A 72089-nucleotide genomic window follows, 5' to 3' on the forward strand; every position below is an offset into this window, starting at 1 on the left:
CCAATTTGTTCTTTTTTAATTAATGATATGTAGCCGTAGATGTAAGGCAAGGACAAGCACGTTAAAACGCGTGCTGAAAGAAATCTCAGTCCAAAAGTTGGTTTTAAAATTATTTAGTGAAAGTTAAAAGCAAATAATCCATACAAGAATAAAAAGCAAAATAGTTATACACAAAGAATAAAAGGCAAAAAAAAAGAAAAATGTATCTTCTATAAACTTAGCTTTTCTTGATAAAGTTTAGTTATTTCTGCACTTAAAAGTTCTTTAGTTCTTCTTTCTGTACTTAAAGGTTCTTAATTTCTTCTTCTGTATGCCTTAGGCATATGGTTCAACACTTAAATAAGTGCTGTTTTACGAGTTACTTCACAGTCAAAAAGCCCGTAGGCTGGTTGGCACATAGGCATGTGCCCAGGTATGGTTTAAAACCATATGCCTTCCATACCTTACTCAAGGCAGGGCTGTCACTAACTGAAGAATATTGTTTACTCAAGCTATTAGAAATGGCAGGAATATACCAATACAGTGATCCCTCGCTATATCACGCTTCGACTTTCGCGGCTTCACTCTATCGCAATTTTTTTCTCATACACGCTTACGTCACTACGCATGTGCTTTCTGAGGAACTTTTATCTAAGCCCTACGATGGCTCCTAAATGTGCTGCTTTTCCTAAACCTTCTGGCAATAAAACTAAGCGCCGGAGGAAGATGCTTACTATCCAGGAGAAGGTGAAACTCTTGGATATGATTAAAGATGGCAATACCCTACAAAAGCCTCCTCACGCATATGAAAAGACAGCGCCAGCAACTGCCTATCAAGATGTTCTTCAGCCGCGCACCCAGACACCCACTGCCTACTCTTAGTACTCCTTCAGCGGAAGAAGACAACAACACACCTGCTGAAGATACTGCACCACCTGAAGTTATGTGTGAGAACTGTGTGTGTTTGTGTGCAATTAAATGTACAGTACAATAATCTACTATATAAAAGCGTTCGGGATTGTCCTTCCGTCCCGTGAGTGCAAAGTGTAGCGGTATTCCGCTTATTACAGACTTACTACTTGTGGCTTGAGGTACGAAGCGACGCTATGTGAGCAGAGTTCTGGTGCTCTCATCGTTCCCTTGCTTTTGTGCGTGATGCACTAGAAAAATAGACAAAGTTATGTCTCTGGAAATAATTAATGTTGATGGAGTAAAAATGCCTCACCGCGTAGTAAATATCAGGGGAGATGGAGCTTGCTTATTCTCATCTATAGCTTATTTAGTGCATGAAACTCCTTTAGCGGTACAGATTTGGGCTGACATTGTATGACTTTGGACAGGCACTTGAGGGGAGATGTTATGAATGGGCACTTTGATTTTCTCATTCCCTACACTTACATGCCTGATGTACACATGGAGCGCACAAAAATTGAGGATAAAAGTCGGTCGCCTTAAAAAACGAGTTTGCCTAGTAATATGATATTTGTAACGTCTAATATATCTTATTTTCTCTTATTTTGTCTAATATATTGGGTAATACGAGTGTAATGGTGACTAAAGGGTGTTATTTCATGTCTAGAGGGCTTTAATAATGTTAAAAAACGTATTTAGAAGGCCGTAAACAGGTTTTCTATACTCTAACCGCGAAAATTTTCGATTTATAAATAAAGAATCCTACTTCGCGAAAATTCATTTATCACGGTGGAGTCTGGAATGGATTAACTGTGATAAACAAGGGTTCACTGTACAATTCTATTTATGGGGGTTATAGGAACCTCCCATAGATTATGCATTGTCATCTAGTAAAATATTCATGAATCTTATAGATCTAGGAAAATGGCTCTTACATGATATATCATAGATGAATATTTTATTATACCTACTCAACTTTTATCAACATTTATCTAACTCTATATTTAATTTTCTAGTATCAGAATGCATATCTCCGATTCTTGTTTTCGTTTTTTCACATCTTCTCACCCCCCTTTTTGTTACTTTGGGGGCCCGCCCCACAGTTTGAGAACCACTGACTTACAGTGGAGTGAAAAACTATTTGCCCCCTTCCTGATTTCTTATTCTTTTGCATGTTTGTCACACAAAATGCTTCTGATCATCAAACACATTTAACCATTAGTCAAATATAACACAAGTAAACACAAAATGCAGTTTTTAAATGATGGTTTTATTATTTAGAGAGAAAAAATCCAAACCTACATGGCCCTGTGTGAAAAGTAATTGCCCCTTGTTAAAAATAACCTAACTGTGGTGTATCACACCTGAGTTCAATTTCGTAGCCACCCCGCCTGATTACTGCCACACCTTTTCAATCAAGAAATCACCTAAATAGGAGCTGCCTGACACAGATAAGTAGACCAAAAGCACCTCAAAAGCTAGACATCATGCCAAGATCCAAAGAAATTCAGGAACAAATGAGAACAGAAGTAATTGAGATCTATCAGTCTGGTAAAGGTTATAAAGCCATTTCTAAAGCTTTGGGACTCCAGCGAACCACAGTGAGAGCCATTATCCACAAATGGCAAAAACATGGAACAGTAGTGAACCTTCCCAGGAGTGGTCGGCCACCAAAATTACTCCAAGAGCGCAGAGACGACTTATCTGAGAGGTCACAAAAGACCCCAGGACAACGTCTAAAGAACTGCAGGCCTCACTTGCCTTAATTAAGGTCAGTATTCACGACTCCACCATAAGAAAGAGACTGGGCAAAAATGGCCTGCATGGCAGATTTCCAAGACGCAAACCACTGTTAAGCAAAAAGAACATTAGGGCTCGTCTCAATTTTGCTAAGAAACATCTCAATGATTGCCAAGACTTTTGGGAAAATACCTTGTGGACTGATGAGACAAAAGTTGAACTTTTGGAAGGCAAATGTCCCGTTACATCTGGCGTAAAAGGAACACAGCATTTTAGAAAAAAAAAACATCATACCAACAGTAAAATATGGTGGTAGTAGTGTGATGGTCTGGGGTTATTTTGCTGCTTCAGGACCTGGAAGGCTTGCTGTGATAGATGGAACCATGAATTCTACTGTCTACCAAAAAATCCTGAAGGAGAATGTCCGGCCATCTGTTCGTCAACTCAAGCTGAAGCAATCTTGGGTGCTGCAACAGGACAATGACCCAAAACACACCAGCAAATCCACCTCTGAATGGTTAAAGAAAAACAAAATGAAGACTTTGGAGTGGCCTAGTCAAAGTCCTGACCTGAATCCAATTGAGATGCTATGGCATGACCTTAAAAAGGCAGTCCATGCTAGAAAACCCTCAAATAAAGCTGAATTACAACAATTCTGCAAAGATGAGTGGGCCAAAATTCCTCCAGAGCGCTGTAGAACACTCATTGCAAGTTATCACAAACGCTGGATTGCAGTTATTGCTGCTAAGGGTGGCCCAACCAGTTATTAGGTTCAGGGGGCAATTACTTTTTCACACAGGGCCATGTAGGTTTGGATTTTTTCTCCCTAAATAATAAAAACCATCATTTAAAAACTGCATTTTGTGTTTACTTGTGTTATATTTGACTAATGGTTAAATGTGTTTGATGATCAGAAACATTTTGTGTGACAAACATGCAAAAGAATAAGAAATCAGGAAAGGGGCAAATAGTTTTTCACACCACTGTACATGCATACATTATGTTGGCTCTTCTTCTCAGGTAAAGCCTGGTAATATGACTCCTGTGGAGCTTTGGAAAGCATACTGGGTTTGATGGAGTTATGGAGAGTGAGCACTCATGGTGTTACCTGTGATCCCATATGAATGGTTTGAAGGAAAACTGTTGTCATGGATGTGGCATAAAATCAGTAAACCAGTGGCGAGGCCATTAGGTCAGGATGGTTCTCCCTTAATCACTTGTCCTTACTTGACTGTCACGTCTGTCACTTCACCAGTGTCTTGATTGGACCGCTCAGTGTTGAGTGACATGTTGTGTTCTGCTCAATTTCTTTGAACTGAAGATGTACCCCAGTGGTCTGGACTTCATGTGTTTAGTACTTTAGTACATTAGATGGCACTAAACTGGTTAGTGTGAGTCTGTAAGTTACAAAAACACAGAAAGAGGACACCGAGAATAAAGAATGAGCAGAATAAATTAGACTGGAAAGTTTAGTTTGTACAGAAATAGAAGTATACTTGACAAGCTCTTTCTACACTAGGTACAAATTTTCTGATAAATGGAGTTTGGGAGCATTGGACATGAGGCAGAGATCAGAAGTGGACAGTGTTCCAGTCCATTGAAGGTCAGAACCTAAAAAACCCACACTGCCAGTCATACAGGGCTGTTTAGAGTCCCTGCCAGTCAACCAAATCAACATGTAGGGATGTGGGAGAAAAACTGGAGTAGCTGGAGGAAAACACAATATATTGGACGAAGGGATTAAAGTCCACATGGTCAATGAATGGAGGACAGTGGATCTGTGAGGCAGCAAAAGTGACTGCTAAATTTAACACATTAAGCTGTGGAGTTAAATAAAGTTGTGAAGAGACCAGTAAGGAATGTCACCCCAACTGGTCCAATTCAGAACATCAGTGCCAACCTGCAGTACAAGGTATTGTTGTAGGGGGTATATGTTTAGGCTCTGGGGTGACAATCCAGTGCACATTAAGGTCATGCTGTTTGAATCTGTAAGGAATAACACAATAACACTGTGGATGGTGAAATGGCATGAAGGACACAGTGAAACTTCGTCTAATCCCCCTTTTCACATAAACACATCTGGACCTGCTGTCGAAAAAGCATTTGCTTCTAACAGCAGCATCCCTCCCTCATGAACACATCTTCAAGGTCCGAACAGGCGATCAGTAAAAAGTTTTTTAGTCACAGCACAGTGCAATAATAAAACATTTCCAAAAACATATAGTTGTCCAGTCTTTATCATTCCTAAGCAATCTTCCAGTAATAGAGGCGCAATCCCAGTTACTAACACATTAACACTCAAAGTAAGAACACATTCCACCTTATTAATTTAATATTTAAAAATTTAAACCGCTAAACCCGCCATCAACAACTACAAAAACAGTTGAAATCGTTACTCAAATATTTTTTTTGTTATAGACATAAAACAAGATGCACATTTCCATTTGATATATCCTTACTAGTGTTCTCGCCTTGCTCGCTCCTGGTCCACGTTGGAATTTGCTGTTTAATAAAAAAAAAAAAAAGAAAATCAAACTCTTTTGGGTCGTAATTCACTGGGGGTGGACGTGGGACCCGAACCCACGTATGCTTTATTATGAAGCGGTAACGTTACTGCTGCACCACTGCTATTTTCAGGAGGATGGCATATAATGTATGTTTTTTAATGTATACATGTATGTATGTACTGAAGACGAAAACAATTATATATAGATGTATACTATATGACATACCTTCAGTGTTGCATGAGGCGAAGAATGGATATTTATGAGAGTATTATAGTGAGAGATGTGTCGTCACCCGTATTGCTAAAGCTCTTCTTTGCAGCATTATGCATTCAACAAGTCGGCGTTTGTATGATGTATAGTTTATTATTTTATTTTTTGCCACAACGTTTTATCCGGCACAATCATTTAACATGTATTGATCATCTACAAACATTCATTTCAATGGGAATTCTGTCGAGTTTTTTAACACTGTTGATGCCATATGTACTTCAAACGGGAGCTCGATGAATAAATAATGAGTCGAAGCTTTGCACAGAGTACTGAGATTGCGTCATGATGGGCTTTGAACGGGGCTCCGAAGCCTCAGACATGCGTACTACTGAGATGATGACGAGGCTACTGAAGCCTCAGACATGCGTACAAATGAGATTGCGTCATGACAGGCTTTGAACAAGGCACCGAAGCCTCAGACATGCTAGTACCGAGATTGGATCATGACAGGGCTTCGAGCAGACATGGTCACTGGTTACTGAATCTTTGTGAAGCCTCAGCACACTGAAAGGCATTGACCTCTATATTTTGAGAGTCTATCTGACACTTAACTCTCTAGTTATATTTTGTAATTCGTATTGACATTACACATTTCAGTTGATATGGTTAAGCTACAATTCAGGTAGTTGCTGAGAATTAATTATTGTTCTTGTGGATTGCTGTGATTTCCTTTGTCTGATACATAGTGTCAAAGATATATTGTCATATATTAACTTTATATATATAAAAAGATTAGGTAAATCGTTCAACCTTTTTATGGAACACTTCATTTTGTTCAAAACCATACGTCATATAGTATACATCTATAAATATAATTTTTTCGTCTTCATTAGAAGAATACAACAATGATACTCTCGTATCAATTAAACCATTTTAACGTGCATATGTCAAACAACATATTTCATCTGCCGCAGTAAGAACAGTAGTAGTAGTTCAGTTGTGCAGAGCTCGTTAATTCTCCGGATTAGGTGGCTCAGTGGTGTTGTCGCTCAGGTTCGCGTCGCTGATCCTCCTCTTGTGAAAGTTTTTTTTCTATTCCTCCATTTAACAAGCTTGGACGGATAGCGAGCGAATCGAGCTATCGAGGGAAGGTTGGGCCACCGTAGTCGGGCAGGGGGCACACGCCCTAATTATATTGTGTATGTAAAGAGTTTCACTGTAAAACGTAATAAGCTTCATATTTGTGTGTTTGGAGACCCTGGTGTCGTACTGAATTTGTATTGTAGAAAAACAAACTACTGTCCAGCATGCCTAAATGTGTCTTTTCGTGTCTGATCGCTATACGGCACTTCCAACTTGGGACAATTCGCTATAAACAGTTTCAGCCAACCAGCGCCTTCTAAACATGCAGAACGACAGTGTGAACCTTTATTGTAGCGGCGCAGCATCTTCGTTTCAGTCAGTCATTGTCCTGTTAGACTATTTACTGTTAAGTGCTGCTTGAGCTACCGTTTATAGTACAACAGGTGGCCTACGTAGTTCTTAAATCGATATTGAAATGCACACACAAGTCTCCTAAATTATTTATTGAAATGCCTACATTTACAGTGTCCGTTTTAGGAAGTCGTAGTTTTTACTTGTTCCTGTTATTAGGAATTATAATTTCTCAGTGTCACATATTATTCGTTACTACTCGCATTGAGATTCTGTTTTATATTCTGTATAAGGAAACTTTTTAAAAGGAGCGTTGATTGAACTGACTATAGCAGACTTGTCATCTTCTTAAAATGACTTTATTGATTTGATATTGACAATTAATCATAAGGTCAAACATCAAGGAGGATTTGAGTTTGCATGGACTGCGCTGTTTCTTTTTTTTCGTGACATCGTGTCAGTAGAGAGTGCGTCACATTAACAATGCATTCTGTCCTAAATGACAGCGCACACGCTTTTTTATATTTCCTAAAGGCCAATGTGTCTCAATTTGCTCATTAATATATTTTGACAGTGTATTTTAGTGAGAATGATTATAAACATATTACCCATGTTCATTTCATGTAGATATGTAACGTTTGGTGAGTATAAATAAAAAGTAACAACACATATAATAGTTATGTTGCATTGTTTATGATTAACAAAATTCATCGTTTATCTGAAATGTTCTACTTATACAGTCGATTTATTCCACTTCTGAAGGTGTACATTGTCGGTATTCTCCATTGCATTTGCCCCCAGTGTAACGTGTGCCAGTGTAACCGAGGGATGGCAGACGAGCTCACGTAATGGGTGACAAGGAACATTCTCACCCTGATGCCCAGGCTCTTGTCATGAATATTCCCATCTTGTGCTTTTTCTCGTTCCTGCAAGTTTACTATTATTATTGGACATGTAGAGGAAATGTGTTTTATTTTATGTCTATGAAAGGAAGGACGGTAAAGCCTTGAATGAAACTGAGTGTTGATGCTTTGGGTAACAAGACAGGTTAAGGAGCAGGGAACGTTAAATGTGACATTGACTGCGGGGGATTGTGTAACTGGAAGATGGTTTAAGAATACAGAAACGACAAAAACTTAGTCTTTCAGTAATTCTATTTACGTCAATTATTTACTCTGTTGTGCTGCACTTCGGACGATTACTTATTTGCCTCGACAGCGCAGCCTTTGATAAGATGAGTTCACAAGGTTCGGATGTTGCTGACAAAGTCAGATGTTTTTAGAAAGTTTGGCTCCAGATGTGCTTATCCAGCTGCTCCTTCTTGTCAGTACTTGAGTGATCTTTATGTCCACCTCTGGATGAATTTGCAAAGTTTCTTTACAACTTTTTTGTCTCATTAACGCAGAAATCCCGAGGCCCTCCTAAAATTGCAGAAGACGCTGTCGATTGCAATGATTCTGTTTTAAAGACAGTTGTGATTAGTTATGCAGAACACGCTTTTACTCAGATTACTTTTTGAAATCAATAATACAAATCAGCAACAGATCTGGGAATCACTGAATAGTAAAAACGTTTAATGAGGAATGTCTTGCGCATATACTGGTGTAATGACCACGTCGGCTTTAGTGAAGCATTTCTTAGCCTCTGTGATATGATCGACATGGGGTAGAATAGATTCTGGATTGTTATAATACGTGCTACCTTACGCAAAATATGCTCATCAGTTTATTACAGATTCTTGGTGGACACGATTCCACACCAAGGAAAAAGGTGCTCCATGTAAATCGTTCATAATGTCTCCAAAATATATTTGTTAACTTTCAAACAAGTACTACTTAACTGTTTTATACAAAATCCTTATTTCAACATATGCGAGCCCTAACTAGGATTTGTAGTCGGGTTAGCGTATTTTATCAATATAGCACAGACAACCGCTTTTATGCTTTGAGCCAAAGCTCTTTAGCAGACTAGTGACTGACCAAATCGACTGCTGACTCCGCAGATATCAATGACGTCATTACGCTGGCGTGCTCAAAATCACGTGACGGGCGCATTTGAGGCAAGCATCGAAGCGGTGATACGAAAGCTCGACGCAGTGTCGAAACCTGAGTATCGAGCGGCCCATCACTACGAATACCACAGAGCCGATAGTCCACACACTGGGTGTGATTTTACTATCATAAACAGTTGCAGTAAACGAGTTTGTTTAATAAATATGTTCTTCTTCGATTTCCATTTCTTTTCTCGCCCCCCAGGTTGTTAAACACCGTCTTAGTCCATTATGCACGATTGCAGTATATTAAGAGAATCCTTAAATTACGATTAAGATTGAAGTACTTGTTTGGGTTGAACGACCTGTTCACAACAAAATAGTTCTAACACTGAATAATTTTGTAATGAAAGAAATATATTACTTTTATTTTACATTATTCAAGATCCACTTTAAGAAAGCTTTGATTAGGCCATAAGTGTTTTTAGTTCATTCCCTTAAACTAATTCAAAATACTGTAGAAAGCTTTGTTTGCAATATGTACCTTTTTACAACAGTGTGTTCTGGTTTTCCCTAAAGTGTTTGGGGTTCGAGGGTTCGAGGGTTAGTGGTTCGGAAATAAACACCTTTCTGAGACAAACTGCATCTGTACGCTCTTGTATTGTGTGCAACAGAAATCATCTGCATTTGTAAATGTGTTTAAAACCAATGGTAATAAAATTATTAAAAAACCCGACTAAGTGTAAAGAGACAACCTCTAGATAAGATCATCAGTCGGGATTCAATGAATAACTGGCTGTTATACCAAATCTGTTTAGGTAACATCTGCTTTGATATATTTATTACACACACAGACATATATATATATATATATATATATATATATATATATATATATATATATATATATATATATATATATATATATATATATACACACACACACACACACACACTGTACATCCAGAAAGTATTCACAGCGCATCACTTTTTCCACATTTTGTTATGTTACAGCCTTATTCCAAAATGGATTAAATAAATTTTTTTCCTCAGAATTCTACACACAACACCCCATAATGACAACATGAAAAAAGTTTACTTGAGATTTTTGCAAATTTATTCAAAATAAAAAAATTGAGAAAGCACATGTACATAAGTATTCACAGCCTTTGCCATGAAGCTCCAAATTGAGCTCAGGTCCATCCTGTTTCCCCTGATCATCCTTGAGATGTTTCTGCAGCTTCACTGGAGTCCACCTGTGGTAAATTCAGTTGATTGGACATGATTTGGAAAGGCACACACCTGTCTATTTAAGGTCCCACAGTTGATAGTTCATGTCAGAGCACAAACCAAGCATGAAGTCAAAGGAATTGTCTGTATGCCTCCGAGACAGGGTTGTCTCGAGGCACAAATCTGGGGAAGGTTACAGAAAAATTTCTGCTGCTTTGAAGATCCCAATGAGCACAGTGGCCTCCATCATCCATAAATGGAAGAAGTTCAAAACCACCAGGACTCTTCCTAGAGCAGGCTGGCCGTCTAAACTGAACGATCGGGGGATAAGGGCCTTAGTTAGGCAGGTCACCAAGAACCCGATGGTCACTCTGTCAGAGCTTCAGAGGTCCTCTGTGGAGAGAGGAGAACCTTCCAGAAGGACAACTATCTCTGCAGCAATCCACCAATCAGGCCTTTATGGTAGACTTGCCAGACGGAAGCCACTCCTTAGTAAAAGGCACATGGCAGCCCGCCTGGAGTTTGCCTAAAGGCACCTGAAGGACTCTCAGACCATGAGAAACAAAATTCTCTGGTCAGATGAGACAAAGATTGAACTCTTTGGTGTGAATGCCAGGCGTCACGTTTGGAGGAAACCAGGCACCGCTCATCACCAGGTCAATACCATCCCTACAGTGAAGCATGGTGGTGGCAGCATCATGCTGTGGGGATGGAACTGGGAGACTAGTCAGGATAACGGGAAAGATGACTGCAGCAATGAACAGAGACATCCTGGATGAAAACCTGCTCCAGAGCGCTCTTGACCTCAGACTGGGGCGATGGTTCATCTTTCAGCAGGACAACGACCCTAAGCACACAGCCAAGATATCAAAGGAGTGGCTTCAGGACAACTCTGTGAATGTCCTTGCGTGGCCCAGCCAGAGCCCAGATTTGAATCTGATTGAACATCTCTGGAGAGATCTTAAAATGGCTGTGCACTGACGCTTCCCATCCAACTTGAGGAGCTTGAGAGGTGCTGCAAAGAGGAATGGGCGAAACTGACCTAAGGATAGGTGTGCCAAGCTTGTGGCATCATATTCAAAAAGACGTGAGGCTGGAATTGCTGCCAAAGGTGTATCAACAAAGTATTGAGCAAAGGCTGTGAATACTTACGCACATGTAATTTCTCCGTTTTTTTATTTTTAATAAATTTGCAAAAGCCTCAAGAAAACTTTTTTCACTTTTTCATTATGGGGTGTTGTGTGTAGAATTCCGAGGAAAAAAATGAATTTAATCCATTTTGGAATAAGGCTTTAACATAACAAAATGTGGAAAAAGTGATGCGCTGTGAATACTTTCCGGATGCACTGTGTATATATATATATATATATATATATATATATATATATATATATATATATATATATATATATATATATATATATATATATATATATATATATATATATATATATATATATATATACAGTGCATCCGGAAAGTATTCACAGCGCATCACTTTTTTATATATATATACAGACACACACAGAGGGAGTGTCGCTTATTACTCAGTCATGCAAGTAAGAATTTCTCTGTACATGACAATCAATACCATAATATGTGATAAAGTCTCACTACTGCTGTGTGGTCTAAGAATACTGTAGGTGGGAAAAACACAAATCACCACACATATTCAAATCTGCAAACATGTTATTAGAAACAATCTTTTTCATTTTTTTTTTTTTCACTTAAATGAAGAAAATATTAAAGTGTTTTAGGAGAGCAGACACTCCCTTCTTTGACTGCGGTCTTAAATTTTTCTTTAAGCAACTTTATATGTTCCTCTATCAGAAAGTAATATTGTGTAAACGGTACCCAATGAAAACATGAATGTTGGTGTCTTTACCACAGAAGCAGATTCACCATCAGATATTCCGTCTTCATCTTCTGTGATTTTGTTTGGCTGATTTCTTTTTCCTAAGGAGAGAATTGTTGACAATTATTTCTATCTTAAAGTGTCAAGTAATTTTCCAAAGACTGAATTCTAACAAATGTGATTGAAACACACAAGCAAGCAAACAAACAAACAAAGAAGCAAATAAATAAATAAATAAAGCTATACAAGGTTTTCAATTACTAAATGAGGTTTCAGTCACTAAACAAAGTCTTTGCTGTTGCTACCACAGTTACAATTCTTACAAATGTTTTGGCTAAAAATAAAATTAAAATAAAAAGTCTAACCAGTTTGTATTACTGTTCTTCTGGATTTGACTCTCTTCACCTCTTCTCTTATTCACAGTAACATATATTGATCTCTTACTATCGTCATAATGAGATGTCCTTGGATATGTAACAATAAATCAGGTAATCCCCCATAACATCCATACACTTCTTGTTAAGATTGTGTGAAATGTGGGAGACCCTTAAGTTGGCCCAAAGTAATCCTCTCAGCTCGAGGGTCTTCATATCCACTCATATTTGACCAACACACACAGATTGCTCTTCTCAGAGTAACAGAAATAAGTAGCCCAACATGTCCCTCTAAATCCGTTTGACCTTATAAGTCCCATCCTGTCACTCAGCCTTCAAAATGAACTCCAACTGTAATGTCAGCCATCAAACATCCAAACTAACAACTCTGTCTCCATGACACTGTAACAGAGTGTACCGGTAATCCCACCTCACACTGAGAGCCCCCCAAGTCCTGCCCGCTCAGCAGGGTCTCTTTTTCATGCTGATCTGCAGCTCGGAGTTTGCACTGCTGGCTTCTCGAGAGCTGATGGCTCAATGACAGAGTCCCCTGACCGTCGGTACTCGATGTTCCTGTAAAAAGACAATCAAACCGCGAGGGAGAATCCTTATGGAGTCGTTCCATTTTCTTATTCAGTGATCAGCTCCTTAGCCTGCTTGAGGTGGTCCTGAGTGGTCCAGGAGATGTTATGTGACATGAAACCACAGCCCACCGGCATAGAGAAACAGAATATGTGAGAGCGGCAGTGTTTGCAATGTTTGTATTTACCTGACTTGGAAATGAACATGTCTGAGAATATTGCTTTCTAATCAGCTGTGTACTCATTGATAGTTAGTAACAATACATTTTGTTAACTTGTGTTTTCATTATTTGTTAAACCCAGTAGGTTACATCTTGCCTGAAGAAGGGGCCTGAGTTGCCTCGAAAGCTTGCATATTGTAATCTTTTTAGTTAGACAATAAAAGGTGTCATCTTGCTTGGCTTTTCTCTACTTTGTTAAACCCAGGAAATTTAGATGTGCCATTGTTTAAACTGATTGTACAGGACCGATAATGCCAGGGACTGAAGGAGATTTAAACTTCTGGGCAGGAGAAAGCAAGGGAGAGACGGTCCACTGAGAACGCTGCCAAGACATTCGGACAGAGCACAGGGCCTTGAAGGCAGACGAGGGTATGTGGTGCCACAACGTGAGGCACAAGGACGGCAACACTTACTTCCAGGGAGAAAGAGACAGCTGCACAAGGAGACGCCGGTTGAGGGTCAAGCGAGAGAGGGAAGTTGCATGAAAGGACTGAGTAAAGCTGGCGGATGAGAAGTGAGGCGTTCCTAGGTCACTGCAACACAAGGAGCCCAGAGTGGAGAAAACGAACGATGAGGAGATGCTGACAGGGATTCCATGATATGACAAAACTTCTGTTGGGAAATGAGTGTCCGGTGAACAGAGTGCATCGGTGGACAGTCGGACAATTAATTGTTGGGGTAACTGTGCGCAAACTGGACTCTGCACCACTAAAGGTTGTATCCTCCAATTCTTGTTTTTGACAGGCTTTTATAGTGTGGACTGTGTGTTTTCCTTTTAAAAAAATGAAATTCGTTCCTGATATTTTTAGATCTTGTTTATGTTCATTTATCTTTTGAATGTGCTTTATATTGTCATGTGTAATAGAAGTTGCTGTTGCTTTTCCTGAAATGACTGTTGCGTCTTTCATTGTGTGTTTACTCACCGCCCAATTTAAAGAAACCTGTGTGCAATTGTCGGTAAATTTCAAGAGTTCCCAGTCTCTTAATAAAACTGGGTGGTGTAGTCAGATATTTTAACGGTGTCGAGGTTAGATTACCTGTAAGTGTGACCAGACACCTGTCACAGATATACTGCGGCGTCAGCGCCGAGCACCACAATGGACGGATTCTCTGCTCTTCACAGGGATCTCTGAAGGGCTGCTTAGCTTTTATCGCACTAGTTGGAAAAAACACCTGTGTACGGAAGGGTATTAGAGCCAAGGAGGATATGAAATAAAAATAAATAAATATGGACACAGTGAAGAAAAGAAAAAAGTGTATGTCGGGATTAGAGTCAACATGTCCACTTTATTCTCCACAGCGATCGCCACACAGAATCCATTCACTTTATGATATTCCTGCTCTCTGAACATTTAGAATGCTAAAATAAATACTTGATATCATTGATGAAATGAATCAAAGCGTGTATTAAACATTGTACGGTGGTGTGGGGGTTGTTCTGCTCCCTCAGGGGTCCCCAGGTGTATGCCCAGTGTAAAGACCCTTTATGACGGGTGTGACGAGGCTACATCAAACTGGGTGTATGACTGTTTGACTGGGTATCGCACTGGTTTAACTGGAATATCGTGTAAATGTTGGGTTCATGAGCTGGTGGTCGGAGACACGAACACAGAATTCAATGGATGTTCTTCTCAGTGGGATTTCTTTATTGCAGGAGTGCTGTCTCTGTCTGACGTACCAAACCCCCCAGTTCTTATTCTTCATTTTTCTTTCTCCACATAACTAATCACCACACGATAAACGTCTTTGTGAAAGTAAAACTAGTTATAAACTTAAGACACGGAGTGCTTGGAACTTTGAAAAATCCTCGTTATTCATGTTTAATTATGCCATCCATTCAGTGCTACGCCCATCCCAGAAAGCATCGCACGCGAGGCAGGAACAATTCCTGAACGGGGCGCCAGCTCATAACAGGGTGAACACGAGCAACACATTTACACCAGGAGGCAATTTAGCAGAACAAAACCCCACATCCTACATGACTTTGAAAGGAAGCTGAAACACGCCGAGCAAACCCACCAGAAAAACTCGCAAAACTCAAGGCAGGGAACACCCGGGACCCCCTTGCTGTGAGACAGCAGCGCAGTCTCCACACCATCGTGCCCCCACATATTTAATAATGCTTTAATTCCTTTTATCATATACATGATATCAAGTATTCATCTTAGCATTCTAAATGTTCAGAGAGCAGGAATATCATGAAGTGAATGTGTTCTGTGTGCTGATCGCTACCTGTGCCTCCTCTCAGTGCAGAGGAAATCGAAGATCGTAGCGATTAACAACTGGCTCGGGGAACACTTCATACAAAGCATCTGTAGTGCTGTGCGAGGCAAGAAAACACGCCAGACAACGTCTTCATAATGCAGGCGAAAACTACTGACTGTTTACTGAACGGCCTTAAACTTTATAGAACTGTCACCTCTGCACTCATTGTTAAGGGGTTATACTGCCACCTAGTGGCAGACACCATATAAACAGATTGTGCGTCCTGTTGGCAGTTGACTGTAATGCACAGTTAGAATAAAGCAGACAGAGTTCGCTTGTGGCTCCACGTGGTCTGTACACACAAACATGGTGTCAGAAGTGTGAACCGTAACCATGCCGATTTTACAACAAATCACCCACATATCCAGCTGAAAAGCCATTTGGAAAGTACTTTATAACCAAGCAACCATGTACACAGAGTCGAGATGAAGATGTCCGGCGACTTGGGTACGAACTGAGAGATCATTACAGCGGAATTTCAGGACTTTATGTTAGCCACCGGACTGCATGAGAAACCCGCAGATGTACAAGCAGCCACCCTCAGATGAGTAATGGGTAGTGAGTGCCGACATGTCTACCGACACAATCTGCACTTGACGGAGGAACAGCAAAAGGACTCGGTCGCCATTTTGACTTCCCTCGAGAGGCATTTCAAGCCGACAAAGAATGTCATATTTGAACGCTTTGTCTTCGGATCCATTAAGCTAAAGGAAGGTGAGACAGTAGACATATTTGTAACTAAACAAAGGGAGAAATCTGTAACGTGTGATTATGGACAGTTGAAAGACAAACTGATAAGAGACAGGCTGCTGTTATAGGTATTACTGATGAAAGCACACGATGCCGCTTACTAAGAGAGATCTGTTATCGACATCTGCCAAGCTGCGGAGCAAACAGATTTGCGAATGAAGGCGCGAACGCAGGCTAAAGCGGATGACATAATTAACGCCACAGACATTCGAAAGTCAGCACAACAAGGCACACTCAAGTCCACTAAGTCGCGACTTCCGAGCAACCCCAGGAGTGCTGACAAGTTCAAGTACTGTGGTAGCACACACAACCGGGGAAGAGCCACGTGCCCAGCTTTTGGTAAGGTTTGCCGACTCAGCAGAACTCTGAACCACTTTGCGATGGTGTGCCTTAAAGTGAAATGAGACCAGCGTCAGCTGCATATGGTAGTCACCAAAGCCGAGCTTGAACAGGTGGAAGACGACAACGCTGATGGACACATATACACCGCCAGTACGACGGGGTCACCCAGCTCCAAGGGAAAAAGTGGTTTGCCAACCTACAGCTCCACGGCACCTGACAATGTTGCCAGCTGGACTCTGGAGCAACGTGCAATATCATGAGTCTACAGGATAAACATAAGCAAGCACTGAATGTAATTCCTAGCCAGACGAGACTAAAACTGTAAATCGGGGTGGGGGTGATGATGTCAGTGGGCCTTTTCTGCACCAAATGTCTGATAAAGGGACATAGTCACAAGCTAGAATTTGACATAGTTGAAGAAAATCAAAATCCGCTCCTATCAGGTTCAACATGTGAGCGTTTGGGACTGATGCACATCACAACACCGGAAGAACTTCATAATTTAGAAGGCCATATCACAGAGATGCTAACCGAACACAAAGTTACCACCGGATACCAGGACGTATTCAGGAATTCCATCAAATTTCTCCCTGGGGAAGTACACTTTGACCTGGATCAGACTGTCACACCAGTACAATGTTCCAGTTGCCCTTAGGACAGCTGTCAAAGCCCAAATGGACCAACACAAACATGATGGCCATCTAGCCCCAGTGACTGACCCTACAGAATGGATAAGCAACATGATCATAGTAAAAAAAGCTGGCAAAATCCAAATCTTCATTGATCCAAAGGCATTGAACAAAGCTCTGATAAGGTCCCACTATATAAAGAGACACTCAAAGATGTCCTTTATAAGCTGCCCAAAGCCCGTCTTTTTTCATTGGTGGACCCCTTCCTACAAATTAAATTAGATAGCCATAGCAGCCTCCTTACAACATTCTGGACACCCTGGGGGTGAATACGCTGGCTCAGGCTACCCTTTGGCGTGTCAGTAGCTCCTGAGGTGTACCAAAGAAAACAACATGAATTATTAGCTGGCCTGTGCGGTGTCGAGCCGATTGCAGGTGATATACTTATAGTGGGATGCAGAGACTCATTGGAGCTAGCCACTCGCGACCGCAACACCAATATAATTGCCCTAATGGACCACTGCAGGAAAGTGAAGCTGAGACTGAGTATCAACAAGCTGCAGTTTACATTGAATGAAGTTCATTTTCATGGACACATACTCTCAGCTGAGGGTCTCAAGCCAGAACCAGAGAAGGTAAGGGCTATAAAAGACATACCTGCTCCCACAGATTCAAAGGGTGTACAAAGGTTCATCTGATTCATTACATACCTGTCGAAATTCATGCCCCGCCTCTCAGAGGTGTGCGAGCCTTTACGCAGTCTCCTGGATAAAGACACACAGTGGCACTGCAGGCTGCTGAAGCACCAGAGGGCCGTGGATGAAGTCAAGCACCTTATCGCTGCGGCACCAATACTAAGATATTACGATGTTAACAAGCCCATAACAGTACAAAGTGACTCCAGTTAGAATGGCCTCGACTGCTGTCTACTACAGGAAGGGCAGCCTGTAGCATTTGCTTCCAGAGCTCTCACCATAACCGAGCAGAATTACGCTCAGATCGAGAAAGGAATGTTTAAGCATTGTGTTTGCCTGCCACCGCTTTCATAGCTATCTGTATGGTGAGGGGGAGATCACTTCTGAAACTGACCACAAACTGCTAGTCGCAATCTTTAAGAAACCTCTGCTTAGCACCCAAAAACGACTTCAAAGTATGCTACTCTCACTCCTAAACTACGCTCTGGAAGTAACCTCTAATCTGGTCCGATTATGTATGTGAGCGACACGCTGAGCAGAGCCACGATACGCTCTCACAGAACACACACACCACATGTCCAGCATTCAGTGTGCAGCATGTACATTAAACAGAATGTGATAGTGGACATAAACCAGGCTGACAATTTGAATGTCAAGTGTCAGCGTCTGTCACATATCAAAGAGTCGAGTGACAAACACCTCCAAATCCTCAAGTCAGTAGTGCTGAATGGATGGCCCAACACGAAGGTGGAAACACCTGTGGCCATTAGGGAGTATTGGGCCTACTGTGACACAGTCTACAGGATGGGGTACTTTATAAAGGCCAGCGTGTAATTATTACAAAGCAACTACGTAGAGAGATGCTATGGCACTTACATTGGAGCCACATAGGCGGCGAAGCCTGCCTTAGACAGGCACACGAGACAATGTTTTGGCCAAATATGTACGGGGGGATTAAAGACTACGTTGGACAGTGCACCATGTGCAACGAATACGCACACGAACAGCAGAAAGAGACCATGATGTCACATCCACTCCCCACACGTCCATGACAAATTCTGAGTATGGACATATTTAACTATGCAGGAAAGGACTTTCTGCTGATGGCTGATCACTACTCAGACTTCTGGGAAGGTGAACTATTGCCTGACCTATCAGCTGACACCACCATTATGAAATGCAAGGCTCAATTGGCCAGGTACGGCCAGCCCGACCAAGTCATTACGGACACGTGTCTGCAATTTGCTTGCACTTGTTCTCAAAGTTTGCTCGGGAGTGGGGTTTCGAGCACGTTACTTTGCTCCAAGGTACCCTAAAGCTAACGCCAAAGCAGAATCACCGGTGAAAATTGTTAAAAGCCTTTGCAGACGAGCGATCCATGCGGGTAACGACCCATGGAAATCGATTTGCTCTGGAGAAACACGCCGACTATGGGCATGGACACCAGCTCCACACAGCTGCTGATGGCCAGCAGGCTGTGAAAACCACCCCTCCCGGTGACTGACGCACTGCTCCAACCATGTGTAGTTATGGATGGCCCTGATAAGCAGCATTTTAAAAGGCAAATCGCAAATCAATCATTTGATAAAACGGCCAGAGACCTTCCCGAGCTGAACGTGGGACAAAGCATAAGAATGAAGCCTCTTCTGTGAGACAGAACCGGCATATGGAGACGGGGAACTTGCCTCCAACAGGTAGCCCCACGCTCCTATTTGGTAGATGTGGACGGATCTCTGTACCGGCGCAACCGAGTGGACCTCAGGCCTGCCGAGTCTACGCTAACAGAAAAGTTTCAGGCTAACACAGAGCCTAGCAAGACACCTCGCCAAGATGCGCCAACCAAGGCCGAAGCGGAGGACCAGCCGGAGCATCCACCTGAAACCGACAGCGCACCCATCTCACAGGCAGGGAAGAAGAGGCAGACTGAGAATGTATCTGACATCTCGCACTTCACGCGCAGTGGCAGACGCATTCAGCTGCTGAAAACACTCGACCTCCGAATATTTACTTAATGTGGTTATGTTTGTTCACTTTATTGAAATGTTCAAATTTCAAAGTTTTTTCTGTGTAAATAACTAATACCAGAGAAAATGTGCTGGACTACAAAGTCGGAAGGAGGGAGATGTTAAGGGGTTATGCTGCCACCTAGTGGCAGACACTATATAAACCGATTGGGAGGCCTGTTGGCAGTTGACTGTAATGCACAGTTAAAATAAAGCAGACAGAGTTCGCTTGTGGAAAACGGCTCCGCATGGTCTGTACACACAAACAGTGTGTAGACATCGGACTGTCTGACTGTGCAGTGTGGAGGCGGTCAAGACGGGGGATCGGCAGAAAGGAGTTTGTGCTGCAGAGTCTCACGAGTGATGGGTGAGCCCGGGAGACAGAAGGAGGTGGGCTGAGATCACGTGACGAGAGACCCAGCATTTGTAACCTCTATTTTAACAGATTTATTTCTTATGGATTTTATACCCACCTTTCACTGATTTTAAGGATTTATTTGTGTATTTTTTGAGAACACTGCACATGTGGACACTTTTGATTTTACTTTTGACTGTTTTTCAACAAAAGCACTTGAGCACTTTCCGCCATCCCCTGACTTTAATGAGATTTGTCCGCTCATCTCGGTCATAACTATCGTTGGTGTTGGTTCAACAGACTCCTTGTCATTGTGTCCCCCTAATTGTCCCCTCTTTCTCATTAGCTGTTTCTCTCACCACTTCACCATCCAATAGCTCATGCGTGGTGAGCATACTGGCACAAGAAAAGCTGGTTGAAGTGATGGTTGAAGTTGCTCGCAACTCACTGTGTAAAAGAGCTTTGAGTAGTGAGAAAAGCACAATAAAAATATAAAGAATTATTATTATTATTATTATTATTATTATTATTATTATTATTATTCAAGTGCAACTTGTCAGAGTTGATAACACCCTGCGCAAGAAAGCAGCCATTTCCAACATCTGATGCCCTAATATTTGCTTCAGTCACTCAAGAAATAAAGACAAAGTATAAAAATGTCAAAGGAATGTGGCATTTAATAAGCTGGGATGAAATATAAGTGATCAGCGTGGACCTCAGCGTTATCATCTGCAGTGCACCACCTGTTGGAATGTACTTCATGTATTAATAAAATGCTGATCTTTGTGGTGACATTACAGTTTCAGAACATGCTAACTGATAAATAACAGACGTATTCAGTCCATGGTCACAGATTTGAAATCAAAAACAGATGAACTTTGAAGTCTCAATGCCACGGCTGTCCTCAACAGTCCACTCAGAAGTGACTGACAGTTCTTTCCACCAATCAACTTTCTTCGTTTTCAGTTGGTACCTGACTTTTCTGTGATGTCCTTTCTGTTTTTGTCCACATTACCTCTGCCACTGAGCGTATTTCATCGATGTCACCTCTTCATTTTGTGGTTTTCACATTTATATTTTTATGCCTTCTTGCATTTCATGGCCAATGAACCCTTTTTAGATAAGTCCTTGTAAGAGTCAAGCTTTACTTACAATTTGAGAACATCAGTTAAATGAAATGTAAAGAGTGTGGCCAAAAAATGAAACATAATCTTACAAAATACAGAAAGTCCGAGCAGAGTGAACCAACGGCGAGTAGTGAGGGGATCAAATTTGACCTTCAGTGGTGGGGGTACAGAAGGGGCCACTTCTGCTTTTTGGAGTTTTCTGTCAAGTAAATGAAGCTGAAGCTTTGTGTAGCTGACACTCTCTCAAGCAGAGCTTTCTAATCGTCAGTCCTGCTGTTGGAGTTTATTGAGCTCCTGTGGCCTCCAGCTTGTAGTCTCGACGTGAAGAAATGTCTTGGGAATCGATATGAAGAAGGAGCTGAACTCAAACTGAAACCTGAACAAACACATTCAGAGTATAGAGCATCCTTCACACACCAGCTGTTTCCTTAGGAGGCATTAGCTATCCGGAAATGTGTTCTTTTGACACTGCGGCATGTTAAACAACTGAAAAATATAGAAATATGACAGAAAAGGCGATATCCCTCCCATTGTGATTACGGCGGTACAGACATTACATGAGAGACAAAGATATACTTTAGCTTACTTTACTGACGGTTTTACGCGGTTACAGACGGGAAGCTTTTGACAGACTCTATCATGGTGTGGGAGTCTTGATCTACGCAGTCTGCCATCTTTCATCACCACGATGAAAGGGTTTTCCGGACGGATGACATAATCTTCTGCCCGACAGCTTCAAATGGTTTGACTGCTTGTTCCATGTATTTATACTGTCTTCTCCACGTGCAGGCCTCTCTGGTCTCCAAACAAGGACAGTAAACACAAACCCCACCTCCAACAAGAATAGTACAATGCTCACACTGTAGTTTGTCCCATTCTCCAACCTGCTAGGCTAATGGTCTCTAAATGCAGCCTAGTCCCTGTGTACCATACTTGGTCTGCCTGTATGAATAAATCCGTAAGTGTGCATAGAGACAGTGGCATTAAATTTCATGTTACAACAAACTGATTATAACACCACCCCAGGATCTACTGACATGGAGCAAAGGAACATCCGTTTTTATTTATTTATTTTATTTTTATTTTTAGGTTAATTTATCAAATTATCAGCTGGGTCAGAAGAGATCCTTGTGTGTTTCTCCTTTGTCTTCCATTTTCTCTTATATGTCAGAAAATAAAATCAGTTCATATCATTTTCATTGTGTTGTGCATTTATTATGGTGTCCCATTTTTCATAACATTATCATTATTATTATTATTTTAAATAATATTTCTTCTATACATTAATTGATATTCTTCACAACTGTGGTCATTGTGCTAAGCCTAACATGCTGTTGTGACTCCCTCTTCAGGTCTTAAACATTTCTCTTTGAACCCTGAAGGTTTCATTTTATTTGTATTTCGATCTTCTTAAATTCTCACTTTTAGACTCACCCTTGACACACAGCTGATGAATGTGTTTGGTTTGTAAAGACTCATCATTTATAAATGACTAGCAGACCTCGTGCGCTTCGCTGCAGTCGCTGTATTTGGAATAATTATATATCTACATGCGACTTATAGAGCTTTTATAGAACATTTTTGGTTTGTCCTCCTGGAGCCAAAATATATACATTTTCTCTGTGAGTAATTCGTGAACATGCTACATAAAAAATAGAAACGGCAACGGCAACACCGCCGGGAACAACAGCAAAAAACAACAGTAAATGAGATAAAGTAAAAGTCTACGAAACACTAAAGTACAAAAACGAAGTAGAAAATAACAGTAAACCGCAAAACCGCCGGGAACACCGGCACACCGCGAGTACTAAACACAAAGAAACACTAAATAGAAACACTAAAGGAAAAAATACTATTCAGTAAGTACTGCGTCTAGTAAACAGTACATCAGTAAAGAAGAGAAGACTAAACACTAAGGAGAAAGAACGGCAAGACCGTGTCAGCTGCAGAGTTAAGCTCGGAGCGAAATGAAGTGAATGAAATGACGTAAATGGGAGGGGAGATGATCACGTGACTCCCTCACCCTCCCTCCACAAACACACAAACACAGTCTCTTGGATCCCAACTCTCCTTTATATGTATAGATAACCTAAATTAGTGTAAAAGTCTTATAAAGCCCCTCTACATTAGTCTGTCATGTCACGGCTCTCTTTTTAGTCTCCTGTCCTCCTCGACTGTCCCTCCCCAGTATCTGATTGGACAGCACTGGCTGGCAGCTGACATCACTAAATGACTTCTTCATTATCAGGGTTAAGAACGGCTGTCTGCACTCAGCCCAGGCATCAGCCATCAGATGACATCCCAGAGACCGTACAAGTTCATTGCTCCTCAGATAAGTCCCCATCTCCAAAGTTCCGAAACAAAAATATTCCCCTCGTTGTCAGTGGCACCTCCTGGTAGTTGGCACTGCACTGTAGATTTGATTTGACTTCTCCATTTTTTATTATTACATTGAACTTTTTCAGTTGTGCTCTGTGATTGAAGTTGTTATCACCACACAGTACTGTTGGTACCTCATTCTGTTGTCTGGTGTTTGTATTGTTCACCATTTTATATCACAGCACTGGTGTAGAGATGATCAGTTCCGGAATGGCTGATGTCCTGGCAGTACAGTGTCTGAGTCCTTCATGAAATCTTATGAGTTGCTGATGATGGCTGATACAGGAGGACCACTTTCAACATCCAGAATAGGAAAGAGGCTCACCACAAGTAAGGCAGTCATTTATGACTTTGAAGGCCACTGCTGTGTGAAAAGCATTAATCACATTTAGGACAACAATGAGAATTATTCTTGCACCTAGAATTTGTTGAAGAAGATTCTTCCTGTTTGTGAAATATGTGTTGTATTCCAGTGTGAATTGTGGTCGAAATGTAACATCTAATTAAAAAAAGAAACATCCTCTAACAGTACAATTCAATAATCAGACAGGAGAAGAGCTGTTCATTGTATCTTTTAATTACTCCTCAGCAAAATGTCTTAAGGGTTCATTCTTCAAAAGCAGTCTCTCACAGCCTGGGCAGAATGATCAGAATAACTAAGAACAGAGGTTCCTTTTACAAACTGTTGAATTTGCATGCAGTGTCAATCAATGTAAACATACTACCTTGGTTGGTTTGTTGGTTTACACCCAAATGATTTATATAAAATAAAAGTCAGTTGTATTATATTCTTGCTCTTCTTAAACCTTTGAGTCGCACCACCACCCTTGAAATATTTGTGCAGATAACAATTGTCCATTCTCGTTGCTTATATTACATCTGCTGATGTCGTAGTTATCCTTCAGTACATGTTGTATATCACATCCACCTTTCTTCTGGTACATTATTTATTTACTTGACCATCTCAATACTTTTCCTAAACCAGATCTTATATTTCAGTGTACATTTTGTTGTTCACTTGACCTTTCACTATTTGTTTTCCCACATTTATTAACTCTTTATTGCAATATCTTTAAGATGAATGCTATGTTACCGTAAAATTATTCTTCCACAGAATTCATATGTGGCTCTGAGGTCACCTTACATCTAGGATCTTTTTGCCACTTTCAGTGTTTTCTCCACTATTCTTATGTACATATTAACTATTTTCAACTACAGTCCTTTATCTTCATTCAGAAGATTTTTCTTCAGGATCCAATGGAAAGATCATTTGTCATTTCTGGGACAAGCTTTACTCCAATATGTCTTTACAAAATATGTGTCTCTACAAAAATTTCTTCTGGAAGAGTACCCTCTACCACATTCAGAAGAGGTGTACTGCATCTCTCCAGTGTGGATCTTTCTGTGGAAGCAAAGTGCGTTTGGACATGAGAATCGTTTGCCACACTCTGGACAGCAATAAGGTTTTTCTCCAGCATGAATTCTCATGTGATCTTGCTGTGCTGTCTGAGAAAAGTTTGCCACAATCAGGACAGCTTTGTTTCTAACCAGAATTAATTATTTTATGATTGTGAAGAGAATTGTTATATGAGAATCGCATTCCACATTCAGTACAACTGTAAGTCTTCTCTCCAGTATAACTTTTTGTATGCTTATACAGAAAATTAAGGAGTGAGAATTGTTTGCCACATTCCAAGCAAAGTTGAGGTTTCTCTCCGGTGTGACATCTGATGAGACTCTTTATGGTGCTATGTTGTGAGAACTGCTTATCACATTCAGGACAACAATAAGGTTTATCTCCAGTATGAGTTCTGATGTGGCACTGAAGTGTCCTTAAATATAAGAATAGTTTCTCACATTCACAACAGAAATGAGATTTTTCTTCAGTATGCATTTTGGCATGAGGATAAAGACCTTTCTGGTTTGTATAACATTTGCCACATTCAGAGCATACATACTGCATTTTTGCTTTAGTGTGAGTTGGGGTGTTTACTTGAAAAGAGCGAATGTTTAAAACCTTTTACCACATTGAGAACAGCAATATGGCTTCTCTCCGGTAACAATTTCTGTGTGCCTTTAATAACTGCATTTGTTAGAAAATTGTTCAGCACATTCTGGACAGCAATAAGGTTTTTTATCCTGTGTGAATTTTTATGTGCCTCTGAAGATGGCTTCTACTTAAGAATGACTTACCACATTCTGAACAACAATGAGGTTTTTCTCCGGTGTGGATTCTTCTGTGCCTCTGAAGATGGCTTCTACTTAAGAATGACTTCCCACATTCTGAACAACAATGAGGTTTTTCTCCTGTGTGGATTCTTCTGTGCCTCTGAAGACTGCTTCTGCAAAAGAATGACTTGCCACATTCTGGACAACAGTGAGGTTTTTCTCCTGTGTGGATTCTTATGTGTCTCTGAAGACAGCTTCTCCTTAAAAATGACTTACCACATTCTGGACAGCAATGAGGTTTTTCTCCAGTGTGGATTCTTCTGTGGTTCTGAAGATTGCTTCTCTTTAAGAACGACTTACCACATTCATTACAACAATATGTTGTATCTCCAGTGTGAATCTTCATATGCTTATTAAGATAACTTTTGTATGTAAATTGTTTTCCACATTCCAAACAACATTTTTTTCCAGTGTGAATTTTGATTTCTTTCTCCACTTGCTGTCCATCAGTTTCAATGGCTTCTGTCTGTGTTACTCCAGTAGCAGGGAGAGAACTGTACTGCAAAAAGGCTGCTGCCTGGTTCTCTGATCCTCTTGCTGATTTCTTCATACTTTTCTCTTTGTATTGAGGAGAGGGCTGACCAAATGAAGGTGGAGAGAAGCTGTCATTCTTCTGTAAATCTGAAATAAAACAAACATTTTAACTATTATTATAATTATTATTTTCCTGACACATTTATCCAAGGCGATTTACAACATTTGAGACATAATTGGATACATTTCTCTTGTTTTTCCAACTGGAGCACAGGCAGGTCACACGACTAGCTCAAGGTCACATGGTGTCAATAGCTGAATTTGAACCTGCTACTTCAGAGTTTGACATTCAAATTTCTAACCACTACCCGGCCTTTTAAAATAAATGAAACAGTATAAGTAAAGTGGTGGCACACTGGTTGGAGTTTTTTCCTCACACTGAAGTGGCATTTATGGTCTGGCCTCTCTGTGCGTTGTCTTTACATGTTCTGCTGCTGTCTGTTTAATTTCTCCACCTTTCGCTCACATGTGAAAGACAGGCCTGACCTGATCAATCGATCACAAATCAAAATTAGCCAAATTTTCACTCCAAATGACTTGACCGATGATCAGCAAATTAGTTGATCTTAACATCTGATCTTGAATGATAAAAAGCATGCAAGACAAAGTTCCAACATTACCAAAATACAGAAACACGTCATCGCCAGTCTAACATTTTTATTGCCTTCCAACAAGAGATTACAAATTTGTGGTTTGTAATATATGTGCAAAAAGAAGTCAGTGATGGAGGATTCTCTGCTAACACTTTCAACATTACAAACCTTATTCAGCATCTGAGAAGTCAACACAAAAGGGACTGGTGTGAAGAACGAGCTGTTCAAAGGCTGAGGTGACCAGCAAGCTCAGTCTAACTCAGTCACCTACTCTTACTCGGCCTCCAAAGATGGCAGCACTTAGAAAACTCGACCTTATAATACTGACAGCAAGAATGCCAAAGACTTACTGTGGCAGCAAAAACAGTGGAATTCGTAAGCCTGGACAACCAGACGCTTTCAGTTCTGGAAGATGTCACCTTCTGGATCATTTAGACCCACGATTCCATCTGCTAGTGAGTGTTTGTTGACTGATTTATTTGTATAATTAATTAACCAGGCATTAGCTATGTTGACTAAAATCCCTTTGATTAGCCTTTCAGTGAATGTGTAGGTAGACGGGAGGAAAGGGAAGCAGAGTTTTACTGAGCTGGTACATAAATATAAATCTTATCAAGTGGATGTCGAATAGTTAGAAATTATAATCAGCCCTCTTATTGGCTTGTTGGGTAGAATGGTATAATTCTAGTTATTAGACATAAATAAAATAATACTAATTATGCATAATAAGCATCGACTGTGAATAGTCACTATACAGTTATGAAAACTCTAACAGATATTATCATCATAAGGATTTTACCCCAAATTAAACAATGGTATAAGGACACATATTTCACAGATGATTGCAAATCACAAACACAAACTGCTTAGTGCTGGTGTCTCAACCACACAGACGCACTCGGAGTGACAGACAACAGCCGAGAGATCCAAAGAAACTCCCCGCCAACAGAACTGCAGAATTCATGAAGAAATTGTCAATAAAGATAAAAACGATATTTGAGTCAGCAGTATCAGAGGTGAATCTTTATCTCTGTGAACCTCATACCACAAGAGATGCTGGGCCACTGGCTATCAGGAGGACCAATAAAAGTCGTCGTCCTACCTGTGCCCTCCTTATACGAATGGGGACAGCGAGGGTCTGTTCAGTACGGCAGCACACGTCGTGGATGACAGGAGGACCAGACTGTCCTCAGAACATTCAGAGATGCTTATATTCTTAGATAAGAACCTGAAGAGGTCACTAAGAGTGTCTCGCTTTCTTCTTGTCGTGGTGACGGCTACTTATATCTAACTGAACATTGTATTTGATTAGAAATGTGGAGTATGATTAAGACATGCTTTTTGTTTTGTTCAGCTTGTTTTTGTTCCATTATGTGTGCATTATGGGTAAACGTTCTGTGTGTATGCTGTATGCAGTAGCACTTTATTATGGAATGTGAAGTTTATGAATGGCTAAAAATGCATTTTTCATAAAAAAAATCAAAAACACAGTATTATTATTATTGATATCAGCAGATAATAATTGAATGGAATAGGTGATCAAAATCAGCTCTAAAGACTCCGATCAGAGCCTTTTATTATTAAAAAAAGAAAGACTATTATTATTATTTTAGTGTGGCACGGTGGTGCAGTGGGTAGTGCTGGTGACTTGCCGTTAGGAGACCTGGGTTCACTTCCCGGGTCCTCCCTGCGTGGAGTTTGCATGTTCTCCCCGTGTCTGCGTGGGTTTCCTCCCACAGTCCAAACTCATGCAGGTTAAGTGCATTGGCAATTCTAAATTGTGCCTAGTGTGTGGTGTCTTGTGGTGGGCTGGCGTCCGGAGTTTATTTCATGCCTTGCGCCCTGTATTGGCTAGGATTGGCTCCAGTAGACCCCCACGACCCTGTAGTTAGGATGTAGAGGATTGGATAATGGATGGATGGTATTATTATTATTGATATCAGAAGATCCTAATGGAATGGAATGGGTGATCAATATCAGCTCTAAAGACTACGATCAGACCCTCTCTACCAAAAAATGTGTCAGAATTTGGGTTTTCTGTTCTTATGTGTAATGTATGTGATGATATTTACATACTCTAGAACCTAATCTGGCCTACAAATATACAAATATATCTGCTTGTGTTAAGGGGCACGGTGTTTAGCACAGCTGCTTTATTGTTCAGGGATCAAATCCTGCCCACAGTTGTTCTATATTGGGACTGCTAATGGGGTTTCTGGTCATTCTGGTTCTTCCTTTCATCCCCAAAAACATGCAGATGAAGTGGAGTGGTGACTCCAAACTGACCCGATGTGACTGTGGGAGACAGAAGAGCCCAAATATCATCTCCAAGTGAAGACTTCACACCACGGCAAACTTGTCCAGGCCATGCTGCCCCAGCAAGTTCAGGCTGAGAGCAGAACACAAGATGCTACAAGAAGACCCTGAGACCCCCGAATGTCATCATGGCTCGTACAGGTAGCTCTTGTCACTGGTAACGTTAAAGTGCATAAGATTACCATTAGAAAGATGAGGCACATATTATTACTCTTATTTAGTGCACAGGGCTGAGGATTTTATTCTTACTTATTTATTTATTTTTGTGGACATTTCTGCCTTTACTGCCAAACAATTTAAGAAATATACAAGTATTTAAAAAAATATGACTTTTGATATTTTCATTGAACGTCATGCACTGTTGGCCTAACATACATCACAGCTTCAGTCAAAGCCTCATGATGTTCAAGTCATGCGCTCAACACTTTAGATTTTTCCTTATTCACCCAAGTTATTCTATTTCATCATTTATTAGGTAACCTGTTGTTTATCATGCACCCAAGCAGGTGGTCTTTATCCAAGTTCAATTAACCGTGTTTTCCACTCTCATTTCAATATTCTAAAAACATCAAAAGCACCCACCGTTAGAATTTATAAATGCTTTCTATCTTTTATATTTAATCACATTACTCACTTATTCCAACACTCCCAGTTGACTCTTCTCCTTCTCTCCCATTTTCCTCGGTGATTTTCTCTTTAGACTCTGATAACTCTGATTTCAGCTCTACAGAATTCTTCTGCGTAGCCAGTCGTCCCATATTAGTGGACCAAGGCTGTAAACTGAATGGAGATTCTTCACAGGCCTCTTTCTTGACAATATCTTCAGTTTCATGTTTTTGAAGTTCAAAACCAATTGAGAAGTCATTCAGATTCTCAGCTTTAATGGCAGCAGTCATCCACTTGCACCCCTCCTCCTCTTTAAAAACTGAAATTCTTTCTTCATGATCCTCCACTTTCACACACACATCCTCTGGTGTGAGCCGCTCACAGTCCTCTTTTTTAATGTCCACAGTTCTTTCATCCATGCCATCTTCTTTGGCAGAGGCCATGCTCTGTGGGAAACTCTTCTCTCTCTTTAAGTGTCTGCCATTCTCTTCCCAGATTAACTTCTCACATGGACAGCCCCGAGCTGGAGGTCATTAGACACTTCAGTGTATGGCCATGTGAAATGGTAAAGAACTGTGAAAATAAAAATGTAGAATTAACTTCATAAAGTAAGTAAAAATAATGAACACATTTCAGGGTCACAGTGCCCTCCATGAGGCTTAGTTCAAAGACACATTTGTCTTGATTTTCTTCATTAAAGGGGATTTGCATACATTTCAGTGCCACCATGTAGATATGACAACACTTTATTTACAAGGCACCATCATGTTTGGACACAGCAATGGCAGGTCTATTAAAGCTGTCATATTTAGGGCTTTGTTGGCGATAGACTGACATGAACGTCAAACAGGAGTACGGGGTCTTCACATCATTGACACGTTCACACATTTCAGTGCAGGAAGTGTTGTAAACACAAAGAGACCATCAGAAATTGTGAAACAATTCATTCATTCATTGCCAGATAAGAGTACATGGAGCTCCTCAGAAACTAATTGGTGATAATGGTGGGGAATCAGAGAGATGGCAGAGAATATTAACATTGAAACAAAGACCACCACTTCATACGGTCCCTGGGGTAATGGACAACCTGAGACACACAATCAGACACTCACAGAAATTATACAGAAAGTGACAAAGAATACTGGATGTGACTGGTGAGTTCCAGATTAGCACCACGGGGCACTAATGGTAAAAAATACAATGCACAATGCTTATATGTACAGCTCATATCAGCCGGTGTTTGCTCGAAATCCAAATCTTCCTTGTGTTCTTGCGGGCAGACCACCCGCCCTAGAAGGCAACACTAGGAGTGTGTCAGTGGAGCACATATTCTAGCGCTGCACACTCCAAGAAGAGCATTTACTGAAGCTGAGTGTTCAGACCGAATACGAAGAGCACTCCAGAGACAGGTTAATTCTGAAAATGATAAATCTGAGACAAAGTGGACGACAAAAGAGTGGACTGTGCAGAATGGAAGGGGACCTGCAGATGTCACTGGACAGGGTGGAGTTGTGAAATGTGTCAGACGTGGAGGTGTTCTTGTAAGTGCCCACAATTCTAGACTACGTAAAGTCAATGGTAAAGGTGACAATCGACATACCACCAACAGTGAGAGAGATGAAGAGAGAGATTTATCTAACATTATATCATATAATGAAGACACTGGAGATGAGAAGGAGACTCTAAACTCTTCAGTCCCAGTAGATGATGTCGATGCTGAAGTTCAGCAAACTCATAGGTTAAGACGGAGTCATTGTGTTTTTAAAAAAGGGGCAAACTGTGAGATATGTGGACAGAGATGGTGGCATACAGATAAAGAATTAGATTGGGCTGGCAAAGCAGAAATTGGCATAATTTAGAGTTTACTGATCCTGACAGCACTGCTGACACAGAAGGGTCTGTTGACACATCAAGTGTGGATAATCTGCAAGTTGAACCAGAAACTAATGAACTGTAAGTATGGGACTTGTGTGTGGAAATAACGGAGATATCAGCTGAGTCAACAAAGCAGGAGGAGATAAGCAGCTGGAAAAGAAATGGAGAATTTGAGGAGGTGGAAAACCACAAGATGGATATGCCCTTTAAAAAGAGACTTCAGCAGGAATCGTTCCTAAAGACCACCTAGTGGCACGAGGGTCTGAGGGGCAAAATAGGAGTGGGCTCAACAGGGATTCACCAACATGGGCATCAGAATCTGCTCACCAAGGTCTCCGAGGTGGCACTGCCACTTTAAACAATGAGGACAGACAGTTGAGCTCCAGCCCATAATAGTCAAGTCGCGGCTCTGCTGAGCTCTGTAGCTTTCACATTTTGTATTTTGATGCTTCATGTGGTCCAACACAAACAGCCCAATTGGCTTGAGTCCTGTTCTTCATTTAACACGGCCATCTCTAGTAAGCCAAAGTATCAAAGTGTACAGAAATACTTAAAGTAGTTGTAAAGGATAAAAAACATTAAATAAAACAATACCGTTTTAAATATCACACAAATGTACTCGTAATGCAATGCCAGCTGTAGATTTTACTGTATCCCTCCAGCATCACTAGCTTGTGTAATGTTTGTATTTTTTATTTCCTATTAAACAAATCAAAGTCTGCCTGTTACAGTGTATGTTTGTGAAGGTTGAAAGAGGTGGTTATCTTGCAGAGGTGCCACAGATAAAAGCTTCTCCATCTTAAAATGCTTTCTACTTTGGTTCCATGTTCTGAGTGAGTGAAGCACAATTGGGTTATTACTATATTGCCGATAGCTTGCATTTATTGGGGAACAGAGCAGGGAATATAAAGAAGTACTGCAGGATTTTACTTCTATTGTGGACCAGGCCTGTGTATGTTTATCTATTTGTGTCCAGGTTTTTATAGATTGTATGTTTGCTGCCCAGTAATAAAAACTGAAAGTTGGGTAGAGCCATGCCACCTTCTGCCTTAGGTCTTTGTAGGGTCACTCTTTGGATACGTGGATGTTTTGCGTTCCAAATAAATGAGGTTATTATTGAATCTAATTGCTTAAAAAATTATTTGTTGATGTATATTGGAATGTTTTGAAATAAAAAAAAGGATCTTAGGAAGAATATTCATCTTAACAGTGTTAATTCTTCCATCTAGAGTAAGACAAAGGGTTGACCATTTATGCAAGTCTTCCTTAATTTTTCCATGCAGACGGCAAAATTTTGTTGATAAAGAGCTTTAGGTTTACTCGTGAAGTTTACCCCGAGGTATTTAAACTGATAAAAGGTCGAGTGTATAATATTATATTATATGCGTGAGAATTCACTGGAAAGAGTACAATTTTATTCAGATTAATTCTGAGACCAGAGATCTTTTGAAATTCTGTGAGTGCTGTTAAGACTGCAGGCACAGAAATTTGTGGGTCTGATATATACAGTACCATATCATCTGCATATAATGAAATTTTCTGTTCCAGTCCTTCTCTGATAATCCGCTTTATCTCATCAGCATTTCGACAATGTATTGGCAGTGGTTCAATGGTGACTGCAAACAACAGCGGTGACAAAGGGCATCCTTGTCTGGTACCTCTTTCTAGTTTAAAGTAGTCTGAACAAATGTTGTTGATACAAATTGAAGTTTCTGGACTGGTACACAGTAGTTTGATCATGCAGAAATGTTCGGGTCAAACCCAAATTTCTCCAATGTAGTAAAAAGTTATTTCCATTCAATCATGTCAAATGCTTTTTCTGCATCCAATAATAATAATATTTCTGGGGTGTTTGACTTAGTTGGTGAGTATATTACATTAAACAGGCGTCGAACGTTTGAGGATAAGTGTTGACCCATGATAAATCCAGTTTGATCTTGTGATATTACCAAGGGGAGCACTTTCTCCATCCTTCTAGCTATAATTTTTGAGAATATCTTAATGTTGTTATTCAAAAGTGGAATTGGTCTATATGATGCACATTGTAATAAGTCCTTATTTTGTTTAAGAAAAATGGTGATTAATGCTTGGCGAAAAGTTTGAGGAAGAGTTTGACAGGGTAGCCATCAGGGCCTGCTGCTTTCCCGCCTTAATATGACTTTATAGCATCTAGTAATTCTGATAACGCCAGAGGTTTATCGAGTTCCTCCTCACTAAAAGTGTCCATTTGTGGTATCTGTAATGTATCCAGAAATACATTAGATTGTGTATTGTCTTCTTTAAACTCAGTAGAATATAAGGATTTACAGTAATTTTTAAATGTGTGCATTATATTTTTGTAGTCGATGATTTTGTCTCCGTTCGTGTTGGTGATTACTGGGATTGCGTTGCGGATTTCTTGCTTGTGAATTTGTTGAGCTAAAAGTTTATTAGCTTTCTCTCCGTGTTCATAGTAATGATGTCTGGATTTATAAATTAGTTGTTCAGTTTCTTTAGTTGTCAAGAGGTTTAGTTCTGAATGCAGAGCCTGCCTTTTCCTATGTAGAGCCTCGCTTGGAACCCTGGCATGTTCTTCATCTATTCTAGTAATTTCGCTTTTTAGCTCTGCTACTTTCTTGGTTTCTAATTTATTTCTGTGGGAAAGATATGAGATAATCTGTCCTTCTAACATTGTTATACCATGGAAGACGCAAAGAGTGTCTGATTTAAAGAGAACATGCCGTAGAGCTAAGCATAAATGAAGGAAGACTAAACTAACTATCCACTATGAAATATTAAAAGTTAAAACAGAATACATTAACACTGTCCGTCTTGAGAGGCGCTGCCATTTCTCTAAGATTATAAATAACAATGCTAGTAATCCCAGAGTCTTATTCTCGAAGATTGATCGTCTGCTAAACCAGGTAACTCAAAGGAATGCCTCCTAAGTACTTCCAGTGAAACCTGTGAGGCTATCGCTGTATTTTTCAATCAAAAAATTAATGATATTAGAAATAACATAGTATATCTCTCCAACACAAAGGATCCTCCGAAACCCCAGTACTCCTGTATAAACAAATTAAACTCTTTCACGAGGATAGATTTACCTGATTTACATAAAATAATTTCTCAACTGAAACCCTCCACCTGCGTCCTTGATCTAATACCAAGTTTTTTCAAAGAAGTATCAGGCGTGCAAATTGATAATATTCTTGACATAGTTAATTCGTCATTAGATACGGGGGTTTTCCCAGACTGTCTTAAGACTGCTGTACTTAAACCCCTACTTAAGAAAAATAATCTTGACCCCTCCGCTTTGAAAATTTTAGACCCATCTCTAACCCGCCTTTCTTAAGTAAAATTCTAGAGAAGGCAGTCATTATGCAGTTAAATGACCACCTAAATAAACCTGCTATTCTTGATAAATTTCAGTCAGGTTTTAGAACAAATCACAGCACAGAAACTGCACTTGTTAAAGTAGTAAATGACGTACGGGTAAATGCAGACAGAGGCCATTTATCTGTTCTCATCCTCTTAGATCTGAGTGCCGCATTTGACACCATTGATCACAATATTCTTAGAAATCGCCTTAGTCAATGGGTGGGCCTCTCTGGCAGTGTCTTAAATTGGTTTGAATCCTACCTGGCAGGGAGAAAATTCTTTGTTAGTTGTGGTAATTACAACTCAAAGACACATGATATCCAATATGGTGTTCCACAAGGCTCTATCCTGGGTCCGCTGCTCTTCTCAATCTACATGCTTCCGTTAGGTCAGATTATCTCAGGGCACAACGTGAGCTACCACAGCTATGCTGATGACACACAGCTGTACTTATCAATAGCACCTGATGACCCGACTCTCGATTCACTAACACAATGTCTTACTGTATTTCTGAATGGATGAATAGTAACTTTCTCAAGCTAAATAAAGAGAAAACTGAAATCTTAGTGATTGGCAATAATGGATACAATGAGGCTATTAGAAATAAACTCGATACATTAGGATTAAAAGTCAAGACGGAGGTAAAAAGCTTAAGGGTAACTGTTGACTGTAATCTGAACTTTAAATTGTATATTCATCAGATCACTGGGACAGCATTTTTCACTTAAGAAACATAGCAAAAGTTAGACCTCTTATATCATTGAAAGATGCTGAGAAATTAGTTCACGCGTTTGTTTTCAGTCGACTAGATTACTGTAACGCACTCCTCTCAGGACTACCCAAAAAAGACATAAATCACTTGCAACGAGTGCAGAATGCAGCTGCTAGAATCCTAACCAGGAAAAGGAAATCCGAACACATTTCTCCAGTTTTGATGTCACTGCACTGGTTACCTGTGTCATTCAGAATTGACTTTAAAATTCTTCTTATGGTTTATAAAGCCCTAAATAATCTCGCTCCATCTTATATATCGGAATGTCTGACACCTTATATTCCAAATCATAACCTCAGATCCTCAAATGAGTGTCTCCTTAGAATTCCAATTGCAAAACTTAAAAGAGGTGAGGCGGCCTTCTGCTGTTATGCACCTAAAATCTGAAATAGCCTTGTCATTAGGAATTCTCCAGGCTGATACAGTGGAGCACTTTAAAACACTGCTGAAAACACATTACTTTAACATGGCCTTCTCATAACATCAGTGTAATTTAATCCTGATACTCTGTATATCCAATTCATTATAATAACTATTGATGGTGGCCCTAAAATCTGTACTAATCCCTACTCTCTCTTCTGTTTCTTTTTCCGGTGTCCTGCCATAGATTAAAAGCCAGACGTCTGCATGACCATCATCATCAAGTTCATCCGTGAGAACCCTAAATACAAAGAGGACTGTTTCATTATTGTTAGGTAGAATGCCCAAAGGGGACTGGGCGGTCTCGTGGCCTGGAACCCCTGCAGATTTTATATTTTTTTCTCCAGCCGTCTGGATTTTTTTTTTTTCTGTCCTCCCTGGCCATCGGACCTTACGCTTTTTCTATGTTAACTAATGTTGTCTTATTTTAATTTCTTGTTTTGTCTTTTATTTTTCTTCATTATGTAAAGCACTTTGAGTTACTTTTTTGCATGAAAATGTGCTATCTAAATAAATGTTGTGGTTGTTGTTGTCCTCTTAAGAAGGCCTTAAGAGTTTCTCAGAGGATTTCTGCAGGAATACTCTTGAGGATGTATTTGTCTCTAGGAAGAAACTGATTTGTTTGGATATAAATTCTGTACAATTCTCGTCTGCTAATAAAAGCGGGTTGAGACGTCATCTGTGAAATGAGTGTGTGGAGCATAGTAGTGACTTTAGCTCCAAGATCAGAGGTGCATTGTCAGAAATAACAATAGCATCGTATTTGCAAGATTTAATCGTAGGCAAGAAATTGTTATCTATAAAGAAATAATCAATTCTTGAGTAGCAATGATGTACTGGTGAGTAGAAAGGATATGTTCTTGAGTTTGGGATTAAAAACCTCCAGGCGTCTGATAAGTTGTGATCAGTTGTAAACTTTGTAATTATCTTTGCAGTGTTAGATGTCGTCCCTCCCTGTTATAGAAGTCCTATCTAAGAGAGGATTTAAAACACAATTAAAAGTCCCCGGCCATTATAATTTTATGAATGTTCACATTGGGAACAGATGCAAATAAATTTTGTATAAATTCCTTATCATCGACATTAGGTGCATAAACATTTATCAAAATCATTTTACAGTTAGATAAGTCTCCCATGACCATCAAATATCCCCCTTCAGGATCCAAAACTACATCTGATGCTACAAATGGTACTGTTCTATGTATGAGAATTCCCACACCTCTAGTTTTCTTTGTAAAACTAGAATGGAACATTTGGCCAGTCCAGTCTTTTTGCAGCCGGAACTGATCCTTGCTTAGTAAGTGGGTCTCCTGTAAAAATACTAATTTAGCTTTTAAACCTGTTAGGTAAAAGAGTACTTTCTTTCTTTTTAATTTGTGATTCAGGCCTTTAACATTCCAGCTCACAAAGTTAACTGTCCCATCATGGAGACACTGATTCTGAATTTTTGATGTCATTTTGTACTCTTAACTGGAAGTGAGACAGCTTTAACCTTAATTTCCTATTTCCCCAATAGTTATTGCCATGCAGCCTATTGTTACATTGGTAGTTGTAATTATAAAGATTGTGAGGATAGATTAGGTATAGATATAGCCTGCTCTCTTTCTCTTCCCCCCTTATTCCCCCCCACCCTCCCATTTTGCCTCCCCACACGAGGCTAGACCCCACTTCACACAGTCCCGGTCCTCTGACATACTCAGAGACAGATCACGTCCAAAGCAAAACAAGCCCCCCACGCAGCGGCATTTTAGGAGTAAAAAACAGAGATATCTATTACCAATATAGTCAAAATACTATATGCCTAAAATATAATCATTAACAAACTATGAACTTAAAATATATATAATCTTCATCAATCTTAATGTATTAAGATAATAAACCCGGATAATAAACCCGGGGAATGATGTTAGAAAGTGGTCCAGAATAAGCATAATAAGTCTTAATGCAATAATAACAACAATAACAATAAACCAAGAGTATGATTTTAAATAGTCTACTTTAGGGTAGAGAAAAAATAATTAAATAAGATTAAAAAAATAAATAAATAAATAAAATTTAAAAAACTGAAATAAAAAAAAGAAATTAAGCACAAACATCTGTAACTGTAATTAAAACATAAGCAGATCGTGTCCGAGTAATAAAGAGGATATATAATTATAAAAACCCCTATCTTAACAAATAGATCAAATAGTAGGTTATTTATCCCTGCCATGTCATAACAGGCTACGACTCACTATTGTGTTTCAGAATAGTGTCAGGATCAGCTTTCTTAATTCCTTTTCTGCTTCTTCTTTGCTGGCTAAGACATAGAATTGACCTTGCAATTCCACTTTCAGTTTGGCAGGATACAAGAGGCTGTATTTGACGCTGGCTTGCCGTAACCGCTGTTTGATGTTATAGAAGGCTGCACGTTCAGTAGATGTTGCTGGAGAGAAATCAGGGAAGATACGAATGTGGTTATTTCCATATATAATCTGTTGCTTGTGTCTCTATCTTAAATAATAATCTCTCGAAGCGAATAATAAAAGATCTAGGTCTAATGGTATTTGATTTGCATGTGCGATAAGACGCTGCTATCTCAGAAACTGCCTTAAAGTCTTCAATTATTTTAGAAAATAGTTCAGCTGCGAATTTCACTGGGTTTGGACTTTCTCGATTCTCAGGTAGGCCTTTGATTCTAAAATTATTCCTTCTGCTTCCATCTTCCAAAGTAGCAAGTCTGTCTCCAAGTTTTTTGCTTGTTTCGCTGTGTAAAGAGTTGTGCTCTTTTGTGTTTATCTTTGTGCATAGTCAAGCCCTTCATTATGGCTCAAAAAAAAAACGATCTGCTACTGCTTCAGGGGCCGTGCCCAAGCGTAAACGGAAGATGTTAACGATTGCTGAAAAGGTAAACGTTTTGGATTTGTTGAAGGCTACGATTCTTTTTATTTAAAAAGTAGGAAAGGAATATAAGATCTACAGCCACAGTGTCCTTTTAACCAGGGTGCAAAACAAGTTGTAAGTGGATGTAATAAGGCAGTACTCTGGATGGAATCTGCTTTAGGGATTTGGATTGAAGACTGCCAGAAGAAGAACAACGGCAGTGCTACACAATCGCCTGAAGTGGCTCCTTTAAGGGCTGTAACGCTCTCCTTTGTTGTGCAGTAAAATAAAACTCATTGTTATCGGACAAGTCATCGTGTCATTGTTGGTGAGTAACCATAATTAATTTTCTACTTACAGTGCTTAGTACATGTACGTACGTTTAGTGTCACTGTACACACATTTACTGTATACTATTTTTGTTGCATTGTACGTATTTATTGCTGGTGGCCTGTCTATCGTAATGGCTGTAACATGTGATATCGGAGACACTCAATATCTTTAAAATAATATTTAGGTTTTACTGTATATAAACAGTGTGTTTATATACATAATTTCAATGAATCTTACCTAATATCTAAGAGAATACAAAGGGATTATGCTGTATAACTCTGCGGGGAATATTTATAAACAGTGTGGGAGAGTTTATAAGGGCTTAAAATTATAAAAATAACCATAAAAACATATAGTTTCTACTTCGCGGATTTTCACCTATCGCGGGGGGTCTGGAACGCAACCCCCGCGACCGAGGAGGGATTACTGTATATTAATTGCCTTATATAGAACTGCTCTAGTTTTTGTAACTTATTATTATAAACGATGGGCCATCAAAAGAAAATAAAAATACTAATAAGAATACTATTTATATAGCGCCCTTCCTATGCCCAAAATACAGAAAGAACAACAGGACCGATATAACATTGGCTACAAATAATATCTTCACTAAATAAAGATAAAGACAAGATATACAAAACATTCAAATAGAATAAAAGAAAATAATTCAGACTAAAATACAACATATAATACTACCAAAAGTCTTGAACAAATTACATAAATTGTGATAAAAATTCAAACCCTGGGTACCTGAACAGACAGATGAGGTAAACTGAAAGAAGGGGCCAACTGTCAGGTCTGTTTAATGTCCTTCTAAACTAATGAATGGAGTCAGCTGATCTCATTAATTTCAGGAGGTCAGTCCACAGTCAGGGCGCCATATACAGCTGAAGACCCTGCTGTCACCCACAGAGTGCAGATTATTGAGGGGCACAGAATGAGAGGACCTTAGTGGGCAGGTCAATCACAGAATTTGATATTCAGTCCTGTAAGACACAGGGAGCAGTGAAGGTGCAGCAGGATGGCTGTGATGTGCTCGCTGTTGGTGGTCCAACAAGAACATTTATTTCTATAGCACATTTTCATAAAAACAATGGAGCTCAAAGTGCTTTACATGATGAAGAAATAGAAAAAAGACAAAATAAATAAGAATTAAAATTAGGGAACACTAGTTAACAGAATTTAAGAATTTAATTCCGATGGCCAGGGAGGACAGAAAAAACTAAAACAAAAACAAAAAAACTCCAGATGGTTGGAGAAAAAAATAAAATCTGCAGGGGGTCCAAGGCCACGAGACCACCAAGCCCCCTCTAGGCATTCTACCCAACATTAATGACCTCAATCCGTCTCATTGTATTCAGGGCTGTCATGGAAAAATTTGATGATGACGGTCAGGTCTTCTGGCCTTTAATCCGTCATGTTCGTGTCAGGACTCTTGAAGTCGAGTTTGGAATCAGCTGGAGCTGTGATACAAGGTTATATTATTATAAAATTAAGATACCTTAAGTATTATATTATAAACCAGTACCGGCATACTGCACGATAGTGTGCAGTGAGTACAGTTGACTTGAGCATTCCTAGTTTTCATCCTCTTTCTCTGTCTCTGTTTGGCATTCGTTTGCTCAGAGGTTGATGCGCTTGCTGCTTCCTAGCAGCTCTTCTGTTCTCCACCCTAGCAGACCGCTGCTTCTCTTCTTTCATCTGCATCTTTTCGCGTTAAACTGATTAAGCTTGTTTTTGTGTTGCAATTGCTTAGTATGTTTTCTTTAATTTTTCACTTAAGCTGAAAGTCTTCAATCTGCGTCAAGAATGATTAGCGAAGGTGGTAGGGAATGAGAACTGCGCCCATACGCATGCACCGCACGGCCGCCCTGCTCCGTGCTTCCGAGAGTTGATTCGACAATAAAATAAAATAAAAAGAGTAATAAAAATCATCACCCCGAAAGTGGATAGTAGACATCACGTAGTATATGTGTACCAAATTTCAAGTCAATGGGTGAAACGGTTTGCGAGCTACAGGTGATTTAAAATCCTGGACAGACAAACGAACAGCCACGGTAGCGTATTATATAAGAAGATTAAGGCATGACTGTTTCCCTGGACATGACATAAGCAGCATAAGGTCTGACAATGAGTCCAAGGATTTCATCCCAATACCTAATGGCAGTCAAGGTGCTGCTGTCTAGCCTGTAGAGGTCTGTGCATCCCTCCGTGGATATGCCTCCTCAGACCATCACTGACCCACCACCAAACCAGTCATGCTGAACAATGTTACAGGCAACATAATGTTCTCCAAGGCTTCTCCAGACCCTTTTACGTCTGTCACATGTGCTCTCATCTGTGAAAAGCACAGGGCGCCTGCCAGTGGTGGACCTGCCAATTCTGCTATTCTATGGTAAATGCCAATCAAGCTCCACGGGGCCCACTAGAGGACATCAGGCCCTCAGGCCACACTCATGAAGTCTGTTTCCGATTGTTTGGTCAGAGATATTCACACCAGTGGCCTGCCTGCTGCCTCATTTTGTAGGCTGTGCCAGTGCTCATCCTGTTCCTCCGGTCCTGCTGATGAGTTAAGGACCTTCTACAAGGGGCCCTGTCCAGCTCTCCTAGAGTAAGTGTCTGTCTGTCTCCTAGAATCTCCTCCATGCCCTCGAGACTGTGCTGGGAGACACAGCAAACCTTCTGGCAATGTCACGTATTGATGGAGAAGTTGGACTACCTGTGCCAGCTCTGTAGGGTCCAGGTATGGCCTTAGGGTACCAGTAGTGACACTGACAGTAGACAAATGTAAAATGAGTGACAAAACAGATGAGGAGGGAAAAATGCCAGTGGCCTCCCTCTACCTGTTAAACCATTCATTTATGTTTTGGGGGTCGTCTCATTGCCAAGTGCACCAAAGCAGCTGAAACTGATGAACAAGCCCCTCTGCTACTTAACTGACCTGATCAATAGACCACAAGTGTTATTGACTTGATGTGATACTCCCATTAAAAAGGGTTCCTTTAATTTTTTTGAGCAGTATAATTTAATGTAATATTGTGTTTTTATAAGTCACTACACAAATTACAGAAATACAATCAATGATAGTTTTGGATAGACTCACACTTCAGTCCAGGCATGTCAAACACATGGCCTGCAACAGAAGTCTGTGTGGCCCGCATGACAGATCCTAGTTAGCACTGAACTTGTACAAAATGATTACTATTGTTTGTGATTGAATCATTCTGCATCTTCAGCGTTACTTATTGACTTTTCTTACTTCTGCCTTCTGACAAAAGCGAGTTTTCCCATGGCATTACAGTACTGGAAATGTCATCTGCTAGTATAGCCACGAGCCTTGACCAAAGTTAATGAGCCACAACTGAGGTGCTAGGCAGCAGCAGCGGCCTTAGGCATGTGCAAACTGTGCACCTGCACAGGGCCACCAAATCCCAGGGGCCGACACGCCAATATATATTAAATATAAAACAGAAAGAGAAAATAACGACACAGCCGTTAATTAGTACGCTGTATTTACTAATGTCACTAGAGTCAGAGCAGTAAGCTGTATGTAGTATTATAACGTTCTGCCGTAATGAGAATATCATGGGCCGCCACTTGGTTTTTCAAGTTACGGACACACGCATATAGAAGCGTGTCATGAGCACGAGGCGGCTATGCAGTGTCCGCAACGGACGTGGCCATCTGCCGTGCATAAGATACCATATTGACATTCGCGGGCGAAGGGGCCACCGATTCTTTCTCTGCCCAGGGCCGCCACGAGCCTAGAGCCACACCTGCTAGGCTACACTACTGGCTGGGCTGCTGAGACTGGCCACTGGGCAGAACTGACCCTCACGAGTAGTAATAACTCGCATATATTCACGTTTTTTTCCTCTAGTTTTATGTAATTTTGAGCTACTATTGTAACGAACAGTAAGTGCATGATACAGCAGAAGATCTCAAGTGGACACGAGAAGTTGGTGAGCTGTTTATCAACATATTTTTGTGATTTTGAGTTTGTAAAATTAGTGTAGGTCAGGCAGCTTTTTGCATATCGGCTTATTTTACAAAATAAACTTTGAAGTAAACTTAGTAAAGTAAAATTAGATTTTTGGAGAATTTATTATCCAACTTAAATTACTGAGCAATGAATTCAGTGTGCGTTTTCGTGATTTCAGTTCACACGAACAGGACTTTGAGAAAATCCAAATGGAGTTGATTGAACTGCAGTCAGACTCTATTCTAAAGGCAAAGTACAACAAAGTTGGTGTGCCAGGCTTGAATGCTTACCTGCCACCCTCAAACAGTGGGTACGGAAAGTATTCAGACCCCCTTCAATTTTTCACTCTTTGTTATATTGCAGCCATTTGCTAAAATCATTTAAATTAAATTTTTCCCTCATTAATGTACACACAGCACCCCATATTGACAGACAAAACAAGAATTTTTGAAATTGTTGCAGATTTATTAAAAAAGAAAAACTGAAATATCACCTGGTCCTAAGTATTCAGACGCTTTGCTGTGACAGTCACATATTTAACTCCGGTGCTTTCCATTTCTTCTGATCATCCTTGAGATCACCTTCATTTGAGTCCAGCTGTGTTTGATTATACTGATTGGACTTGATTAGGAAAGCCACACACCTGTCTATATAAGACCTTACAGCTCACAATGCATGTCAGAGTAAATGAGAATCATGAGGTCAAAGGAACTGCCTGAAGAGCTCAGAGACAGAATTGTGGCAAGGCACAGATCTGGCCAAGGTTACAAAACAATGTCTGCTGCACTTAAGGTTCCCAAGAGCACAGTGGCCTCCATAATCCTTAAATGGAAGACGTTTGGGACGACCAGAACCCTTCCTAGAGCTGGCCGTCCGGACAAGCTGAGCTACCGGGGGAGAAGAGCCTTGGTGAGAGAGGTAAAGATCACTTTGGCTGAGCTCCAGAGATGCAGTCAGGGGATGGAAGTAAGTTGTACAAATCAATCAACATTTATTTATATAGCACATTTTCATACAAAAAATGTAGCTCAAAGTGCTTTACAAAATGAAGAATAGAAAAATAGAAGACACAATAAAAAATAAACATAAGTCAACATTAATTAACATAGAATAAGTAAGGTCCGATGGCCAGGGTGGACAGAAAAAACAAAACAAAACAAAAAAAAACTTCAAAGGCTGGAGAAAAAAAAAGAAAAAAAAATTCAAAGTCAACCATCACTGCAGCCATCCACCAGTCAAGGCTTTATGGCAGAGTGGCCTGTCGGAAGCCTCTCCTCGGTGCACGACACATGACAGCCTGCATGGAGTTTGCTAAAAGACACCTGAAGGACTCTAAGATGGTGAGAAATAAGATTCTCTGGTCTGATGAGACCAAGATAGAACTTTTTGTCCTTAATTCTAAGCGGTATGTGTGGAGACAACCAGGCACTGCTCATCACTTGTCCAATACAGTCGCCACAGTGAAGCATGGCGGTGGCAGCATCATGCTCTGGGGGTGTTTTTCAGCTGCAGGGACAGGACGACTGGTTGCAATCGAGGGAAAGATGAATGCGGCCAAGTACAGGGATATCCTGGACAAAAACCTTCTCCAGAGTTCTAAGGACCTCAGACTGGGCCGAAGGTTTACCTTCCAACAAGACAATGACCCTAAGCACACAGCTAAAATAACGAAGAAGTGGCTTCACAACAACTCTGTGACTGTTCTTGAATGGCCCAGCCAGAGCCCTGACTTAAACCCAATTGAGCATCTCTGGAGAGACCTAAAATGGCTGTCCACCAACGTTTACCATCCAACCTGACAGAACTGGAGAGGATCTGCAAGGAGGAATGGCAGAGGATCCCCAAATCCAGGCGTAAAAAACTTGTTGCATCTTTCCCAAGAAGACTCCTGGCTGTATTAGCTCAAAAGGGTGCTTCTACTAAATACTGAGCAAAGGGTCTGAATACTTAGGGCCATGTGAGATTTCAGTTTTTCTTTTTTAATAAATCTGCAACAATTTCAAAAATTCTTTCTTTTGTCTGTCAATGTGTGGTGCTGTGTGTACATTAATGAGGAAAACAATTAATTTAAATGATTTTAGCAAATGGTTGCAATATAACAAAGAGTGAAAAATTGAAGGGGGTCTGAATACTTTCCGTACCCACTGTATGTGCGGATCCGTAAGTTGGCATCGAGAGTACTGTCTATGTTCGGAAGCACTTACCTTTATGAGCAATTGTTTTCATTAATGAAAGCCACCAAAACCCCACATCGCTCAAGACTTACTGTCGAGCACCTTTCATCCCTCATAAAAGTTGCAGCTGCACAAGATTTCAAGCCTGATATTGACAAACTAGTTACTAACAAGAGATGCCAAGTGTCGGGACAAAAGAAATAGATTTCACATTGGAAGACTCCTATATAAGCAATGAATATAATAATAAGGACCTAGCTAAGAGGCTAAGACTCTAATTGTACGCTGTTGTACGGAGATTGTATGGAAATAAATTGCTTTTCTTTAAACTTTAAGTGTTACATTTTTTAAAGTTTTCAGTATTGGAAAGAAAGCTACAGTAACTTTGTATAATGGTATTTGTTACAGTGCGGCCCATTGACGCACGTATGGCAGTCGAAGAAGCCCACCAATGGTGTGAGTTTGAGATGCCTGCTTTAGTCCTTCACAAATGCAGTAGTTTACAAACATAGCATTTTAATTTCTGTTTGAGAAGCATGAAAAATAATTGTGTTGAATCTCAACTTATGATGACATTTTTGCTACTGTGGCGAGTGGCTGGGGGTGGGACCCAGCCGGGACCTCCAGGAGGACCAGAGGAGGGCTTACGCCTCCTCCAGACCACGTAGGGGTGACCACCCTGGTGTCTTTGGGGACCACAGGAACAGAGCTTAGAAGCTCAACCCAATAGGGGCCCATGGTCACAGCCAGGGGGCGCCCGAATGCCTGAGGAGCCCTGGCCCTCGGCACTTCTGCCACACTCGGTAGTGCTGGGGGGAACAAGACTAGGGATGCTCGGAGTGCCTTCGGGTGTGCAGCTGGTACTTCCGCCACACTGGGGAGTGCCGGCGGAAGATTGTCGGGAGGCACCTGGAGCACATCCCGGTGGGGGTAAAAGGGGCCACCTCCCTCCATTCGATGGCTGGAGTCGGGTGGAAGTGGACAGAGCTTGGAGGAGCGGAGTGGAGGCGGAATAGAAAAGAGGCATTGGAAGGGCCCGGACTTTGGGGTGATTGGTGCTGCGGCACTGGGTTTGTGCGTTTTCATCATTTTTTACATTTGTAAATAAGCGTGTTATGGTGCATTTAACAATGTCTACCTGTCTGTGTCCGGGCTGTCTCCCACACTATGTATGTACTATTGAGGGACTTATTTTTTAAATCAGCGGGTAACTTTTTTTTTAACAAGCAATGTAAATAACATGTTTACTCTTCACCCTCAGATCACATTCTATTTATCAAGCAGAACTGAATATTTTCATTTTCTACACAATACTGTAATAGCTGTACAGTTCACACAGTGAGACACACAAACACACTCACTATGCATACACACTGCAGGTGCCGTCATTGGTTACCCAGTGAATTGGACTGTTGAATCAACACAATGGCTGTGCATGCTGGGGTCTTTGGCACATGTCGTCCCAGTAGCATGCGAGGTGTCACCAATGGTTTACCTGCTCCTCAAGATGGCTCTTCTCCTTCTCCCTGTTCCAGTCTCGGTTCAAGGTTGTCAAGATGACAAAAATATTTTTTATGAGATATTCAATATGTTGAAAGAATTGCGTGTGGCCAGCACCCAGCGTAATGTTTTGTCTAAATTCTCCACTCCTCTTTTTGCAGCATCACAATCCATTATTATTTCTAGCCATGGAATCTCCTATCCCTGTGCAGGTCACATTGTGCACCAAGGATGTGTCATTTGTTTAGACAAACGTGAAGGTCTTCACTGGCCTATTCTGTGTGGCCAGCAGTTGAGATGGGAGCTCTGGCTTATTTGTCTTTATGGTGCTAAGCATTGTTGAACATTAGAACTGTTTAGACGAGAACAGGCCATTCAGCCCAACAAATCTCGCCAGTCCTATCCACTTGTTTCTTCCAAGAAAACATCAAGTCGAGTTTTGAAAGTCCCTAACGTCTTACTGTCTACCACACTACTTGGTAGCTTATTCCAAGTGTCTATCATTTCTTTGTGTAAAGAAAAACTTCCTAATGTTTGTGCGAAATTTACCCTTAACAAGTTTCCAACTGTGTCCCCGTGTTCTTGATGAACTCATTTTAAAATACAAGTCTAGATCCACTGGACTAATTCCCTTCATAATTTTAAACACTTCAATCATGTCACATCTTAATCTTCTTTTGCTTAAACTGTAAAGGCTCAGCTCTTTTAATCTTTCCTCATAACTCAATCCCTGTAGCCCTGGAATCAGCCTAGTTGCTCTTCTCTGGACCTTTTCTAGTGCTGCTATGTCCTTTTTGTAGCCTGGAGACCAAAACTGCACACAGTACTCCAGATGAGGCCTCACCAGTGCATTATAAAGGCTGAGCAGAACCTCCTGTGACTTATACTCCACACATCAAGGCGCTATATAACCTGACATTCTGTTAGCCTTCTTAATGGCTTCTGAACACTGTCAGGAAGTTGATAGCTTAGAGTCCACTATGATGCCTAAATCTTTCTCATAAGGTGTACTCTCGATTTTCAGACCGCCCATTGTGTATTCAAACCTTATATTTTTACTTCCTATGTGTAATACTTTACATTTACTGACATTAAATTTCATCTGCCACAAATCTGCCCAATTCTGTCTGCTATCCAAGTCCTTTGGTGATGATAACGGAATCCAAATTATCTGCTAATCCACCTATCTTGGTATCGTCTGAAAACTTAACCAGCTTGTTACTTATATTCCTATCTAAATCATTTATATGTATTAAAAATAGCAACGGCCCTAGCACTGACCCCTGCTGGTCACCACTCTTAACATCGGCCCATTCTGATGAGGTTCCTCGCACCATCACCCTCTGCTTCCTGTGTCTGAGCCAATTCTGCACCCATCTAAAAACATCACCCTGAACTCCCACTTCTTTTAACTTGATGCCCAACCTCTCATGTGGCACCTTATCAAATGCTTTCTGAAAGACCAGATAAATAATATCATAAGCTCCACTTTGATCGTATCCTTTTGTTGCCTCCTCATAGAATTCCAACATGTTAGTAAAACATGACCTCCTTCTTCTGAACCCATGCTTTATCTTCCTAATAACTCCTGTCCTTGCCATGTGTTGCTCAATCTTATCATTAATAATTCCTTCCATTAATTTTCCTGTGATGCTTGTTAAGCTTACTGGCCTATAGTTTCTCTGACCTGCCCTGTCACCCTTTTTATATAATGGGATGATATTTGCCATTTTCAGTCCTTCGGAATCTCTCCAGTGCTCAGTGACTTCCTAAAAATATGTGTCAAGGGTTTATACTTGTACTCACTAGCCTCCTTAAGAACATCCATCCATTTTCTAACCCGCTGAATCCAAATACAGGGTCACGGGGGTCTGCTGGAGCCAATCCCAGCCAACACAGGGCACAAGGCAGGAACCAATCCTGGGCAGGGTGCCAACCCACCGCAGGACACACACACACAGACACACCAAGCACACACTAGGGCCAATTTAGAATCACCAATCCACCTAACCTGCATGTCTTTGGGTTGTGGGAGGAAACCGGAGCGCCCGGAGGAAACCCACGCAGACACGGGAGAAGCGTGCAAACTCCACGCAGGGAGGACCCGGGAAGCGAACCCAGGTCTCCTAACTGCGAGGCAGCAGCGCTACCACTGCGCCACTGTGGTTAAGAACACAAGGATAAATATTATCTGGGCCTGGTGATTTGTTTGATTTCATCTTAATCTCAGCAGCACGTCTCCCTCTACAATTTCTAAATCTCCTCAGTACCTCCTTAGAATTCATGTTTACCACTGGGAGGTTGTCCACTGTTGCCTTACTCTTGAGGAGCTGCTGTCCCAGGTTGTGTAAAAAGTAATTGCATATGACGTTGTGGCCATGCAGCTTATGTCATGTCCAGGGTAACCCTCAAGCCTTCTTTTCTCACAGGAGTTCTTCCATTTGACTTCCCATTGTTAATGAAATGACATCCTCTGCTCTTCTGTATCTCTGTGCTTCCCCTTGAGTGTGTTATTCATACCTATGGACTGGCTTATCATGCAGATGATGCTTAGATCTATTTCAGTGTTAAAAGTGACACTTCATCCCAGCTTTCTCAGCGCACAACTTACCTCAGTGAAATTAAATTAAAATTAAAACCTGAACAGAGCAAAACTCTTTAAAATTAAATTGCAACAACTGAACTCCTACAAAGTGGCACTAAAGTGTAACTTAAGAAAACAAACTCCTCTTCAGCCATTCTGGGTGATGATCTCCTCAGACCTCCTTGGTGTCACTTTGATTCTTCCTTTTCTTATTTCACCATGTAAAACACATTAAGAAAGTTCCACTACTGTCACATTCCTTATGTTTGCTCATTCCTCTCCTTTTCTAATGCTCAGATTCTTGTCCCTGTTTTTATCACATCCCACATTGATTATTGTAAGTCACTACTGGCAGGTGACACTTCTAATCTTCTATCACAGCTCCAGCTGATTCAAAACTCAACTGTAAGAGTTCTGACATGAACCACCAACAGCGAGCACATCACAGCCATCCTGCTGCACCTTCACTGCTCCCCGTGTCTTGCAGGACTGAATATCAAATTCTGTTCTTGACCTGCCCACTAAGGTCCTCTCATTCTGTGCCCCCCACTAACCTGCACTCTGTGGGTGACAGCAGGGCCTTCAGCTGTATATAGCGCCCTGACTGTGGACTGACCTCCCGACATTAATGACATCAGCTGACTCCATTCATTAGTTTAGGAGGACATTAAACAGACCTGACATTCGACCCCTTCTTTCAGTTCACCCCCTCTGTCTGTTCAGGTACTCAGGGTTTGAATTTTATATCACAATTTGTTATTTGATTAAATTTTTTTTTGTAGAATTATATGTTGTATTTTAGTCTGAATTATTGTCTTTTATTGTGTTTGAATGTTTTGTATATCCTGTATTTATCTTTATTTAGTGAGATATTATTTGTAGCTAATGTTATAATCGGTCCTGTTGTTCTTTCTGAATTTTCGGCGTAGGAAGGGTGCTACATAAATAGTGTTCTTATTAGTATTTTTAGTTTTATTTTTTATTGATGGCCCATCGTTTATAATAAGTTGCAAAAACTAGAGCAGTTCTCTATAAGGCAAATAATATACAGCATAATTCAGTGTAGAATATGTATTGCCGTTTTCTTCACATACATATTTAAAAATATTAGATTGGCTTAAATGTTATTTCTAAATTGGTTTAGAACAATATTGCACACATGCATAGTACATTTTAAAAAACCTAATCACTTTTATTAATAAACTCTAATATGGTGCAAACACTGTAATTGTATTGTATATTTTGTTTCTTGAATGTAAACGAAAAACCATTTTCAATTAACACAGATCTTGATGATTTTAATGGTTCCCACAGACCCGAACACAACATAAATGTTAATAGTTATAATAATAATACATTTTATTTATATAGCACCTTTTCCATGCTCAAGTCGCTTAGTATATTTCACAGAAACGATCCATATTGTTTAGTTTAATGTGTGACACCACGTGATGGCAGAAACCCTCTGAACTTCACTATGATGCGTATTATTTGGCTTGATGTACGGTTTGCCCTCATTTTGTTGAGGAGCACCATGAGAGATGCTTGAGCTCCCATAGCACCGAGTGTGACGTGTGGTACAGAAAGTGGAGCTGCAGATGAGGATCTGAGTGAGTGAGAGGAGTGCCAGTCTGGAGGAGATCAGTGAGGTCATGGAGAGCTTTAAATGTTAAGAGCGGTATTTAGTATTGTAATCGGTAGTTAAGAGGGAGCCAGTGAAGTTGAGAGAGAGTAGGTGTAATATGTTCAGTGGATTTAGAACAGCAGGTTATTATCCTGGCAGCAGAATTTTGAAGAAGTTGTAACCGATGGATACATTTTTGTGGGATGACAGATAGAACAGCATTACAGTAATCTACACGTGAGGTGACTCGGGCATTAACCAATACTTCAGTACTGTGCTGGGTAAGAACAGGACGAAGTCTATAAATGTTTCGGAGATGGAAGAAGGCAGCCCGAGAAATGTTACTTATATGGGAGTAATTATTTAATGATTGCCATTATTAATGTATAACTGGTTATAAATAATTGCATTTAAAAGATTCACCAAATTCTGTTGTATGCAAACGATACTGTTTTAAACGTTTTTTTTTTTTCCCCCCCATCAGAAAACCCGGTTTCCACGTCTACCTGTATTAGTTTAAATGGCACTTTTGCCACTTGCAATATGGCTGACGTACTTTATCGACTGGGCAACACAGTGAATGCGGGTATCTATCTATATACAGTATTTCTATACACTCCCCTAAAGGATTATTAGGACCACCATACTAATACGGTGTTTGACCCCCTTTCGCCTTCAGAACTGCCTTACTTCTACGTGGCATTGATTCAACAAGGTGCTGAAAGCATTCTTTAGAAATGCTGGCTCATATTGATAGGATAGCATCTTGCAGTTGATGGAGATTTGTGGGATGCACATCCTGGGCACGAAGCTCCCGTTCCACCACATCCCAAAGATGCTCTATTGGGTTGAGATCTGGTGACTGTGGGGGCCATTTTAGTACAGTGAACTCATTGTCATGTTCAAGAAACCAATTTGAAATGATTCGAGCTTTGTGACATGGTGCATTATCCTGCTGGAAGTAGCCATCAGAGGATGGGTACATGGAGGTCATGAAGGGATGGACATGGTCAGAAACAATGCTCAGGTAGCCCGATCCCCAATTGGCACTAAGGGGCCTAAAGTGTGCCAAGAAAACATCCCCCACACCATTACACCACCACCACCAGCCTGCACAGTGGTAACAAGGCATGATGGATCCATGTTCTCATTCTGTTTACGCCAAATTCTGACCCTACCATTTGAATGTCTCAACAGAAAATCGAGACTCATCAAAACCCTAGAAATGGTTGTGCGTGAAAATCCCAGTAACTGAGCAGATTGTGAAATACTCAGACCGGCCCGTCTGGCACCAACAACCATGCCAAGCTCAAAATTGCTTAAATCACCTTTCTTTCCCATTCTGACATTCAGTTTGGAGTTCAGGAGATTATCTTGACCAGGACCACACCCCTAAATGCATTGACGCAACTGCCATGTGATTGGTTGATTAGATAATTGCATTAATGAGAAATTGAACAGGTGTTCCAAATAATCCTTTAGGTGAGTGTATCTACAACTGCGGGAACGTATGGGGCTTTGCAAGTGGATATTATTGAAAATCAGAAATGAACGAAGAGGCAGTGCAGGAGTAAGCAGCTGAACAAGCGCGTGCGCGACACACAGCACAGTTCGGAGCATGCGCGTAATCAAAAGGAGAAGCGGCGTGGAAATGTGCACGAGAGCAGAAGCAATCCCGATTAACGCGCCTCCGGCAAGTCAGATGTAGCATTACATTTCACGGGACACCGACCGGAAAATAAATTAACGTAGCATTAGCTAAAAGTGCGCGACCTCTGTCATCCAGGATAAACTCCTGAAGGTGCGATTTGCTGTGCCGCCACCTCCTCCTTTCACGTAGCGCTCTATCCTCAAAACTGAAAAGCGAACCACGCGGCATCAGGCACCTCCTCAAAGTTAAAGCCGCTAAGTATGTCACGATCTTCCTCACTGCTGGCATTCCCACCCGTACGCGTTCGCCACGTTCGACTTTGTCTCACCTTCGCTTGATGTTGTGGCCGTGAAGAAGTCGGACCGCTCGGGTCTCATAACAGCAAACTAGTGATGTGCTGCTGGATATACTGACTTGTCGAGCAATCAAAGGACCTTTTCGAGGTTTGTTTGAATTGCGCCCATCACGTGATTTTGAGGCACGCTTGCGTCATTACGTCATTGATATCTGCGCAGTCCGCTGCCTATTTGCTCGGCCTCCTCGTCTGCTGAATACTTTTTGCTCAAAGTGTAAAAGCAGTTGGCCCTGCTGCATCTGTAAGGTGTGCTGACGCGAGTTTAAATCCTAGTTGGGCTCGCGTATGGTCTTTGACCAAAGTTGAAAAACTTTTTAAAAAGAGTTATGTAGTATTTGTCTATAAGTTAATAAATACGTTTAGCAGACATTATGAACGATTAACATGGGGCACCCCTTTCCTTGGTGTAGAATCGATTCGTGTCCAGCTAGAATCTGTAACAAATTAATAAACATAGTTTGCGTAAGGCAGCACGTATTATAACAATCCAGCGTCACCCCATGTCGATCATATCACAGAGGCTAAGAAACGCTTCACCAAAGCCCACTTGTATCTGCGCACGACACTCCTCATTAAACGTTTTTACAATTCAGTGATTCCCAGATCTGTAGCTGATTTCTATTATTGATTTCCAAAACAATGTGAGTAAAAGAGAGCTCTGCATAACTAATCACAACTGTCTTTAAAACAGAATCGGTGCAATCGACAGCGTCTTCTGCAATTTAAGGAAAGCCTCGGGATTTCTGCGTTAAATGAGACAAAAATGTTGTAAAGAAACTTCATCCAGATTCAACGAGAGGTGGACATAAAGATCACTCAAGTACTGACAAGAAGGAGCAGCTGGATAAGCACATCTGGAGCCAAACTTTCAAAAAACACCCGACTTTGTCAGCAACATCCTTTCTGTGGGAGTTCATCTTATCAAAGGGGGTTAAATAAGTAATCTTCCGAAGTGCAGCACAACAGAGTAAATCATTGATGGAAATAGAGTTCTTCACAGACTAAGCTTTTGTCGTTTCCGTTTTCTTAAACCATCTTCAGTCCCACAAAACCTCCTCACCTGTCGTGTTATCCAAACCTCAACACTAAGTTTCATTCAAGGCTTTACCGTACATCCTATCCCACACATAAAATAAGACACAAATGTCCCCTATACGTGTTCAATAATCATAATAAATAATAAACTGGCAGGAATGAGAAAAAGCTCAAGATGGTAATATTTATTGGAAGAGCCCTCATGGCATCAGGGTGAGGAGGTGCCTTGTCTCCTGTTACGTGAGCTCGTCTGCCGCCCCCACTTACACTGGCACGCGTTACACTGGGGGGCAAATACAATGGAGAATACCGACAATGTACACCTTCAGAAGTGGAATAAATCGACTGTACGCTGAAGCATTCCGTTGTCAAACGTAAAATACAAAAGCGAACATTTCAGATAAGCGAGGAGTTTTGTTAATTATAAACAATGCAACATAACTATTATGTGTTGTTACTCTTATTTATTCTCACCAAACTTTGCATAACTAAATGGAAATTAATATGGCCTTTATGTTTACAATAATTCTAATTAAAGAATATTAATAAAGAAACTGCGACACATTGGCCTTTTATCAAAAGGCGTGTGTGCTGTCATTTAGGACAGAATGCATTGTTAACGTCACGCACTCTCTACTGACGCGATGTCACGAAAACAAAGAAACAGCGCAGTCCATGAAACTCACAGTCTCCATGATTTCTGGCCTTATGATTAGTTGTCAATATCATATAAATAAAGTCATTTTAAGAAGATGACAGGTCTACTATAGTCAGTTCAATAAACGCTCCGTTTAAAATGTTTGCATATTAGGATATAAAACAGAAATTCATTGAAGCGGGACTACCAGATAATGTGACACGGAGAAATAATAACGGGAACAAGTAAAAACTACGACTTCCTAAAACGGACACTGTAAAAAAAAAAAATAAAGTTGAAAAAATAACTTCAAAAAGCTGTGCAGCTGTTTGCTTTAACTCAACTTCGGGGCAATTTAGTCACAAACTCAATTTTGTAAATAAATACAAAGTTCCATCTAATTGAAATTTTAAGTTCGTAAACTTGGCTGCAGTTATCAAAGGTACTTTTAATTTTAAGTCAAACCTACTTACATCCTGTAGTTCAGCATACCTAAAAATTTAAGTGTTGGTATTGTACGAGTGTCAATTTATTAGACAAATTAAACTTTATGTATAGAAATTGCTTTTAATTATTATCAGTTCAAATTCAGTGCCCATTAGTTGAGTACATTTGAAAATACTATGCAGCTGGTTGCTTAATTTTTCAATTTTGAAAAAAGTCAATATACATTTCTGCATTTGTAATAGCTAATTTAAGTAAAACTGTTTAAAAAAATCTAATAAAAATGACAACACAAAAGTTTGAAAAAAAAATTAAGCCAACAAGACTGCAAAATGCTTTTATATACTGTACACGTTTTGTATTCATATACAGGCACATTATAAATATCAATTCAATTTTGAAAAAAAAAAAAAAAGGTTTTCAATGTGTTTTTAGCTAAAACTAAAGCAAATAAAGTCTTTTTTTTTTGGTGTGACAGTTTATAAGACTGAGCATTTATGCTTAAGAAATTAAAGGCATCTTCAGTTAAAAGTTTCTATTCCCAGATTAGCCCAACAAAATAAATTTTGGTCAATGTTGTTCAACAACACCCATTAAATCAGTAATGAATTAAAAATGTAAAATGCAGTTTTGAACAGAGTGAAGGGGTGCCATGCTTACAAGGGCTAGTCAGGAACATGGGCACCACTAACATGGCTCAGGAAAGCTTCAACTCCTGCATAAACTTTGAAGAGAAAGAGAACCAAACCAGCAGTAGAGGGCTTGAGCATGCCACTCTGGTAACTGAGGTATATGCAGTAGGGTGGACATAAATTAGAAATGAGCCTTGTTCTCCTAGACCCAGCACATGACATGGAGGTCTGATCCTCTAGAGAAGTTGTGAATACCTGGGAGGGCAGGCATGAGGTTGTGGAATCGCCAGACAGTAGATAACATGAAATCACTGGAGCCAGGTTCTCTGATACTGAGCAAGTGCAGGGCAACTAACACTCCCTTAGATGGTCCGTTTCTTAACAGCACAATTGCATGCTACCTGCCGATGAAAGGAAAGATCAGTGTTGTCCCACCCTGCTAGATTTCCCAGGAATCTCTCACCAATTGGAAACCAAAATCCAATTCAGGGCAATATGTATCCAGCTCTCGGTCAAGTAATCCTGCAGCCTTGTGCAAACCTTCCCTGGTCTTCTGTTTCACTTTGCAACAGCAGTTCTCTTAAATTTCCCTTCTGGGATAGCCAGCACATTTCTGTAGCGCGCACACACACACAATCAATCATTGTAATGCTAGCATGTAGCAGATCTCGGTTTCTGCTCGTGTGGTTCTCTCTTCTCTGAATGCCTTGTGGAATAATAAAAATTTGAATCAATATCTTAAATAATAGTTGAACAAAGAATCTTGGGCTGAGGGCCTTTTGACCAACTCCAAAAAAGAGGAAGAATATCTTGAGACTACACCCAAGTGCAATGTAACATTTGGTACTTGGATAAACAAGTCTAAAACACCTTGACGATTACTATCTGGATGCGTTTGGGTGGATGGAAAATATGTTATGCAAACCAGCTCATGCATCTATCTGCGAGTAGAAGAGTTCTTTGTGTTGACCATATGAATGCATTAAGATTGTTAAGGTATGTGATGGAGGAAAGTTAAAAGGTTAAACCCTGGGCGTAGAGAATAGCCGCAAGCTAAGTGGGAAGAGGCGGATGAAGGGTGTGTCAGCCCTTAGGTAGATGCACCCTGTCTTAGTTAACAAAAAAAAATGAAGTTACTCCACCAGTGAGGGAGGGCTGCCCGTAAAGCTGCAACTATAAGATACGCTTTGCGGTAAATGTGTACTGGGAAAAAAAAGATATGAAAGCCAACTGTAAATGTGGGGGAAAGAAGAGCTGTGATTAGCAACTGTTAATGACAAGCTGACAGAGTCTGCACCAATTTCTCTGCTCACCAAGAAAAGAATAAAAAGATTTCTGCTTGTTTGAATCAGTGTCTGCCTGCTGTTGTCTCGAACCTTCGTCCACAGCCTCACACAGGAGTGACTGCTGCCCAGTACAATCTCAGTGAGCCCCCATCTTTGCAACCTATTGCCACCCATTCACAACACTTTGAAACACACAAGGAACAAGAAACTTATTCCATGCTGAAAGAAGAATGAGAACACAACATATGGCCATTATCAACTTCCAGCAAACAATATACTTGTTTTCCCTAATCTTTCTCATATTTGATGAATGTTTCTTCTCAGTAGGAATAAACACACCACTTGTTTATAAACCATATGTATTTTTTTTTCTCTTATGCAATGAGTACTTTAAGAATAAAAACAAAATAGAAATAAATGTGGAAATAAACTAAAACTGACAATCATCATACAGTATCTGTGATTACTGAAGAAGTTAGTTTTTCAGAGACTGGACTCTCGCAGAGCACTGCGATCCTAGGTTCATAAACACCTTTTGAATCACCTCAAAAGTATATTTTAGTTCCGTGGGATAGTCAATATTTAGTACATACAGTAAACCAAACAGGAGTGCAAACGCACTGGGCAGCTCACCCAGCACAACCTGCTCCTCCAGTACAATTTCTGTTCTGACAATATTGGGGTTGAAATGGACAATGGCAACATCATCCTCAACAGTAATGAGGATACCCACTTTCAGGCCTTGGGTGCAACTTTCCTCTGGGTCTGTTTCCTGAAGTAAAAAAAGAAAAATTTGTGAAACAGAACACAATACATTAAGATACAATATAATACGGCAATATGCGTACCAAAGTAAAACTTCATTCTCTCGATTTACCCAAAAGCAATAAAAATACTGCACTAGAAATAAAAACCATGTGACAAACATGTGGAGAGAAATGCAGACTATCCATTAGCAGTCTTTTGTCTCGAGACAAATCTTCTTTGTTTTTTTAAAATATGTATGTTACTGTGAAAAACGTGAAATATTTTAAAATTCATCAGATAACATTAGATTGTTAAAATTGTCAATTTCCCATTGCATAAACAATAAGATCAATTACCAGACAAGTCCTCAGAAGAATGTCAGTCTTCTCCCTCAAAAATAATGGGAGTCCTTGAAGAGCTGTATGTTTCATGTACAAGAACATCAGTGGTCTGGTTAGTCAATAATAAAAGAACAAAATAAAAGCACATTTAGCAATAGCACAACAATGTATAAGCTTTACATCTTACAATACTGAAAACTTTTAAAGTCAATGAATCGATTTCAGCTCTTGGTTAGAGAATACAAAAATATTACCTGTTCATCAAGTCTGTCCAAAAGGATTTGAATATCCTCGCCAAGTACTCCCTTTCTTGCTCTGTACAACTTAATCAGCTTTGTCGAATGTGTATCCAAGGATGAAAAGAAAGTTCTCTTTAGCTCAGTTCTTGTGATTTTGTAAAACTGCACATATGTTGGTAAAACATGTTTGTCTTTTTAGGTGTTCATTAATTCAAATGACTGCTACATTTGGTACTTACGAACATAATCTACTGCATGAATGTTTCAAGAGACTTTTGAATAGAAATGCTGTAGGCACAAAAATATAACCTACCTATTCTTCCAAGAATAGTGCAGGCCATCTTTTTTTTTTTTTTTTTGACATTCTGAACCAGGGGCTCTTCCTCCACTATCGCTTTCCTGCACAATGAAAATGTAAATTTCCATTTTGGAGGTAATAAATATCATGTTGGGAAGTTTCTTCTTCATCTCCACTTCTAAAGTCTGCCTTTCCTTTTCTAAAGATTCATCAGTATTCCCAGTTGAGTTGTCTGGGAGGAAATTCACTTCAGCTCTTTGATTTTTTGAAAAGACATTTGCACTCTTTTCCCTTCCTTTTATGATTTTTAATTACCTCTGTGCAGCCTGCTGCTCGTAATTTCTGGCAGTAATTTCCCCAATTTATATTTAGGACTCATAGCCCACCCTTGAAAATCTTGTCCTAATCCTGCATCTTTAAGACATGAATATTTTTTCAATTAGTGAAATGGCCACCAATTCTATTTCTTTAGTGATTGGGTAGGCTTTCTTGGCAAAAACAGCTTTGGCTATTTTATCTAAGATGTCCATTTTCCTCTCTCGTGGTACCGTCAGAAGTGTTTTATTTTCTCTGTATACAGTATATCATTCCCTTTGGAAAGTCTCAACTCAACATCGTAAGAAAATTATGGAATGGGGAATGGACAAAGCCACTGCTCTGCATTCTCACGCTGTATCCACAGTACTGATGGGAACTCAGGTGTGAACAAGTGGATGATGAGGATGATAAACTAGCAGTGTCCAGAGAAGACCTCTCCTCTGATTCTCCAAGAGTATTCCAAACTATTTTCAGTACTGCCCTATCTGCAGGAAGATCTGATATATCAGTCAAATTGCAAAGTTCATGGCCAAATTCAGGATCTTCAACCTGAAGTAAAAAGTCATCTTTCAGCTGCAGTTTCTGTTTAAGATTTTCTTTTAGCCGATCCACTGACGTGGGTGTTTCTGAAACATGAACTCTCCTTAGATTATTAGGAGCTATAATTACATGCAGCAACATCTGCAAGGGGGAAGATATTTGAAATACATGATTGTTATAACAGTGGGGAATAACATGTATACAAACTGTGGCAACTGTGACTCCAAGAAAATCATGGCACTGATAAACCGCACTTCCAAGGCTAAATATAAAACTGACAAGCCAAACAAAAATTTAGAAATAAACAAAATAACTTGAGAGCTTAAACGAAGGCAGTCATTCACCCTATTCCCATTCTCTCAAAAAAACAAATAAATAAAAAGACACAGGTATGTTGTCAAAATACTTCTAATGACTTCATAGTTCAAAACTTTCAATATAAATAACATTTGTGCATTAAAAAGAATCAGAGACAATTTTGAACCATTCACTTTAAATAGAAAAAAAAAAAATGAAGGATTCTGCTTCTAGTCCTCTCGATTAGGCCTCAACTCAAACTGATAGTTTTATTTCCAAAATACAAAATAACTACTGTCCTATAAATATTACTTTTAATAAAAAACAACAATCAATGAATGAGGGGTCTCTTCAGAGAAGTCAGTGCCCTCCTTCCAACTCTGTAAGCTGTCAAAGGATGGTAATCATTGAGGTCTTCCATCTCAAGGATTTCAGCAACCTCATAACACCTACAGTGATCTATACACCAAGACACCAGGTTTTGGCACAAGAATGAAACCTTGTTGGAGTCCACTAAAATCCATATCCCTTTTAAGAAATCTGGCAAGCAGATAAAATCAGGCCCTTTGTGAATTGAATTCCATGCATGTGAATGTCTGCAGCTACAGATGTAAACTGTCTGTGTGGATATTTTTTCCATATTGCATTTCTTATAGGAACCTCCAAGCTAGATGTTTTGACCATTTTAACATTATGTATATTCAAGGGTGGTGGGAAAAGGTTTGAGCCATCCAAGTAGTAGGCCATCATGAGTGGATGTTTTGTTGCCAGGGTGACCGTAATGTTCTTAAAATTGTGAACATATTAAAAAAAAAGCTTTGCCTCAAACCTCATGGTCCATAGTTCCACTAATGGCCCAAAACAACGGATCAAGTGAGGGTCGTGTTCAGTATAATGGTGCTTGGGTCGCAATCTCACCTCAGGAAACGTTTCAAATAACAGTCTGTGATCTAATATTTTACACTTAAGATAACACAATGTTGCTTCTGAGAATTTTGCTGAAACTACCAGCTCAACAATGCCTTTCAAATCCATCAATACCTTCCATGAAGCTTCATTCTCAGGTATAAAACGGACAATCATTAGTGGCAGCAATCGTAACAACGTCCAGTTTTCGTGACCATTGCCACCTAAAGTTCCCTTTGCAAAACTGGATTTGGCAAATTGTCTGGGGCCGATTCACTATAATCGGTGTCTTTGTATGGAAAGCATTTGATAAAGTTATTCAGAACATCAAGAGTAAAATATCCCTTAGATATTAGATTTTTGAGGCATGCAGACAACTCAACTGGGACAATTCCTTCATAAAGGAGGAGATCTGGTGGAAACCCAGTGACTGGATGAAAGAATGACAAGCGCTTACTGAGACAGCATTCCTTTTTGACGCCATTTAAACTTAACATGCCATGGTCACCTCTGAGCTGTTCCAAAACAGAGTTGTGCTGCCTTACTGTTCTTAACTGAAAATAGGTAGCATTTTAGTTTTGTATGTCCTCTCTGCTGGCCTTGCAAAGCCGGCACAACTTCTCTACACAAAAGCTTTCCTGAAAGCCAGCAAGGCTGTGTGCTGCAAGATTGTCACTTCTGACACAAAAACTCAGTTCCTTTTAAATGTTCATCGAGCACACTGACATACATACCTTCCTGTTCTCGAGTGCTTATATCTTTAGTCAGTGGATCAAGAAATCTGTCATAACCAAATCTTTTCACATCATTACTTTTGCCAAACATTGCAAGCTGAACGGAGGACATACTAGCAAGGGACTGTGCAGGCAAATTAAGAATCACCCGATGCACAGCAGTCATTGTGTGCTTCTTCTTTGATGTTCCCAAACAATTGCAGATTTCAAATTCATCAAAAATTTTTTTGTTAGTTGTGGTAGTTACAACTCGAAGACACAGGATATCCAATATGGTGTTCCACAAGGCTCTATCCTGGGTCCGCTGCTCTTCTCAATCTACATGCTTCCGTTAGGTCAGATTATCTCAGGGCACAACGTGAGCTACCACAGCTATGCTGATGACAAACAGCTGTACTTATCAATAGCACCTGATGACCCGACTCTATCGATTCACTAACACAAAGTCTGACTTGTATCTCAGAATGGATGAATAGTAACTTTCTCAAGTTAAATAAAGAGAAAACTGAAATTTTAGTGATCAGCAATAATGGATACAATGAGGCTATTAGAAATAAACTGGATACATTAGGATTAAAAGTCAAGACGGAGGTAAAAAGCTTAGGGGTGATTGTTGACTGTAATCTGAATTTTAAATCACATATTAATCAGATCACTAGGACAGCATTTTTTCACTTAAGAAACATAAGTAAAGTTAGACCTCTTATATCACTGAAAGATGCTGAGAAATTAGTTCACGTGTTTGTTTTCAGTCGACTAGATTACTGTAACGCACTCCTCTCAGGACTACCCAAAAAAGACATAAATCTATTACAACGAGTGCAGAATGCAGCGGCTAGAATCCCAACTAGAAAAAGAAAATCCGAACACATTTCTCCAGTTTTGATGTCACTACACTGATTACCTGTGTCATTCAGGATTGACTTTAAAATTCTGCTTATGGTTTATAAAGCCTTAAATAATCTCGCCCCATCTTATATATCGGAATGTCTGACACCTTATATTCCAAATCATAACCTCAGATCCTCAAATGAGTGTCTCCTTAGAATTCCAAGAACAAAGCTTAAAAGAAGTGGTGAGGCGGCCTTCTGCTGCTATGCACCTAAAATCTGGAATAGCCTGCCAATAGGAATTCACCAGGCTGATACAGTAGAGCACTTTAAAACACTGCTGAAAACACATTACTTTAACATGGCCTTCTCATAACTTCACTTTAACTTAATCCTGATACTCTGTATGTTCAATTTCCTCATAATAACTATTCATGGTGGCTCTAAAATCCATACTGACCCCTACTCTCTTTTCTGTTTCTTTTTCCGGTTTCTTTGTGGTGGTGGCCTGCGCCACCTCCACCTACTCAAAGCTTCACGATGCTCCAACAACGTTGAATGGATTTAAAGGCAGAAGTCTACGTGACCATCATCATCATCATCATCATCAAGCCCTTCCGTGAGAATTCTAAATCCAAAGAGGACTGTTTCATTTATGTTAGGTAGAATGCCCAGAGGGGACTGAGCGGTCTCATGGTCTGGAATCCCTACAGATTTTATTTTTTCTCCAGCCATCTGGAGTTTTTTTGTTTTTTGTTTTTTCTGTCCCCCCCTGGCCATTGGACCTTATTAATATGCTGTTCGTACTTTTTCAGAATTGCATTTATTGCTTGTTTAGTTGCAAATTCTTAAAATAACACAATCTCATTGAATTCACTTCAAATTTGCTGTGTTGCACTTTTGGAGACATGCAAAACAGTTTGCATGTAAAGAATCAATGATGCAACTTTGTGTTCAAGTGTTTCATGATCAATGGGCTCCAAGTCAGAAGATTCCTCCGTCTCTGCACAAGTTATAACTGAGCTGCTTTAACCAGAACTCACTCACTGCCAACAACTGATTCTGTGTTGTCCATTTCTACCATGACATTCATCGCCTGGTCTCCTTCTGAATGGTTATTTTTAATAATTAATGATGATCGGTAATCATTAATAGTGTATACTGTAAAAATAAAAAAGTTAAATTTAAGGTAAAAAAACTGGCAGCTGGATTGCCAAAAGTTTACTGTAATAAATAAGGTTACAATATTTTTAGGTCTACAGTATAATTTTGCAGTAAAAACTATTTAGTTTTTGCAACAAACTCCAACAGAAGAGAATGTTTAACCATAACCAGAAATTCATGTTGTGTAATAATTATGACAATCAATAAACAATTTGTATTAGCAAGGTCAAACTGACTCCAGTACATAGGTTAGATTAGTTAGTTAACAATAACCAATAGCAAGTATGTGTTATTTAATTATACACATTGAAAACAATTCAATGTTTAAGACTGCTTAAAGAAAATACGGCACTGGTAGGGAAGTAAAGTTCTCTCTTTTGTGGTGTATGGTGTCCTACTTATCGAATACAACCCACCATAAATCAGCTTCCATAGCCTCAAAAAACCTTCAGCACGTGGGGAAAAATAAGTCTGCTAACTTAGGTGAAGTTTTTCTCCCTACTATTCAAAGGTATGCGGATCACCAGGAACAATATTGTAAAAGGGGGCGTGTCCTTATGCAAATATCTCAACCAGTGTTACTGAAGCGGTGATTTACCGTTTTACATTTTACAGTTGTTTACCTTCGTTATTTAACAGTTTTACACTGTTAAATTAACAGATTGTTTTTCAGTATAACTAATGTATCAATAAACGGTATTTAGCATATTTTGAAGGTAGAAAAATATTGATTTTACAGAACTTGGTTGTAAAAAATAATGACATTTATTATTTAAGATATACAGGTAATTTTCAGTAGAACATAAGGGAACTTTCCTTTTGTTCAGAAAAGGTCTTTTACCTTCACCATTTACAGTATTTGTACCGTTAAATTTACTGACTTTTTTACAGTGATAGTTTTTATGTTTCTGACGTTTATGACAGCTAAATGTAGAAAGCACATTCGTTTGAAAGTCAGTTAGTTAAAATGGCATCTCACAGTTTCCTGCAACTTTAAATGTGACCTTGTGTGGCTAAAGTAAGTACCTGGTTAACAGACATCTTTGAAGTCACACAACTGACAATAAAATGTGGCATTATCTTCAAACTGAGCGGTGCTTGAATGTGATCTTGAAAGGTGGGACTTCAATGCCCCAGTGGATTTGAAGGAGCAAATGCAATCTGTATAAAGGCAGGGAAATGGCCACTGTCTATCTTGATAGTGTCAGAGTAGCCTGTAGTGTTTTAAGAGAACCTCTCTTGTGGGATGTGAGAATTTGCACAACTTGCACCGCATTGTAATCCCTTTCAAGAGAAAAGAACAACAATTAATATGACTATAATTCATCTTATTTATATAGCACCTTCCCCGTGCTCAAGGTTCTTCTAGATTTTCATACTGTATCCATTACATACTATGTGTATACAAGTCTACACTGTAAACAGACACAATCAGAGCAATGTATTCACAATAATGTAATGTGACACGGATCAGCCTCCACTGTAAAGGATTCCAAACTTAAAACAATCTAAACAGTTTTCTTGACAATACATATAAGCTGGTAGAGCAGGCAAAAGAATTGGCGACATTTCTGAGTAGGCAAAGCACTCTGGAAAAAGTTTGTCTTGCACTAATTAATACTGTCAAGGGACTCCCTGCAGAAATGTAACAAAAATGGCTTTGGATCTTTTTATCACAGTTTATCTTAAAGACCTAGAAAATGTACCTTTTCCCCTTAGGTACATATTAGAATTGTAAGTATATTTCCTCTCTATCTCGATTACTTTGCAAAACACACATTTCACAAAGTACTTGTAGTATGTGCAGACTGCTCCCTTAGCACTAATATGGTTTAATAATTTTAAAAGGCATTTGCACAAACGTTAAAATTTTCTTAGAAATCAAAAGTAAAAATGTACAAATGAGCAACAGAACAACTGCACATATCGAACTGTATGAAAACACAAGGTTTTCATACCGTAGTAAAGTTAGTTTGACATTCGGACTATTAGGCTTCGTATCTCCAAAACGAAAAAAGCAACAGCATTAAAACCAACTATGGGAATTTGTTAACAAACATTCCTTTTTTGCAGAAATGTCCCTGTCTTTGTAAAAATCAAAAATAGTTCTCAGAACGCAATAAAAGTCCAAAAACGGTCCGAAATGGGTGCATACTAACAAATTCGGTATATATATATATATATATATATATATATATATATATATATTAGCACTTGTGAATTTTTGGACAGCCTTTACATTTTTTGTGACCATTACTGCTTTTTAAAAATAAAATTTAAAATAACGCATAACTTATACTAATGCAAAGTTAACTGCGTTAAATATAAAACAGACACAAATCAATTTTTTTGAGGTTCAATTCCTAAAGTACATTTCACAACTCATATTTTGCCTTTTTATTCAAACGAAGACATTTAAAATGACTTGCAATACTGACAGGTTATATTTGGGGTCTTTTATTTTTGAAATGCATACCTGCCGTTTGAAAAGCTACAGAAATCGGGGGTCTTTTTATAAGTCTAAGGGTCTTCGATTAAACAAAAAGGCAAAATATGATACGTAAAATGAACATTAGGCATTAACCTTAAAAAAAAAAAAAATCAATGTTGGGTTGCTGTCTCTCTTAGCTTTTATGTAGTTTACTTTATACTATATGTAAATTATGCGTTATTTAAAAAAAATGAAACAGTAAAAGTAAAATTGATTTAGAAAGCGCTTCACAGACAAAAGTCACAAAGCAATGTAAAATATGAAATAAAATATTAAAAAGATTGTAAAAACAGAACCCTCAGCTACCCAAAAGTCAGTCCCACATTGACACCCGAAGATTCTGCCAATCTCAACGACAGCGAAACTGTTCCGTAACCTTGGAATAGGCCCGAGACCGTCAGGAAACCACAAAGTGACGATCCGAATTTGGCCAAAATGCAGTTGGTATTCATGCCTGAAAATAAAGCCTGATGAAATCTATTTTACTAACAAACCACTGCGCTTTCCCCTCGTCTGGTATCTTTTTCGTCTTCTCCGAGATGTAGGACCTAAAAACCGGAGCGTGCCTGGGTGATCATGCATTTCCGACAGAAGCGGAGACGTTTTCCGTTCACCCAGGTCACATTTCATCATTCTTTCGTCATCAAGTTGAATCTTAAAAAGAGTGTTAGGTGATTGAAAAATAACCAGTAACGTTCACAAAAAAATGAAAATTCTGTTACAAAATTCACAGCTTGTATTCTATACATTGGTGCCGATTTTATGTGCATTGTGCACAATTTCCGTACTTTTATTGCGTTTTCGGAACTATTGTTTCTTTTTACAAGAACAGGGACATTTCTGGAAAAAGTAACTCTTGTAAACAAGTTTTGGTAAAATGTCGATTTGTCTACAATTGGTTTTAATAACACTTCTTTTCATTTCGGAGACATGAAGCTTCAAAGTCCCATCAAACCGTTTAGACCACAAGTTCTCGGGAGCCCGCAGGTTTTCTGCAAGAGAACTTGACGTCTCTCAAGAGTGCGGACACTCGAACACCCTTCCAAGTGATAAATAAAACTGTACTAAATAGAAGAAATTCAACATTTGTAAAACAAACTGGAACTAAATTTCATACACGGGTAAAACCACATCAAACAGACCGAACCCTCGACATGTTGAATACTTTTACTTTAGTCTTTATTAAATCCTAAATATATATTCATCAAAATGGTTTATATAACGCGTGACTTAAGCAGATTCATGTAACCTTACCTTATTGAGCCTAAACATATCGTCTTGTCATTTCAATCTGATAAAGAATTTGTAGAGCGCTTTTCTCTCGGAGAAACTGAAGAAAATGACGATGGCGAAACTAACGACGCTTACTTTAGCTGGCAGTTACTCTGCCTAACCCAGGGTGTCGAACTCCAGAGGTGGAGGGCCGCAGTGGCAACAAGTTTTCTTACGAACCCTTTTCGTAATAAATGACCAGTTTTCACTGCTAATTAACTTCTCTTCCTTAGCTCTGTTTTTTACGCCTTCAGTCCCCTGAATTGATTCTTTTCTTCATTAAATTGACAATCAAACAGGAATGAGACATGAAACGAGTCAACAGATGACCAATTAAACTGGAGATTCAAACTCCAACCAATTTCACTCAAACCAGTTTCTTAATGAGATGCTGATTCTTGCTGTTAATTAAACCCGTCATTTGATTCCATAGCTTGTTGCTGCTTTCATTCTGCCACAACAGACATTTCCAGAACTGTTGATTTTCTGTTTTACTGAGACTTTCACCTTTTTTTGTTCTCAGCTATTGTGTGATGGGCACAGGTGAGCTGGTCATGTGGTGGCTTGTTTTGTGTCTCATTATTGTTTGGCTGCTAATTAACGAAAAAGAAACAACTAAGGGGTCTGAGTCATGTCAATTAAAACAAAAGCAAAATAAGTTAATTAGCAGCAAAACTGATCACTAATAAAGGAGATGGTTAGAATGAAAACCTGCAGCCACTGCAGCCATCCAGGACCGGAGTTCGACACCCCTGCTAACCCAAAATGGCTCCTAACATGAGAGCATCAAAGATTGCAATGAGCATGTGCAATATCGGGAAGTTTTAAAACCAGTTATTAACGTAAATTATTAAATTCCCCAAAGTTTCTTTCGAACATTCCCATAACACAAAGCTAAAAACACTGAATGTAATTATTTTTTAAATTTGATTCAACATTTTAATGAACTGCTAGTTCATTTAATTTTTAAAGTCGAGCTTAATTAACATTTTTGAAGTAGTTTTTTTTTTTTTACAGTGTGATATGATCGGCATGGGGTAGAATAGACGCTGGATTGTTATAATACGTGCTGCCTTACGCAAAACATGCTCATTAATTTGTTACAGATTCTAGGCGGACACGATTCCACACCAAGGAATGAGGTGCCCCATGTGAATCGTTCATAATGTCAGCTAAACATATTTGTTAACTTACAATTACTAGATTGTAGTAAAACAGTATTTTTTAAAAACTTTGGGCAGTGATCATACGCGAGGCCCAACTAGGATTTAAGCTCGCGTCTGCACAGATGCAGCAGGGCCAACTGCTTTTACGCTTTGAGCCAAAACCGTTCAGCAGACGAGGGGGCTGAGCAAATAGGCAGCTGACTGCGCAGATATCAATGACTTCATGACGCTAACGTGCCTCAAAATCACGTGACAGGCGCGTTTCAAACATACATCATAGCGGCGTATCGAGAGCTCGACAAGTCACTTATCCAGCAGCACATCACTAGTTTGCTCTTATGAGACCCTCGCGCTCAGGCATCTTTACGGCCATAAGATCAAGCAAAGGTGCGGAAGGTGAGACAAAGTCGAACGTGGCGATCGCGTACGGGTGGGAATGTCAGCATTGAAGAAGATCGCGATATGCTGAGCGGCTTTACATTTGAGGAGGTGCCTGATGCCGCGTGGTTCGCTTTTAAGTGTTGGGGATTGAGAGATACGTGGAGGAAGAGGCGGCACTGCAAATCGCACCTTCACGAGTTTATTGTGGATGACGGGGGTCGCGTACTGTTTTTTTGCCAGTGCTACGTTACTTTATTTCCCAGTCGGTGTCCCATGAAATGTATTGCTACATCTTACTATGCGGAGTCGCGTTAACTCGGGATCGCTTCTTCTCTCTTCGCGCTCGTGCACTTTTCCGCGCCGCGTCTCCTTTTGATTTCGCGCATGCTCCGAACTGTGCTGTCCGTCGGGCACGCGCTTGTTCAGCCGCTCACTCCCGTAATTTATTATTGGTTTAACTTTACAGGGCGCGTTCAGGTTTCATTTCCACCAGTTTGTCTCATACTGAGACGTATTCGAAATAGTTTAAATAATTTCATTTTTTGTTGTATTTTCTAATCAGGAAAGATGCTCGTGCGGTTTCACTGTAACAGGGTGACTTTGATTTGTTTAATGAGAAATAAAAAATGCAAACATTACACAAGCTAGTGCTGCTGAAGAGATACAGTAAAATCTACAGCTGACATGACATTACGAGTAGAATTTTTGTGATATTTGAAAGGGTATTGTTTAATGTCTTTTATCCTTTACAACTACTTTCAGTATTTATATGTACTTTTATACTTACTAGAGATGGCCGTGTTAAATGAAGAACAGGACTCAGATCAGGGTAGTGGTGAGCCCATCAGGGCTGTTTGCAACCAACCAGATAAAGCCACAAAAATCTGAAAGCTGCAGAGCCGCGACTCGATTATTATGGGCTGGAGGTCAACTGTCTGTCCTTATTGTTTAAAGTGGCAGTGCCACCTTGGAGACCTTGGTGAGCAGATTCTGATGCCCATGTTGGTGAATCCCTGTTGAGCCCACTCCTGTCTTGCCCCTCAGACCCTCGTGCCACTAGGTGGTCTTTAGGTGCGATTCCTGCTGAGGTCTCTTTTTAAAGGGCATATCCATCTTGTGGTTTTCCCCTTCCTCAAATGCTCCATTTCTTTTCCAGCTGCTTATCTCTTCCTGCTTTGCTGACTCGGCTGATATCTCTGTAATTTCCACACACAAGTCCCATAGTTGCAGTTCATTAGTTTCTGGTTCAACTTGCAGATTATCCACACTTGATGTGTCAACAGACCCTTCATTGTCAGCAATGCTGTCAGGATCAGTAAACACTAAATTATACCAATTTCTACTTTGCCAGCCCAATCTAATACTTTATCTGTATGCCGCCATCTCTGCCCACATATCTCACAGTTTACCCCTTTTTTAGACAAACACAATGACTTCGTCTTAACTCGTGGGTTTGCTCAACTTCAACATCTTCTACTGGGACTGAAGAGTTTAGAGTCTCCTTCTCATCTCCAGTGTCTTCATTATCTGATGTAGTGTTAGATAAATCTCTCTCTTCATCTCTCTCACTGCTGGTGGTATGTCGATTGTCACCTTTACTGTTGACTTTACGTAGTCTAGAATGGTGGGCCCTTCCAAGAGCACCTCCATGTCTGATGCATTTCACAACTCCATCCTGTCCAATGACATTTGCAGGTCCCTTCCATTCTGCACAGTCCACTCTTTTGCCATCCACTTTGTCTCAGATTTATCATTTTCAGAATTAACCTGTCTCTGGAGTGCTCTCCGTATTCGGTCTGAACACTCGTCTTCAGTAAATGCTCTTCTTGGATTGTTCAGCGCTGGAATATGTGCTCCTCTGACACACTCCGATTGGTGCCTTCTAGGGCGGGTGGTCTGTCCATAAGAACACAAGGATGATTTGGATTTCGGCCAAACACCAGCTGATATGAGCTGTACATATAAGTATTGTGCATGGTATTCTTTACCAGTAGTGCCCCGTGGCGCTAATCTGGCACTAACCAGTCACATCCAGTATTCTTTATCACTTTCTGTATAATTTCTGTGAGTGTCTGATTGTGTCTCTCAGGTAGTCCATTACCTTAGGGACTGTATGCAGCGGTGGTCTTTGTTTCAATGTTAAAGTTCTCTGCCATCTCTCTGATTCCCCACCATTATCACTAAGTAGTTTCTGAGGACCTCCATGTACTCTTATCTGAGAACGAATGAATGAATTGTGTCACAATTTCTGATGGTCTCTTTGTCTTTACAACACTTCCTGCACTGAAACATGTGAATGTGTCAATGAGGTGAAGACCCTGTCCTCCTGTTTGACGTTCATGTCAGTCTGTAGCCTCAGTTTCATTGTATTCACAAGCTAGCGGCAAACCAGCAGCTGCTCTGAGTTTGGGTTTGCCGTATTTCAGGCGAGTCTCACAATTCTCAACAATTTATTTAAGTAAGGAAGCCCACTCTGCTTCTTTGGTTCCTGAGCAGTGAAGGAGTTTGTGTAATCAGTCTAGTGAAGGAGGTCCACATTGGAGGTGAAGTTTAACAAAGCCTTTTGCTTCTCTTCTGTACTCCTGTTTTCTGAGACTCTTAGAATCTCACAATCACAATGCTCATCGTTTTTATTTCGTTATCTGAGATGTTCACACAGTAATGAGCAGAGCTGGTTAATTCAAGAGTCACTGGCTGATTAAACATCACTGCTTTGTCATTTTCCTTATCTAAAAGTGCCCCTGCCCTTTTTAAGGATGTTTTACTGAACAACATTGGCATTTCAGCTGGCACCACTTCTGTTTCAATGCAGCATTGTGTCTCTCCAACCTTTACAGGAATTTTCACTCGTTTGGTGGAAAGCACAACTTCACCACCTCCAAATATGAAAGCCCTGCTGCTTGAAATGTTTGAGTTCCTCAGCTTTGTGACTTCATTCTGGTCAGACTGACTGATGTCGTTGTCTAAGCATTTCTCTCCATTG

The 72089-nt window shown here is 40.0% G+C and overlaps 2 protein-coding genes and 1 long non-coding RNA gene across 5 annotated transcripts in view; 1 reads left to right on the forward strand and 2 right to left on the reverse strand.

Annotated features, from left to right (window-relative positions):
* Positions 1 to 25336: 25336 nt before the first annotated feature.
* On the reverse strand, positions 25337 to 53447 carry LOC120528375 (zinc finger protein with KRAB and SCAN domains 1-like). The gene is made up of 3 exons (XM_039752530.1): positions 53322 to 53447; positions 29885 to 30429; positions 25337 to 26428 (listed from the first exon to the last, which is right to left on the reverse strand). The coding sequence occupies exons 2-3, from the start codon at positions 30297 to 30299 to the stop codon at positions 25713 to 25715; spliced, it is 1131 nt and encodes a 376-aa protein (XP_039608464.1). The 5' UTR covers positions 30300 to 30429; positions 53322 to 53447; the 3' UTR covers positions 25337 to 25712.
* Positions 53448 to 57860: 4413 nt separating this feature from the next.
* LOC120528385 lies at positions 57861 to 67815 on the reverse strand. Its single transcript, XR_005633500.1, has 3 exons — positions 67542 to 67815; positions 58486 to 58579; positions 57861 to 58154 (listed from the first exon to the last, which is right to left on the reverse strand). It is a non-coding gene; the product is annotated as an uncharacterized LOC120528385 (long non-coding RNA).
* Positions 67816 to 68999: 1184 nt separating this feature from the next.
* The window catches only part of LOC120528369 (zinc finger protein 665-like), an 11076-nt gene continuing 7986 nt past the window's right edge, over positions 69000 to 72089 (forward strand). The window contains exon 1 of one of the 3 annotated variants that reach the window (XM_039752521.1): positions 69000 to 69121. The gene's annotated coding sequence lies outside the window, so the exon portion shown is untranslated. Of the gene's footprint in view, positions 69122 to 70567; positions 70684 to 72089 lie in introns of those variants that run through there. The other 2 variants (XM_039752522.1, XM_039752523.1) reach the window with 2 other exon arrangements.

This window comes from Polypterus senegalus, chromosome 4 (assembly GCF_016835505.1).
Source record: "Polypterus senegalus isolate Bchr_013 chromosome 4, ASM1683550v1, whole genome shotgun sequence".
Lineage (NCBI taxonomy): Eukaryota > Metazoa > Chordata > Cladistia > Polypteriformes > Polypteridae > Polypterus > Polypterus senegalus.

Excerpts from the sequence above, each read along its gene's own strand:
- LOC120528375 (XM_039752530.1), bottom strand. The coding sequence starts at position 30,299 with ATGGCCTCTGCCAAAGAAGATGGCATGGATGAAAGAACTGTGGACATT. Across the intron at positions 26,429-29,884 it reads AACTGGGAGTGTTGGAATAA|ATTTACAGAAGAATGACAGC; the intron begins GTGAGTAATGTG and ends GTTTTATTTCAG.